The sequence below is a fragment of the Phytophthora infestans genome, genomic scaffold, assembly GCF_000142945.1.
Source record: "Phytophthora infestans T30-4 supercont1.38 genomic scaffold, whole genome shotgun sequence".
In the NCBI taxonomy this organism is placed as follows: domain Eukaryota; phylum Oomycota; class Peronosporomycetes; order Peronosporales; family Peronosporaceae; genus Phytophthora; species Phytophthora infestans.
In genome coordinates, this window is record NW_003303721.1 from 810,708 (window position 1) to 882,391 (window position 71,684).

Here is a 71,684-nt window from a genome sequence, read left to right on the forward strand (position 1 = left end):
GCTTCCGCACGGCTTCGTTTTCTCCGTGCTCTAAAAGTGGAAACATTCGCAGCAGAGCTCTAAATTCTCGGCTGTACTCTCTCACATTTGTCCCCTTTTCTTCCGCAGTTGCATGAGTTCGTCCATGAGGACACCACGCGTTCCTGGAGGACAGTATCTGGCCGTTAGCTGTTTAAGTGCCATGAGGGTGATGTTTGGTCGGAACTCTGCTTCCTTCCTGAAGATGTCGTTGAAGAATCGCAGGTTCTCGTCAAACAGTAAAACCTGGATATCTTCGACCATTACCCATTGATCGCCTTGATCTAGTGTGTAGCCCATGAATGCTTGGAACTCTTGCAAGTTCAGCACCCAGGTTAGCCACGCTTTCCAGTCTCCGTCGCGGAAGACAGGAACCTTCTTCTTCACCACTGTACCATTTGCCTTGGTCTTGGTAAATGTTATATCGTCCGTCATGCTGAGTTGTCGGTGACGGAGATTTGTTCTTCTTGTTGGTCGATGTAGCCACGCTACGGTTTTTTTGCTAGCAAAATGTCGCGTGTTGGTTTGGCTACTTGCTGTGTTTGTAGTAAATTGACAACTGAGTTAGTTAGATGTCGGAGAAGTCCTACGAGTAGTTGCTTCTAGCTCTCCTACAAGTGGTTGCTACCATTTCTCCTACAATCTACTTGAATGCCCGTACTTCAAGCATATGAGTGCTGCACCTGTGGAAGTCCTGCTTCAACTTCCTCTGCCGATGCCGCTTGTATACATCCATGTACTCAATGGCTTCGCTCGCCATTGCATGCTGTTGGATAAGACAGCACGTCAGTGCTGTGCTTCATCGCACGCAGCCCTCCAACGTTCTCCCTGGTCACCGATGTCATGTCCGTTTCATCCAGACTGGCACCTCACTCAGCGGCCTCTAGTGTCACGGAGCCCGCCTGTAGCCGGCTTTGAGGGTAAACCACCGGAGCACTTCATTGGTATAGCCTCCCCCGCCATTACTCCAGCGTCGGTGACCTCTGGCAGTCCACTTGAGGCCGACACTGCGCAGCCCACAGATGGCATTTAAGTGAACGAAGACGAGACCACCCAAAAAACGACCGTATCGTCCCCGAGTCACACGAGGGCTCGGATCCACGCGAAGGCGAAAGGTGAAATTCGTCGGACCAATTAGCGACGAGGATCTTGCTGACGCGTGTATAAAGAAGTGAAGGGATGGGGGCACCAGCTCGTCTGTCTCTATCGGCGGTGCCTGACCACACCGGCACCTGCATCGCCCGAGCGGCGTCATCCCAAGCTACAATGATCGACCAGATCCTTGCACCGCTCGTTTAAATTCCGATTACCCTGAGTGTTACCCCCGCGGAGCACACGAATGATTCGCTCGTGGACGTTTCACCAGCCGATATTGGTCATCAGCCGTCGGTTGCCGCGCGGATGCCATCTGCCGGGATACCCGTCGGGTTTATTGCTTCAATAACGTCTTCGGGTTCTGCTGTGATTCGCTCCCAGGCACCACGCTGTCACAGGACACGTCTCTTGATGCCCGAGTGGTCATGGTGTTCGGTTTGATATCCGCCTCCTCCAGAAGTTACATCGTGATTTGAGTACTAGCAAGCAGCTATTTATAGCAACGTAGCAGTAGGTCACTTTGAGCGAGACCTCCACAGAGCCCGCAGCTAACATGCACCTCTGCAACAGTTTGGACACTGAACTTCCGGCTTTCCTTCTGTATCTTAAACGCTAGCACCTGCTGGTATATTCGTCCGACTTACCTCACGCAGCCATCTGGCGTCTTAGATGCGCGAGCTTCCCAATTCCGCATACGCAGGTGAAAGGTGAGTATACCCGCCTCACTCTCATCAACTCACCAGTCACCGCATGTTTCGGGAGCTCAGCTCGGATGAAGGTACGTGTTTGTCACCGATATCTTTTGTGTCGCGCAATCGAGAGCCGAACTGCGTGCGATTCGCCTATCTACTTGCGGAAGGCTCGGTTCGACAGGACTGACTATCCCAGCCGAGCAGGAGCAGCTCAGGGGTGGTTCAATTTTCGGCCGCCTTTGGGGCCGCAGTATCGCTGCCGGCTACGGACTCCACTTCCTCAACGTACGTGGACCAGCTGGCGGCCATCGGTGGTCTCATCGCTTTCGGTGACGCTTTATGGTTTGACTACGTCCGATGCTTGCAGTCAGGCCTGAAGCGCTTTGTCGTAGCGAGAATGGAACGAGACAGCAACACACGCGAGTGTGTCAACCTGACACTCCTTCACGCAAACCAGTTCACCAACGATATCTCACGCATCAACGTGTGGATTCGTCATACTGGTCGCGAGATTTAAATGACGCTGTTCGAGCCGTCGTTTATCATGACCACGGATGGCGGCTCGCTCAAAACGGACTAGCGCTGCGCATGGCTACGGCATCAGCCCTAACCGGCAGTACGGACTCGCCAACCGACCACCGGACAGCGATGTGGGCCGTCGTAGCGAACCCCCATAATGCTGGAGCTAATTCGGCGGCCTAAACCGCCGGTGTTATGCGTTAAGACGGTAGCAACGCGCGCTGTGCTCACCACCGTCGCACGCTACGCTAAGACGGCTGCTTACCGTGTGCCTGGCAAGACGCCCTCGCTTGCAGCTACAGACCATCGTTGCCAGTCCAGCCACCGCCACCATACTTGAGGTGGCCAAGGCTCTGCGCATTTGACGGCGCTTCGGTTTATATGCAATGTCACGCTACATTCGATCCATGTTGTTACGGCTAACAAGCACGGCACATTGTCCAGTCTAACCGGGTTGCCTCTGTCCATCATGCGCACGGCAATACGGCGCCGAGGACCAGTGCTACGTCTACTACTTACACCATGGTGCAGTCACACATGAGGACCCACGGTCCTTTGGTTAAAACCACAGCTGCCCCCAGGGGCACTCTTGCTCGATCATCCCACGGCACTCCAGCTTGGACCCCCCCTAACCGCAATAAAAACATACGGAAGGAGCAAGACGGTTGGCGCGGTCTGGCTCTCGATCTCAACATCCACGAACGTTGGCCAGAGGCGCACAAAAGTTCAGTTGGCGTTGTGAACATGAACAACAAAGGGTGACGAGGATCCGCGTACCCCGGTCGATTCATACACGATCTCGCCTTTCTCGAAGGCACCCCAGTTAACAATGCAACTATAGCATTTGCCCAGTTAAGTTTTAACACTGAGCTGAACGGCCGAAATTCTCCTTCCGCAGGAGTAGTACATAGTTAATAATGTCAAACTACAGGCAGGAGATGTGGCATCAGCATTTCGCAATTTGTGTACCCACATCTCTAGCGCGTAACCCTTTTTGTACGGGACACTTCCCTGGTAATCGACACGTCCGCGGTCTTTGGAAGGTCCGGTTTACATGCGGGGTACGGTATCGTTGGTGGCGCCATTGCGTATCTACATGTCAATTTGCCCAGTACGCTCCACGTTCCTGGTCCGTTTAGCTTTAATTAGGTGAACGATTATATTATCGTCGCCGCAGACGTTGGCTACAACTGTAGTAGTGTGGAGCAGCCATACGCTGCGCGATGCTCGTTGGGCTAAGCCACGGCGCTACCAACGAGGACTTGTCGATAGCACAAATCTGCTTTACCAGCTCGCACCAGTCTTATAGCTGCTGGCCTTCAGCGTAAATACTCACTAACGCGATGGCGGCCTTCACCGACCTCTCTGGCTGTCCGTTCGCCTGCGGGTGATGGCTAAATGTCGCTCGCGACCGAGACTGCATAGTTTTCGCAAAGGCTTGAGACACGTCGCTCATGAAACGAGGGTCGCGGTCACGGTGTATCAAAGACGGCGCTCCGAAACGGCGGTACACACATCCCTCGAATGCCTGGGCTACTCGTAGCGCGGTCGCGTCGGCTATCGTCTATTCGATAACGAAACCCGGAAATATCAGGGTTTCGACTTGTTTATCCATGTCGTCGTAGAGAAGATTGTGTACCGTATACGCTTGCCAGCAAGCATCATGTAACACGTCTTCGGCAGCAGCAGCAGCAGTGCGTGAAGCTAGGGTAATAGTTCATCTCCGCGACGCTTCGCACTCGTCCTCGGAAAGCACTGGATGAAGCTTCCACTCGTGCTTTTGGGGCATCGTGGCGCTTAGCATCCACTCGTTCACGAATAGCATGACGTAGTCATCCCTACCGCAATCGAAATGGCGAAGGATCGGATCATCGACGGCCTTCTGTTTCAGCATAGCAAACACCGCTTTCGCAGTAGTCAGGTCGCCCGCTTCGAAGTCGCTGTCTTTGAGCTGGTAACGCGGCCCCGTAGGCAGCAAACGCCTACATGAAGCGATTGTTGTAGCTCAACGCTCCCAGGAACGACTGCATACCCTTCTTAGACTTTGGACAAGAAAGCGTCACAATCGCCTGCAGCTTCTACGGGTCGGTGTGAATACCTCGCGTGATACTTCATGAGAAAGAGATTACACCTTCGACCTGATAATGACACTCTTAGTGAAGCTAACGCGGATTCGACACTACTGGAAACGTTATAGTAGGCGATCTAGCGTCGTCAGACAGCTCTCGAAAGTGTTCCCACCGACGCCAATATCGCCCACGAAAGCGTGACGCTCAAATACTGGTGCGAACGGCGAGTCAACTGGTTCTCCATGCGACACCATGTATTCCTCGGGGCTGTTAATCAAATCCGATAGAGGCCCCGTCCCTTAAGAAGCTTCACGGGCGACAACAAATTTCTCCGGCGCCGCCATCACACACTCCTACGTTGATGTCAACAAATTATCGCCACAACGCCGGTTAGCCCGGGACTGTAGCTCAACGGCGTGCATCCGTCCGGCGTACTTCTTCCAGCCATTCTTAAGCTGTACGGATCCCCATAAGGCTTTGTCGATCGTTTGCTGATACCTCATCGGCGGATTGTTTTAGCTCAAAGGGCATCCGCTGCCACGCGAAGTGCCCCAATGCACACGCGAAGACTAACACCTTCTGAGCGTGCAGCGACATCAACGCAGCCCAAAACCACTAGCGGAATCACGTGAAGAGAGCCACAAGAGCCCTCCAGCGCTGTCAGCAGCTCGTCCCCGATGGATATAGCATACTCTATTATTGCCATAATTGCATTTGTGCGCTTGTAATTGATGCACATGCATTCCTTACCGGTTTTCTTCATCACGATCACTATCAGTCCTACTTCGAGCAGTCCCTATGGTAGCAGATGTAGCTTGTGCAGGAATCCAAGCGGGACCCGTCGATTCTTTTGCTTAGTGGGTGGATGCCCCTGGGTGTCGATATCGCAGACTACTCCATACGCCATCAGCGGTACGGCATTTCGGCTCGCCTGCAAAATTTCACCGTGACGTCGTAGCGTCGTCACAAAGTTAGAGTGGCCATCGCTGGTGTCTTCATTAACAGCACCGCTTGGCACGGAATAATCTTTCGTCGTCGGCGATGCCTCAGTCAGGCCCGGGAAAAGATTACTCCCGCGCATATTCGTCCAACCCGGTTTTGCGGCTGTGTGATCATACATCGCATCCGTCTCCGGATAGTCGCTTCAACAACCATAGTCTCGATCGTGGACACACAGACTGCGTCAAGTGCAGAAAAGCCACCGCTGGCGACATCAGCCGTCGCCGGAGCCTCCAGTACTTTCACGCGGGTACGAGGTTCCTCATCACCTCTCTGCGACCGTTCATTTGCAGTGGACGTATCTCTCGATGCCACCACATCTAGTACACCTGTGCCATTAGCTTGGTCTTCAAACACACCCAGCTTACTTGTTCATCCTTCACTATCTTTAGGGAGTCCGAGCGCTTCGGTCGTCCCCGCTGATTCTACTGCCCCGCGTCCCGTCGCCGCTTTTTATGTCTTCGTCCTGGTCACCACCGCCAAGCATCGGTATACATAAAAACACCACAACCGTCGGTTCATCGACATCACCGGTCCTTCGGAGGATGTGTGTCGGTGTCGTGTAAGGTGATCGGCTCATGGGCGATGGTTGGGCTGCCGTCCATCGCTAATAATGAACCCGCTCTTGTTCAACAAGTGCGGGATCTATCACCACTAGAATCGACCAGTCATTGTAGCGTTGTGACTCGAGGCGGACGTATCTACTCACACGGTGCAAGTCCCGGTGGTGAACCCATACCGCAAAGGAAGTGAGAACGTCGCCCGTCCCGCTCCGGTCCGTGACATTCGTCAGCCGAGCCGTCACCACATCACCACGACGATTCTTCAAAAGCGTCGGTATCAGTGTCTTGGTCTTCCGTACCCACAGTGGATGTGTATCCTCCCTCGGACAAGGCTTGTCCAAGGCATAGTCGGTACAATCATGCGGCTCGACGCAAAGTCCTCGAGGGTTCCCACCTAGTATTTGCCGTCACACGGGGTTGTTTGTCATCGCTTTAGATTTCAGCAAATAAAACATAGTCTCGCCTGGCTGTATCACCGTCGTGCAATACAAGTCCGCCCCCCCCCGCAGGTATCATAACATTAATGCGGAGAGCAACGTCGACCTCGGCATTGTGCGGTAGCACCCACATCTTGATTTAGTAGACCAGTCATCGTTCTAGCGTCACCTTCGCCGCCACGCGACGCTTTGTTGACAGCAAACCCTTACCGATTCCCTGGACAAATATCGTTCCCCATGGTTGTGCATGCAAGGTAACCCCACGGTCATGTCGCAAATCATGACCGCCAGATCGAACAGGATCGAAGGACTCGCTTCTGATCTGGACCCCATATCAGACGTAGAGTGAAGATACTTCACTACTACTCCAACCCAGCTACGCGTCTCGCCAAGACACTTAAGCTTCCACATTTTGAACACTTCTGCAATTACCAGAGGAGCAAGATCCCACTCTACCGACAACTACACATGGTGATGAAATTCTCGGGGGGGGGGGGGCTTTGTTAGTCTGTGGTGATAAGTCGAATCCGGCAATTGCGCAGAATTTGCTGGTCTTGCTACACCAAAGGAGCATCCTCGGTACGTATTGCCGATCATGATCTGACTGCGATCTCAGCCGGGAACAGATGTCGGCCGGGTGCACAAGCTGCAAGAGACCGGGGTGCCAACAAACACTTTTTGGGGTGAAATCAAAACGAGATGGGGCGCGAGCAAAACCAAAAAGGCTTGAGCAAAATAAAAGTGCCGTTTTGGTGCGTCATCAGACAGATTTGCGGGCTCGAGCAAAATAGATTGGTAAATTAGTAATGACGCAGATGACCACGTCTGCGAGTTAAAGTGAATCACAAGTCGCACCATACACCAACCATTCATAGCACCGTACTGCGTGGCCGCACTGCTCTGTGTGTTTATTCCTCATTCTACACGTCCGCCTACAGTGGGTGCTTATACTCTTTGTAGTGCAGCAATGCCGAGAATAGCATGGAGGAAGCTGGCGGAGCATACATCCAGTGACGGCTTTACAAAATTCCGAGCCGAGATGTTTTGCTGCTCTTCAATCTATGCGAAGCGTGAGATCAACTGTAAAGTATGCCCTGGTGATCATGCAATGCTTGAGCGGCGCATGGTATGCACGAGTCCATCCTGTGCCAAGAAGGAAGCGGCACTGGGAGGTACACAGTGTGCTGTACAGTGGAAAACATGGGAGTGCACGTCTCATTCGTCTTGGCACATCTACACGAACGACGAAAAGCATTTGCGCGACGAGGCATGCATTGGTGCCCATCGTGTGCCTATAACCACAGAAGTGAAGGAGTTTGTAACTCGAATGGATGCCTGTGGTATGCAACCTCGGCATATATGGAGCAGTCTTCGTCGCGCGCCAGACATACCGGCTCCGCCGTTGGGGCTGCCGTCTCGACAACAATTTACCGATTGCGTGAAACGTCTACGAAAGATGAGTTTGACGCGTAACACACGGCAAAGTGTGAAGTCGTTGGCAAAGGAGTATCCTTTCTACCCCGGAATCGACGCTGAAAAAGCTTTCCTGTTTGCTCCGGAACTTGAAGACGATGGATTTCCTCGAATTGGAAAAGGATCTGACGAGGACCCCTTAGTTGTGGGAATTTCTACTCTAAGCTTGCTAACAAAAGTTAACAAGCTTCGTAGTGATGACCACTTCAGACTTTTCCACACCGACGCTACTTTTAAGCTCACTGACCTGGGCTACCCAGTGATAACTTGTGGATTTACCGATCGATCGCGCACGTACCACCTTGCTGCCATCCTGATAGTTAGTGCTAGAACTCACCGAGAGTACGAATTGGCATTTGGATGTTTTGCAAAGCTGTACCAAAGGATATTTGGGGCTTCGCTGCGCGTGGATGCTATCATGGGAGACGCAGAAGACGCACAGCTGAACGCGTTGCGAAACGCTACAGTATTTAGCGAAAGCAAATACTTGATGTGTTTTTTTCATGTGCTTTATAACGTGCACAAGCGGACAAGACACCTTGAAACAGGCCCGGGGGTTTTCGTATTTTCAGGAGTTATGGATATGCATTTTACGACAAACTATACAGAGTACTGCAGTGTGAAAGATCGCGTTATTTCCGAGTGGAGAATGGATCCATGCCTCAAAGCGTTTGCGGATTACTTTGAAGAACAGTGGATTGAAAGCCGTTTTTGGAGATGGCAGATTTATCACTCTCCATCTAGTTACGCTACGACAAACAATCCCTGTGAAATATTTAACGCCACTGTCAAACGTCATGTACAGCGGAAAGCTTCCGAAATTTGCACGTTGATCCGAAGTATGATTACTCTGGCTGAAGATGTAGGTTGTGATGTTGCCTCTCCTTCAGCATCTATCGCCGCACCCAATCCCGAAATCAAACGTACGGCTAAGTGGATGTTGAAAGCCAAAGCTGTAATGGTATTTCGGACTCGTGATGCAGCGCAAGTGCGTGTGATGCATATATCGGAAATGCATATGGATGCAGAAGCCATGGCATCCATGCGGGAAATGGCGAATGTTAGTATTTGCGACCAAGAATCCGAACATTTCTCGTTTCTATCCTTGCTGTTAGACAAGTCACAAAAACGAAAAGCCTCTCGCCTGTATTGTGATAGCGTGAAATGGTCTACGAGGCGGGCACATCGACAAAATATGCCTCCCAATGGATGGCTAGTGAATGCTGAGGAGAACGAATGCGCGTGCTCAATGCACGTTAAGTTTGGAATATGTTCTCACATAGTGGTGGCTAGATCGGTCCTCGGGATTGGAAATAACGTTGGCTTTGGGGATAAACTTATGTGTAGACGAGCAAGAAAGAAGCTGAGAAAAAGCCAAGATGACACTGTGGCTTCTGTATCGGATCGGAGCAATTTGGGAGTCACCGTTGACGCTGAGGCTCAGTTTCGTGCGCTCCGACATAGGCAAGAGCACTTGGGACATGTTCACGAGTTGGATAGAGATTCTTTCGAGGATGGTAGTGTTCGAATGTTACCCTCGACGCAAATTGACCAGGGCTTTTACGGGCATATACACAACACCACAAACCGCAACAACTCTTACAATCGAGTTATCGCCAGTGAAAACACTTTGTTTGGTACGCCGTCACCCCGCCAAGTAGGAAGACCTCCGTTATCATCCCGCGCACTTCAGATGCAAGCCCTGCTGAACTAATACGACTAAACCATTGCTGTTGTTATTCTCATTATTTTATTATCAATACAGAACCTTTATTGCAAAACTCACTGCCATTTCACAATAAGTCACGCGAGCTAATGTGAAACCCACTGCCATGTCACAATAAGTCGCGCGAGCTAATGTGAAACCCACTGCCAGTTCACAATAAGACGCGCGAGCTAATGTGAAACCCACTGCCAGTTCACAATAAGACGCGCGAGCTAATGTGAAACCCACTGCCAGTTCACAATAATTCGCGCGAGTTAATGTGAAACCCACTGCCAGTTCACAATAAGTCGCGCGAGTTAATGTGAAACCCACTGTCAGTTCACAATAAGACGCGCGAGCTAATGTGAAACCCACTGCCAGTTCACAATAATTCGCGCGAGTTAATGTGAAACCCACTGCCAGTTCACAATAAGTCGCGCGAGTTAATGTGAAACCCACTGTCAGTTCACAATAAGTCACGCGAGTTAATGTGAAAGGATTGGGATTGAAAAACGAGTGGTCACAATTCAACAGACGCAGAATATGTCGAGGCGTGTGTGTACGCAGCGCACAGAGCGGGAGAAGTTTCAGCTGCTGCGGCAATGGCAATCTCACCCGGAATGGACTCTCCGTGACGCCTCTCATGAACTGGGAGTCTACGATAGCACCCTCCGAGGTTGGAAGGAACAGTACTGGCACCGACTGGACGAGGAATGCGGTTCACATCGAAAGCGAAGGAAAGGAGGAGGGCGGAAGTACAAAACGAAGCCCTACGAGGGGAGGATTATCGATTACTTCGATAATATGTGTGCAAGTGGCAGAGGCACCTTCTCGGAGATGTTGCATTATTGCAGAAACATTGAAGAATTTACGGCAGATATAACCAATCCCAACTCAGAAGGAAGCAATTGTATCGCCCAACAAGTTGGTACAAATTTTACCTTGGTCTGTCATTAGGCAGTGCCAAAAAGCTATATCCTCGCTTCAAAACAAACGCGAAGGCGTCGGAGAGCTGGGTATGGTGGTGAAGGTTGCAACAGTGGGAATATTGACTCCGCCCACCGTCGCAGCCATGAAGCGGTGGCATAAAGTCACGAAAGTCATTGACACGCTAAAGAAAGCGTTCGTGTGGATCACTAAAATTGACTTTACTCTTAATGCGGATAGACATTTTCGAGTTATCAAAGACCAAACTCTCGAATCCCGCTTGAAAGTCCTCCCTGTTTTCTCACCCCAGGTACACTTTACTCTTACTATTTCTGTTTCTTATCGAGACTGCTAGCTAACCTCGTTTTTTTTTTAATTGGGACGTGTAGATGGAGCTAATTGAGATTGCTGGGAAGGGCTCTTTTAGCGATGCAACCTTCAAAATCTTGCTCGAGAAATTGTTCAGTGGGCCGAAGGTAGTCTGCATCAAACCTACAACTATGCTGGTTGTGGTTGAAGGCGCAGTATCTATTGACACCCACGAGCTCGCCAAATTGTTTTTTGGTTTGTCGAATGAAATAGTGTTGCTCCCTATTAACTGCAACGGCATTCATTGGTGCAGTATTATGGTAAAGCTCGCGAGCTCTGAGGTCCTCGTCTACGATCCAATGGGCTCTTCCTATTTGGCCAACGTCCGGGGTGTCGTGCAGACTGTAATTCCGCTACTTCCAACTTCGAGAACACGATATCGGCTTCGTACGTACGAATCTGAATTTGGTTTTCAACTGGACAAATACAACTGCGGGTTGTTTGTACTACTAGCATTTGAGATGCTTTGTGGTGCGAGCTTACCAGGTAAATGAAGCAGAAGTCTTCTTCAATACCTGCGCTACAGATACTTGTGCATGTGCTTCTAACACATGAATTCCATTTTCTTTTTTCCTTCTTTAATATTACGCTTATCTCCAACGTGACCATAGTCTAAATAAATTGAACATGAATGCTGCGATATGTGTCTACGACTTGAAGCTCTGGTCGTCTCGGTATTCCCACGGTTTCTCCCACGATAGCCTCTGTGGCAGCTAGCCCCTGGTCAGTATCTTATAATACCAGGCGTCTCTGTGGTAGCAATCTCGACGATTATGGCACCTCTGAGGTCACCCACAATCGTTCCCCCAAATCCATCGCCTCAGTCCTTGTATATTAATAGTCTCCCCCGTCATCTCCGGCCTCCTCCATGATCTCCATGATCTCCATGATCTTGTTCATCATCTCTGGCCTCCCCTGCCACATTGGTTGTCTTGGTAGTCTTCATCGTAGACGCCACCTCTCCAGTAGTCTGTAGTGACCTGCTCCGTTGCTTGGCAGCCGGTAAAGCGGCATCTTCACCACGCCGAGCGCCGCCGCCAACGCTGCCTGCGTCTTTTGTCTTTCAAATACTATGTGGAGCACATCAGTCACTGATTCAGTGTGTAGTGATTTATGCACAGCATAATTTTATCCAGACCCCCTTTTGCATTTTGGTGGGACCCCATCAGAATTTTGTTGGAGCCCTTTTGACAAGCTGTAACCAGTTTCGGAGGCCACCGAGACAGAACTGAGAGAATATTTGACGAACCATCCTTGGAGGTAGCTGCCCAGTCAGACACGACGGATATAGAAGTACCGACCGATATTGTGGGGGACAATGTGGGGGATCGGCAGTCAGAAAGTTGAATTCTCAAGTACAAGAGAAACGTCGAGCGGGAAGGTGCCTGAGCAGGAGAAACAGCAACCGCGTGTTTCCGCCCCAGTGTGCTAGTCGAAATGAAGTTAGATGATGATATCTTTGTTTAAACAGCGTCGAGTACGCTTTTTACGGAAGTTGTGTAGTGAATCGCGGAAGAAGACACACAACTGAGGCAGCCGGCACTCCCTCAAGCTACAAGACCAGTGTAACGATTTTCGCAAAGCAAAACCTAGACTGACAAACTGACACTTTGTCGGTACTATCTGTATACATACCATGTATACTCTGCCAGCTCGAGCTAATAATACGGAACTCCAGTTATCACTCGATGGTTGGCAGCAACAGATCTGTCACTGTCAATCAGAAGATCAGCACTGCTGCCCATTGTAGTGGCTGGATGCGGCTATATGCCCCCAGTTCACGGCAAGCTGCAACAAGAATACGCTCGATGTATGCGCGTGAGTCACCAGGACCTCGACTGAGAATCCGGCGTGTACATTCATGAAGGGGGTGGGTTGCTGTCACAGTTGCGAGGCGAATTATCCATTCTACCGGAGTTGGCTAACGAAGCCCCGAGTGCGATATCTCGGGCGCTAATGTCGGAGAGCCTGGTGTTTCAGCTCAGGCGGAAACCTCCCGACTGATTTGTTTTATGAAGTATCAGTGCCGAATCTCTCTGGGAGCGGGGAACGCTGCGCCCACCCAAGCCAGGGGCGTGTAATGTAATTTGAATGTAGACAATGAAAAACCTGTTGCTCAGCGGCCAAGGTCTATTACCCGCCCCTAGTGCTGAAAGTGTACGTTGATTACGAAGCTTTTGGAAACTGGCTGATCGAGCTATCGGATTTTTTATCTGGTCATAAAGTTATTCGAAGAATAGGAATCCCGTTTGAGCTCCTCGAACTTGGCTTGTAAAACGGTCAATGCGTGGTCAGGAGCCGCGTCTGTGCTCTGGTAATTTGTTAGTGAGCTTGCTGACTATTTCGCGAGAGCACGATGAGCGAGAGAGACGGTGTAAAACAACCGCTCGGCGAAGCGTTCGAGTGGGACTGAGCGAATATCGACACAGCTTGACGGCGTAATATAACCGAGCCGAGCATCAGCTCAAGCTGAGTCAGAGAAGGTGACTCTTGGTTAAGTCAGTGACCCAATACCATTTTTTGAATCTCAAATGGCCGAGAAACCAAGGGCATCAGGTACTGGAGATCCTGAGCCGAGCGACCATCGAAGATCATGAGCGACTCAGTACAGGCATAGCCCACTTGGGCAAAATTTACCAAGTGAAACGCGGGCACATGTGTCAGTACGCCGACGACGTACGTATTCCCGTGAGAAGGGTGTTTCGGGGGCGCGAGATGACGCGATGGTAGGATGTTCCGGAATTCACGAGGACCAGTGCAACTTGGCAAGATTAATCCAGCTTGCATGCGGTCAACCACCATATCTAGCGTCAAAAGAGTGGTGACAATAGTCTAAAACCTCACTGCGCGCTGTCACACCGCGCCTGTGGAACCCAATAAAGCACACGCATTCTCCCCTAAAGCAGAAGGGTGGTCGGTGCGGACCGTTGAATCGTGATTTGTCGCTGGCTTGGCGCTGTTGCTTGTGTTCGTCGCGCTCTCCGTGTGCTGGGTCTGGCGTCAGCCACTACTACTGTCGGCATTCCGTCACGCGAAAACGTGGCTGATGGACGTCGCTCTGCTGGAGGAGCAGGTATGCAGGTGATTCCGTGAGCTGTGTCGCTGGTCTGGTTAAAGGTGGATATCGTCGACGCGGTCGGAGGCGAATCGGAAAATGATCGACAGCTTGGTTGGCATAGGTGTGAGAGAAATGTGAGAGAAGGTGAATGGACTGAGAAACGGCACATAAAACTAACGCCAGAGATGAAAACTGACCTGCTATGTCCCCCGCCAGACCGATGCCTCGCCCTAGGTGGTATATGGGATCGTGTGGCCTTGGCAATATTGGATTCTTTGACGGACCCATACCCAAGAGGGGCGGTAAACACCACCTGATTAGGCGTTTCCCTGGAAACGGAAAGATGTAAGCCCGAGCCCGGGAAGTCGAGAAGCTGACATAAGGATGACCGGTGAGCTAGTGAAGGACGACGCTGACGCTGACACCCGGATTGGCTTCGACACCCGGATGGAATATCCTGAACGGAGAGCCCCACCCAGATGATCAAGTACCTGACAGTAGGTTAATGCCCGAAGAGAGGCGCCCAAGAGTGCAAGATGAAAATAAGTAATCAAGCATCACCTGTATTGACGTGGGGAATCACGTAAAAGCGATACCCAAGGTCTTTAGCGATCGCGGACGACTTAAAACCGTGATAATGACTTCGGGTTTGTTGACGATGGCGAAGTCGGAATCCCGAATGGAGCATCCCCGACGTGAACGCCTAGGCGGGGAAGGTCAAGTTTACGAATATCAAGATTTAATCGACCGACCAGGGACTTCTGAAGATACCAAGAACATTGAAGTGCCGCTAAGGCATCCAATACTTTTGTACTGTCAAGTGCATACAAGAACGAAGACCTAGAGTGTCTACAAAGCCAAAACCATAGTGGAACCAACTCAAAGCAAAATATCATGAAGAAAAAAAGCCAGAAGGAGGTATCAAGGCAGATAAGATTAAACATAGTTCGATTTACCGATTAAACGGCAAGTCAGCTGGGTAAGCATGCCTAACGGAGCCTACCGGGAGAAAAAAAACTGTCCGAAGAAGCCCTTCCAGCACGATCAAAAGCGAAGCCCCCCCCCCAAAAGTTGGACGACTGGGTCTGATATATCCTTTAAATAATAACAGATGTACGTTACGTGTTTGTGATCTTTTATTAGCTAGCAAAACTGAAGTCACATATGTACAGCGCTTACAGACGCCGAGGATAAGACGCTGATCCAGATTGCCTTCCAGTTCGAGACCACCAGCATTTGAATTACGTGAGATTATATTACCCACTGCGTGAGGACGAATCTCCCTGCTAGCAAGCTTCGCTTACGCTTTGGTAGGCTAATTCGCATCTTGCATCCCTTTTTCCCGGAGGAAGCCATTAAACGGCAGCAACGAACGGGGCTATTTTGCTACCAGCATCTACATACTTACCGGTGTTGCGTCTAGAGGACGTGGCGTACAGGGGGGACTAGCTCCACCGGAAGGGCGATCGCAAGGACAGGGCGAAATCGCTGCTCCAGGACAAGGTATGCGTGCTTAAGGGCGCTGTCTCTCTCTACATAAAGTGCAGTGTGCTGACTTCTTGCTGTTATGTTACTTCTACCGCTTTTGTGATTTTTACGCCACGGCACTCATCCTGGTGACGTCGGAGTGGGTGTTGACGCCGGTGGTGGTGACGGTGCCGGTCTGATGGCTGCTGCCGCACCTGGCGGAACCACAGGAAGTTGCCAGTACGAAATCTTGGACCCCAGGCGGGCAATCGATTGAGTGGTGGAAAAATTTGAAAGCGTAAGAGCTCAATATGCTCGGCAACAGCTGGAAGTACATCTGATAATACTGGCGCGTTTCCCCCTGTCGATGTTGCAAAATTGATTTTGGAGATTGCTCCATCTCAGGAAGCGGACGTGGTTTTCAATGTTGGTGCTGGCACTAGAAACGTCACCGCCCAGGTAGCACCAATAACACCTGCCGCAAGCTGCAGTGTCGAAGCTCGGCATGATGTATGCTCGATTGGGAAGAATGCACGAAAATACGCATGGGGCCGCTTCCATAAACGGATAGAGTCTGCCCACAAAAGAGATGTTGACACTTCCAGCCGGCTGTCAGTGTGTCACGCTATATTCGTGCTCGCGAACACCTTTCTCTTTGAGGAAGATACAGAGTTGGTCGTCGGCAGAGAGCTTGGGTCTCTCTGGAGGACACGCGTTGTGGCAGTGACATCACCACGATACCATGCAACGTCCGATGTCGTGGGTAAAATGGCGTTGGGGTCTTGTGGGCTTGGAAGCTAGCACGCTATCGCGTACATCCAGATTATAAGCTTGAAACGTATACGTACATAAATGTGTATTAAAAGGGTCGATTCATATATTTTCTATTGAATTGGATCAGGTGACTAACTACAGGTGTATTTAGCGAACTTCTGTCCTTGTACCTGATGACTTTGGTGCTGCAGTATTTTGCAACTTCAGCGTTAGGGGACGCCGCAGATTAAACTTGTCCGTAATCGAGCTGGTTGGGATAATTAAGTTGATAGAACTTACTCTAACACGTGGACGTTGCTGGGCACATCATGGGATCTGCAGGATAGTCGTGAGCAACACAACATAAGCAGAACCAGTGCATTTACCCGCTATTCGTGACCTCAGTAAGATATCGCCCTTCCCGCCAGCAGACTATACAGAGACGAAGCTTTCGTTGCCTGCTGGTATCAATCTGCCGTGACGACATAGACGCACCCAAAGCTGTTGGCAATGCGACCTTTGGCGTCGGTCACTGCGAAGAAAGTGTATCGTGCATGACCACTTACCCCTCCTCACAAACCGATCCATAGTACAGCCAACGTCTTTCACTCAGTGCGTTTACCCGTCGCCCGTTTGTCAGCTAGCCGACGAGCCCTATTACAAACTATCTGTGTGGGTCTCGACTCGATCTTGTTCTATCTAGTCGACGCGGAAAATGTGTGTTCGATTTATGACATCTATAAGCGGTAAGGCTAACGTGTTATGCCAGCGCTTGTATGAATGTTTATCCGCCGACGTAAGCCTTCCCCTTAACTAGCCGAGCCTGTCAATGCTTTACATGTAAGCGTTGTACTGAACGACACACGAAGGTACCGGAAACGTTTGTTCTTTGCGACCAAACGAGACGTGTGCCGGTGGAAACTGCAGTGACCTCGCCTTTTGAGATAATGGTGCTGACGCTTCCGTCGCACCAGACAGCTACCAGCATGCTGTTATCGTGCGATACCGCCTGTCGATATTTACCACGAATCCAGGCACTGGAAATATTACCCGCCGAACCCTGGCTCTGATCAGCCGGAGGAAGGAGCCAACTTCTTTTATCGGCATGTACGATGTAGAAACGATTTTGCAGTGAGCATAAAGTTACTATTATCGTGATGGTGAAGGTGATGTCGTAAAATTAGCGATCTAATTTGGAATCATCTACGTCGACGATGAGAGTGACGACCAAGATGGCGATGCGATAATGTCTCCAACACCATTCCGGCATCGCAGATTGACAGCTCGCTGGCGCTATCAGCACCAACGTTAGAGTCGCTTTTGGAGCATGATGCATATGGCGATGAAGTAAACGTTGGAGGAGTTGCGCTGCACGCTGGTGACGCCGTCGACATCGTTTCGGCGAAGTAGATTGACCGCTCGATGGCGTTGGCAGCTCCGACAATCGAAACGCGATTTAGCTTAGACAGAGATGAGGTGGGAGTGAAATGCGCGGCTAGCGAGCTGTCACAGAACGCTGTCGCTAGCGTGTTCGAGGTACCACCGCGTGATTTGCTATCCGTGAAGAAATCTGATCAAGAAGTGTTGTTGGGGATTTCCAGCGACTGCTATCTGAAGCAGAGTCCGAGGTGACTAGCAGTCAGCAGCTATACAAAAACGCAAGGATGACCCCAATACAACCTGCTGGGTCAGCACCTGCCCTTGTCGAGATACGCGATGACGATGCTAATATTCTATTTGATCAAGAGTACTCTGACGCTAACGAGACGATTGGTTCTAGCGACAGCGCGGCAGATGTTGGACATGATACTGACGACTTAGAGCGCCACGAGAGGCCAGACTACGACGGGAATCGCTGGGAATACACCGAAGCAGAAACCATGTAGGATAGTGAAGCTGCTCTGGTGAACGATGTGCTCATTGAAGGTTCGGTGACTCACTTGTAAATAACAAGTCTGACAAGGCGAACCTGTGGGCTACTGCATGGGGTGCTATATCTACGTCCTTTGCAGTAGGTCAAAACAATTATTCGAATCTATCTGAGGAAGTGGCTACGCCAACACGCGAGTTGCGCCGCAGACTCACCATGGACCTGTTGTTTTATTTTGTACCGAAGGCTTTGTCGGTCTTTTTTGCGGAGGAGACAAGCCGCTTTAGCAGACAACAGATTGAGCTAAATGCTAATCGAACGCGGCCGAAGCATCTGAGAGAACGGTGGGCGAGAGCTCCGGAAATGTTGCAGCGGAGAAGCCGGCGTCTTCGATCCGAGAGACCTTACGGTATCTCCGAAATCCTTCATGTAATCGGACTACTGATTAAACACATGGTGGGTCCACATACACGTCGATCTATAATTACTGGTCAATGACCGATGATGGCGCTATACCTGCGAGTAATTTTGGAAGGTACATGCCACGATATCGCTGTACCTCTTATCTTCACGACTTGCACTTTTCAGACAACGAACGACCCCATGTGCGTCACAAGCTTTGGAAGCTGAGACAAGTAGTCGACGTGCTCCAATCAAAATACATTTCCTGTTAGACTCTCCCAGTCGTCTTCTCGTTTGATGAAGGCGCGCTACCGCTTACACCTCGGAGAAACACTACACGAATGTGCATGCTCGACAAACCACATCGCTATGACACGAAGATGTTCATGGCTTGCAAATCCAAGACTGCGTATTGCCACATGTTTGTAGTTTTTAAAAAAGTCGTAACTTATGACATTAAGGTGTAGCTAAACTTTTATGTCGTAATCTACTCCTCAGTTTCAAGGAGCGGAAGCGTCGGATTGTCAGCCAGTTGACGAAACGACTGACGCCGCTGCTGTCATTTCCAAACGAAGATAATTCTTGGTAAAACGCTCGTGGGTTTCGTCTAGCTATCAGTGACAGCTTTTACTCGTTTCTCACTCTAGCACTACAGCTGCTATCCATGTCAATCTATGTTATTGGACTTTCATGATGAACCGAGTCGGCTTCGACCGACAAGTGCTTGAGAAGCGCAAGACTCGTCCTCGTATGATAGAGCGCGGCACGTTCACGTTAACTCGCTTTGACGTGGTCCCTACCACGGTTGTATGCCACTGGACCGCAAACCTGTGCATTATCAGGCAACCGGCGTTGTTATGACTGAATATCGGATCCAGCGAAATGGGAAGGATGTGGTTCCAATAACGGTCCTTTGTTCAAAGGTCGTCACCAATTACCAGTGTTGAATGGGCGGAGTTAATCTGCATGATCAACTCCGCTTACAATCCTACTCAATTCAACACCCTTTCGATTTAGGAAATACGACAGGTCACTATTTTTAGGCTTTGCGGACTTAGCCATTGACAAGATCTACACCTTTTCAACTTCAAAATGGCGACAGGTAAAATCAAAGTGACAAAACGTAAGTTCAAAATGACATGACACTGACACTTAATATTTATGGGAGTATTTACGTTTGGAGTTCATTAGATGAAAGAGGCAAAAAGTGGCGGCAACTACTCCCGCCAATTTTGGTGGACGCTGGCTGGCTGTACGGCGTCGATGGAATCAGTGGACACTGTTGCTGCAGTTTGTGGCCGCACTGCCTTTCATTCATTTAGCAATTCTCACTGTGCTTCCTACCCACACAGCAATGCTGTACGACGACGCTACCGTTCGACGGGTTCTCCGTGCTGCTCACGAAGGCCAAGATTGGCGCGATGTCGCGCTCAAGAACGACGTCAAGCTTCGCACTGCTTACCGCTGGATCAATGCTGACCTCCTCGTACTCGAAGCTATCACCCCAGAACTTTGCTACAAGTGCTCGTTGCACACCATGAAGTTCCATGCGCGTGCGATCCAGATGAAAGATATGCCTGTAGGAGAATAAAGACAATATCAAGTTTGGCTTTGCTGGCTCCTATGTTCGATGTCATTTTGAACTTACGTTTTGTCACTTTGATTTTACCTGTCGCCATTTTGAAGTTGAAAAGGTGCACAAGGAAACAAGGAGATAAATCGAGTAGGTCCGGTGCCACGGGGAGAGTGGATGTGACGCTCCACAAGCAGCTACTTCAGATCAAACCGGGGGACTTTAAAATGCAGTCATCGGTTACTCCGCAGCCTCTAGACGATCTCGTGCAAAGCATCAGCGCCACTCTACGCATATATATGCCCAGTACGATGACTAGGTTACTGAACCTGGAGTGCCGACATGCCGGCAACGCTTCCGTAAAGTATGTGCGGTGCTATGCGGTGAGCGAAAGAAGCCGTTTCAGGCAGCGTTCTTTTGTGAGGACTGCTCCAGCGGTAAGGTAAAACTGCTACTATGCCCGAGGGAACGTCGCGAGTACCGCTGCGAGTCGAAGACCTGTTACCAAATTTTGCACGAGGACTTCGAGTGTGGTGTAAAATTCTAGAATCACGAAGCAAACGGGTTGTGCTGCGGCACCCTGGGAAAGTTGGTCAGCGCAAGAAGACACGACGTGGGATCCTCCGAGAGGGAGATGCTGATGTTGTCGATGATGAAGCTGATTGATATTGTAAAATGTAGAATGCGATTCTGTTGATTGCTTTGTTAGTTTTCCTCCTGCCTGTTCAGCTCTTGTACTTCTCTAATCACTTGATTTAAGCATATGCCGATTTTGTAAAGCTTTTGTTTCCTGTAGCCTTTCTACAGACCGTCGTTAGTATGGGGATAGCTTTCCTGAGCTGCCATCAAATACGGAGACGATAATCACAGAGCCCCCAATCTTATTCACAGATCGCCCTTCAGAAGAATCCATATGGTTTTTGCAGAGTGCAACATTACAGCAGCAGCCGCAACCAACCAATTACTGAAGTTACCATTAGATAACAGTCTCAAAAAGTGTGTCTTAGCGTATGGTGCTTGATTTCGCATAAAATCTAATTTTATGCGAATTCCATGCCTTATTCCGGAAAACATGATTCTTGGAAAAGCACATGCTTGTTTTTTTGCATTTACCCTGCTGTTTTTAGTATTTTCGCATCTCATACTACTTCTGGTATAAGTACGATCCTATGAAATACAGTTGGCTACATTTGTGACCCAAAAATTAAATTATGGAGGCTTCTACCCAAGAGTCGGTCTATTTCAACGACACCTGGGTTCTGCCTATACCTTAGTTATGAATTACTCTTTGTTATCAATACCGTTACACTATTGTACTGGCGAGATGAAATGCACCACCATTTTTTTGTTTTGCTCATAAATACAAAAGTAATAATCGGATTAATGCCGGCAGACCCGCAATGGAAACAGAGGAGCACAGAGATCACAGACAAACACACGTTGTTTGACTTTCTTGTCTTTTATTAAAATGGTGGAAGCTCAAACGTCTGCGGGAAATTGATGCTGATCATGCATGCACAGAACATTTCTTGCGATATTTAATAAACAAAGAAGCCTAAAGTGACAGGCTTTACGCCAGAATGCAGCTTGGAATGCAACGCATCTGCAGAAGTTGGTTTTAGCTACAGGAGCAGCGTAGGGATTGCTGCATGCAGTGTTAAACGCATCGCCGACAGCCCCACTTCCTAGGATCAAATGTGCATAGAAATGAGTAAAAAGGGCATTGTTGATTGTAATACTAAAGTTTGCAAGGACCAAAACATCTGATGCCGTATGTCAAGAACATAGCCTCGATTTTTTGGGCGGAACGAAAGACACGCACTTTTCGAATAAGTGTAGCATGTGAATTTGAGCAGATATTCAAGGATGATTATGACTACTTAAGAGAAGAAATCATTATCTTTCCAACAAAAAAAGCTCATATAAATTGGGTAATTGGGTGAGAAGTTGTGAAGGGGCAATGTTTGGTGTTGCATTTCATCTCGCCAGTACAATATCAGGTACTCTACAAGTGCAAATACAGCAGCGAGACACTTCATCTTCCTCACTTTCCAACTTGCCAATGAGGTTGGAGGTCTCGTCCTCCCACTGTCGGTTGAGGCGGTCGAACACTTGGCTGGCTGTACTGGGCATCTTGGAAATTGACAAGTGAATCTGAGCTTCCTCTCTGTGCTTTGACTTTTTTCCAAATTAAATGGCCAGGATTTCGCGAAAACCAGATATATTATAGATAATACGATGTCGCACTAGCTTCAGATACATATTTTTGCCAATGATACCACGCTGTTATGTATACTTGAATATTACAGCTGCAGCCTAGTTATATTAAAAGTGATTGAGCTATATGCGAAAATATCGCAGCTTAGAATTATTAAGGCGTTTTAAATTTGAAACTGTATTGTTTGCGCCAGATAGCGTTGTATCGTGAGCAAATACTGCTATATAAGGTACATGCACATAACTGACGAAAAATTCACTTTTTTAGCCTGTGGCCTAATGAGGTTGGAGGTCTCGTCCTCCCACTGTCGGTTGAGGCGGTCGAACACTTGGCTGGCTGTACTGGGCATCTTGGAAATTGACAAGTGAATCTGAGCTTCCTCTCTGTGCTTTGACTTTTTTCCAAATTAAATGGCCAGGATTTCGCGAAAACCAGATATATTATAGATAATACGATGTCGCACTAGCTTCAGATACATATTTTTGCCAATGATACCACGCTGTTATGTATACTTGAATATTACAGCTGCAGCCTAGTTATATTAAAAGTGATTGAGCTATATGCGAAAATATCGCAGCTTAGAATTATTAAGGCGTTTTAAATTTGAAACTGTATTGTTTGCGCCAGATAGCGTTGTATCGTGAGCAAATACTGCTATATAAGGTACATGCACATAACTGACGAAAAATTCACTTTTTTAGCCTGTGGCCTATTTAGTGAAGCAGAAACTACAGTTAATCGTCCTATTCACAAACCATCAGCTCACACGATAATCCGTACTGCGACCTCTGCAGTATCACATGGTTTCATGCTATACCAGTGTCTGGTGAGCCACAAGAATACACCGCTACAGGTCCGGATCACGTAGCTGAACTAGTACTTGAGCAAGAAATGGATGCGTTTGCAGTGAGCGAGAGACAAGCCTCAGCAGACCTATTACACGTAGTGGCTGAGTTTGTAATTTATCTCCCTGAGTCAGCATAACTCGCGCGAGTTATGCTGACTTTCTTCTTGAGTCAGTATGACTCGCGCGAGTTAATCTGAATTATCTGAGTTTGATTCGTTTCGTACGGTTGGTTCCGGTGGCCAATCTCATGTATACGTAGAAACTACCTTGCAGTCTTTGGCAAGCGTTTGCACTTCAATATTGCAATAATGGAAGTGAGACGCAACGAAAAATTAAAGTACTCCTCCGTCAATATCACCATTTCGAGCATCAGTAATGTAGTCCTTATCAAACAGCCCGTCCAGCCCCTCCAATTTTATCATGTACTCGGTTAAGTCAGTAACATAGTCAGGAATCCAACTCGCTAAGCTGTGACGAAGGCATAGAAATAAACTCGATCGGATATCGTCAGGAAGATGCCAATATGGCTGCTGAATAATGATCTTCTCCCTGTCGTCGATTTCGTCCAGTAAGTGCTGGTAGCAGACATGCCAATCGTGAAGATCCATAGCAGAAGTTAAAAGTTCTCGTAACGGGGGGGGGGGCTCACGCATCGAGATTTCACATCGCCGTACGAGGCCACACAACTGGATTGCTTGGTGGATGTCTGATGTTGTCTTAGTTCTATTCAGTCGAGAATCCATTGAGAACCAGAGTGGTAGCTGGGAACTTGAACATTGCCTGCTTTCGTCTGGAGACTGGTATCCTCGAGAGCACTCCCAATGTATGTGTCGTATTTTTCGGAATAAAAGGCCTGAAAACTTCTGCTAATAGAAACATCAAGAGGTTGCAACCTGTCGGTCAGATTGGGCGGCACCAGCAACACGTAGATGTTGTGGCGCGCTAGACGCTGCTCGTCGAACAGCTTGACATGGCAAGCGTAGGAGTCAATCACGTACAAGTCAGGTTCCTTGTAAAAATTCGCTTGTTTTCTGCTACCGATAACGTTGTTGGTGTGCTGCAATAAGATGTCGTCGTTCCACATACCGGTGGCGTTGACGTCCACTAAAACCCTATCGACAGCTCGAAGTTTCTTTTTCAACTTGGAAAAAGAACGTGAGGTAATAATATTTCTCCAGCCCCCGTAATTGTAAAGGTTGCTGTAAGGCGCTTGTGGCTGCTACCGCCCTTGCGAAGTATCACATATCTGCTGCCTCTTGTGGTAATGGCTCTCTTTGGCTCAATTTCAAAGTATCGAGGTACTTGGTCCATGTTGAGCACGTTACATGGTTTGATATTGTGCTGCTTAATCAATTGCTGCGCATTATGAATGAGCTGTGTACAAATGTTTTTTGCACCGACCGGTAGCGTTCTCGTGGTGGTATGGCGCTGAGAAACGAGGTTGAATATGTCTTTGAACCGGCCAAGCCAGCCAGAAGAGGCATTGAACAGCTCTTCACTTAAAGTTGTTGTTTCTAGCTGCAAACGCCGGTAGATATTGATGACCTGTAGCTGGATGTATTTATCCTTCACGCGGAGGCCTTTTTTGCTTCTGTCTGTGACCCAGTTGTGTAGTTCCTCGTCCAGGACGATGTGATGGGCTTTACGTCCTGTTCCAGGTAGTCGACGAAGCGTTCGGGTCGCGCTTTGACGGTCCCGTGATGCAGCCGTTAAGCCGTGAATCGCCTTGACCCACTCACAGGCCATTGACGTCGAAAGTTTGTGCTTCTTCGCCAACGCATGGTAGCAGCGTCCCTTGACGTTCTCCTTGTGTTCTAAGGCGACGTTCAGCTTGAACGTTAGGCTGTAGCTGTTGCGTTTCTTCGGTGTGACCATTACAGCCTAGAATGGCAGTTTTGAAAATGTTGAACAAACAGAATACTGCTGCAGTGTCGAGAAGCAATGGACAGTACAATAGAATGGGCGGAGGACAATTGAAAGCCACCATTTTAGGATGGTGTGGTAACATCTGCTACTGGTACTGTTAGGTGTAGGTTCTATTTGTGCATGTTATCAAATCGAGGGTACCATGCACGTCGACCCAGCATAACAATTCGAATTGAGAGCCTAGGCGGTTGATGCGGGGTAAGACAGTTGTCAAAAACGAGCTTTGTTAGCATCTCTGTTACCGGAAATTGAATATCCGAGCCCATTAGGTTTGTTTGTAACTTACGCCGCTCATTTTGACTCGGTATTTGTAAGATGATGTCTTTTCCATACGAAAATACGCGAGGTTTGGTGTGTAAACTTCAAGGGTGAAAGTCGAAGCACTTACGGTATTTTATGGGAGACGATAATCACAGAGCCCCCAATCTTATTCACAGATCGCCCTTACTTAGCTCAAGTTGTTTTTAAAGGCTGCAAATCTGGAGAACAACAGGACATATATCAAAAACAGGCACAGGAGGGGACTCCGGCCGTGGGCGTCTTTGTTGCGCAGTGTCGCTACGACACTGTCGTAGTACAAGAAAAGGGGTGTTCCTCAAGGGGAATTTACTCCGATAATTTCTAATAATTGATTTTGAAAATGTTTAAGTGGATTACCATCTCGTGAGTTAATCGTAAGATGAATTCACTTGCAAGTACGTCTTCATTGAATTTAAAAAAGCACGTGTGCTACATTGAGGCTAAAATATGGCTAAGGTACCTGTAGCGGAAACCTGCATCGCAGCTGAACTATTACCTTCGATCCCTGCCGGTTCGTCTCCATACAGACACATTTGAAAAAACCAAAGGATGAAAATGCCACAATTGTAGCTGTCGTGCTGTGTGGTACAGTAGTCCACGCTCTTGAAGCGGTACCGCTTAGGTGATTTTGGCTGAGGTAAGAAGGAGAGCAACTCTTCCTTCAGGTACGCTCTGAGTTCTTTGTATCTGTTTCCGGTTTGTTGTGGGTCGCAAATACAAATCTTGTTCTCACGAGAATCAACTGCTACCGCACAACAGTGATTCAGGTTGTAGTTGATCACACCAAAACAACCAAAATATTTTCGTGTCCAGATCCACAGTCGTTGCTTTGGCCTCCATAAACTTCCACGTGTCTTGTGCTTTAATCCATGGACGGTCGAATACTGAGTAGTGTAAAATATCTTCCGGAATAGTAAAATTTGATTTCGACCCTCCGCTCCGCATTGATCCCCATCTTCCACAATTTCACATACAGCAACACTTTCACCCACACTACACTCGTGTGGGCCTCTTAGGCTGTTGTTTTCTTCAGCTGACAATTGATCTTCTGCAGCCTCGCCGGAGTAGTGGACCACGAAACGCCTGACCCACGTGTTTTGACTGTGTTCGCTTAGAAGGTCCCGGACGAATTCTTCCACGCTTTGACAGTAGAATAACAAATCCGAGACTGTGTATTTGGCGTCGCCTCTGAAATTATCATAGAATTCCAAAACGCTGCCCTCATAAGCCTTCATCCTTCGCTTTTGTCCAGCTCCCTTCTTCCTTTTGCGCTCCAGCCCCACCACACAGTCTAGTTTATCCCAATACTGTGTTTTCCATCCCCGCAGGTTAGGCTCCTTGAAGTTTAGCTCTCGCGAAGCGTCTGCTACAGTCCATTCTGGATGGACTTTCCACTTCTTCAGCAGCTCTATCTTCTCTCTCGGTGCGCTGGGTGCACTTGCGGTTGGACATCACGTCCTTAATTCGAGATGAGAATGGCTGCGTACACCGTTTTTAAAAAGAAATATCAATACAGTGGGATGTGTATCCCCTTCCCCGACCATATGAACTGAGTTATTTCATGACCGTCACTCTGACCGGCGACCCCCTCCCTCCGTCCATTTCAAATTCAGTCAGACAGCAAGCACGTGGCATGGTTTTTAGCCTCCGGAATGCCGCGTAGACACGCCCTCGCGCCAAAACGGAGCAATTAATCCGCCGGATTGGAGGCTTCCAGTAGTAGCGATAAAGATAGTGCTGCCGAAACTTCTAGATCATCGCTACACCAGCGAGCCCCGACGCGCAAGAAGAAACGACCGAGCTCCCATATTTTGCGTCGTCGAAGCCGAAGTGGGGGTAAGCTGCCTAAACGCCAAAAAAGTGACCATAGGAAGAGGCGCTCTCGCTCACACAGCCGTCGAATGGCTTCGGTCTCTGGATTCGATGCTATCAGCACCAATGACAGCTTTGAATCCTCCGGTGCGTCTGAATCGGACACTACCAGCGGAAGCGTACCTACCGTTTCGAATCGTGGCTCCGGAGACCGTGGTATCGTCGCTCGGAATATGGTTTGGTTCACGTTTCGAAGATTGACGTGAAGATGTTCGATGACTGGAAGGCACTGGAGGCGTACTTACGGAGCTATGGTCGCCGGACATACCAGGTTTGTGTGCCAATCTCAAGTTGTGGCACAGTCTGAGACTATATCACATCATTACGATGCTTATCATTGTAATCTTGTCTATTGATGTTGATTCGGTATTTATGTGGTCTGATAGATACTTTCTGCTCGAACAAATACGCCCATCCGCACAAAAAAACAAAGAATCAGCAAAAGCAAAAGCCCAGGCGCCATTCTGCCAGAAGAGATGCAGTTCTACAACAAGACCTACGTGTGTACACATTTTTCGATTCACGCGATGTGTGTGGCTCACGCAACTGGATAACTACGACTGCGGTGTCTTCGTTCTAATGTTCTTTGAGTTGTGTATTCTCGGATATGACTTTGCGCCAAGTGATCTCGAAGGCAATATTAGTCCTGTGATGTAGTTCTATCGCTATCGATATCTTAGCCAGATAATAACTGCTATGTAAGCATGCTTTCTTTTACAAATTTAGTCGCCTTCCTAATAGAATAGGTCAGCAAAAACTGGCACGGGGCGAGCACCTTTTCGACTTAGGGGCAAACACTTGAGGGAAAACGCTCTTCGTTCTTTAATCTCGCTTGACATCGACATTCACACCTGTAAGGTGTTTCCATTCTACACAAAAACGCACCGACTTCGTTAAAAAACGACTTGCTTATGCATCAAAAACTGATATTCAGATGGCGTCAGCAACGTTGACTTTCCAGTCCCCTTACCCGCTAATGAGCTCAAACTGTGTAAGACGGTTCGGAACGATGCACCATGTACACAGTCTACAAAACAAATGGTCTACGTAGTACGAAGTTTCGAAAGCAACACAAACGGTAGTGAAAACTGTACAAACAGTCACTGTCTTGTACCTAAGGCCCATTCTTAACGGATGCGTCAAGTGGACGCGTGACTTGTACACGAACATTTAACTACAGTGTTCAATCTAATCAATGTTCCATGTATTGATTAGCCTTCATAGCAACGGTGTAGCGGGGTACGTAGCCCTAAGTGTACTCTGGTTACATGAAGTGTGATACGTCATACTTCGGGATATTTGGTACAAAGTTTAAAGGTCGTTTAAAGCCAACCATTGGTTAGCGACATTGCATTTCTATAGGTGACTTATAGTTTGTAATACACCCAAGCTTTATCTACCTATAAATATACTGAGTTTACATTCTACCTTAATTAGGTCACTTCGCTCTCTTTTGAATAAAGAGGGGACCTGTGAACTGCCGTTCACTGAGAGTTTGTATACTCTCGGAAGATAACTTCCTCAAGCGCAAGGTGCTGTGTGACCCCGTCACACTTGGTAGCACTCGTAGTCAGTCCACGCCACCGCGGGTAGACTACCTGAACCTCCTCGAAGCTCGTTGCCAAGGACAGGAGCGACATCTCCCATATGAACGACTCTCAGCTCGAGTCGGTTCGGAAGATTTCAGACATCATCGGGATGGAGGCCCTGCAGAGCCTGGTGGTGCCAACACCGGCCGAGCAGCTCGAGCGCGTCAATGCGTTCGACGCGTACGAGGAGGGCCCCATCGCGCATGTGCGGGAGAACCTGCAGGCTCCGGCGGCGGAAGCGAATCCGCCACACCCGAAGCCAATACGGCTGAAGGTTAAGCCGTATGAAGGGAAGGAAGGCAAGAACCTTCACTTCTGGGTCCGAGAAGTAGAGCTCGCGATGGACGCGGCTCTGATCTCGACCGAGCAGCTTCGTGTTGCTTTTACACTCGCCAACCTTAGCGGCCGTGCTAAGGGTTGGGTGTACACCTGGGAAGCAACATCCCCTGGATGTTTCACATCCTGGGCTCAGCTGTGTGGACAGCTCCGAGCCGCGTTCCTCCCGGTGAACTACGAGTACCACCAGCGTTCGCGCTTCCTCGCGTATAAACAAGGAAGGCGCGAACTGCACGAGTATGTGCAAGAGATACGGAAGCTCACGGCGTCCCTAGTGGGGAAACCCACTCAACGACCACATCAAGTTGACTGTGTTCGTGGATGGCCTTCGAGTGGGCCCCGCACGCACTCAGCTGTTCCGGGTGCAGTCAAACATTCTCGAAGAGGCGATTCAAGTGGCTCTTCAAGAAGCGCACAGCCATTGCCAGGCGCGTACGCCAGCCTCAGCGTGGCCTGGGAGTTCCTTGTCGGCTCCCGGTCGAACGAGCCCCAACGGACCAGTTCCCATGGAACTCGGGTCCGCCGAACAGCGTGACATCCGCTGCTTCGGCTGCGGGAAGATGGGCCAATTCAAGCGCGACTCCCGCGGAAAGACTCCGCAGACGGTCATTCGTCCTCAGGGGTCGCTGGCAGAAGCCAGGATCCCGGGGACAGGGGAACGCCGGGAACCAGTAGGGGCGGGGCGCCCTACTGGGGAAGAACTATGTCTTCGTGATGGGAGCGCGGGTGGCGCGTATCACGGGGACTTAGCCCCTGAGAGCCTTCGCACTCTCGAATCGGCGAAGAGCAGCGGCGGGTTGCTCGTAGTACACGGATGTGTACGGGGATACCATCATCTCTTTAGAATCTTGATCGATTCTGGGGCGTCGAAGAATTTCGCACGCCGCCAGACGGTTGCTCGTAACAGCAACAAGTTGTCAGATGCTTTAAGAGAAAGCAAAGGCAACGGGACGGTGTCAGTGCGACCGCCCGACGGGAAGGCCGTCAGCTTCCCCAACGTCCAAGTGAATCTGGCCGTCAAGTTTAAAGACTTTGACAGCCTCGAACAGTTCACTGTTCTCGATATGGATCCATATGATATGTTCCTGGGCATGCCCTGGCTTGAGAAGCACGAGCCCTGGATCGACTGGCGAGGCAAGGCAATCGGTGCCAGCCGCCCTGCGCAGTCCGACAGAGCATTGGTGAGTCATGTTTCCATCTCTGTCAGGACCCGGGGCGCCCGCAAGGGTTGCCAGGGTACCAAAGCATCCGGCAGATGCTTGGGAGTCGTCGACGTATATGGCGGCTCCGAGATGTTTTGATGGTGACAGCGCCCAGAAGAGGCGCTGGCCAAGTGGGTAACTTAGGTCCACAGGCGGGTAACATAGTTCCGCAGACAGCTGCAGCTGTCACGAACACTGAGAACAGCGTGTTCAAAGTGGGTAACAGAGTTCCACTCACGGTCGCCCAGACCTTAACTGAAGAGGAAGACGTCGGATACGCTTCCTGTGTGGGTAACAAAGTGCCACACGCGGTCGTCCAAACCTTAACTGAAGAGGAAGGCGTCGAACACGCTTCCTGTGTAGGAACCATAGTACCACACGAGGCCACGAATGCCTCGGATGTCGTATCGCCGACACCCCTAGACGTGAGCAGCAAAGCTCCACGTCACCGTCGCCGTCATCAACGACGCCGCCGCCGCCTCAAGTCGGGTCCGAACTTCGTTCAGATCGATGTCGCTTCAAGCGACTCGGAGTCCAGGACCCGGGCTCCTCCGACAAGGCCGGTGGAAGAGTGTTATCACATCTTCGATGGCGAGACCGGTTTACCCGTCAAGGCATCTGGTGTCCACTTGGAACCGTTGCCAGAGGTTGCAGAGATACTGAACCTCGAGGAAATGACGGTCGAGACTTTCCTGGCCAACCTCAAGGCTGGAGAGATTACTGAGATGGTGCTCATGAGACCTGAGACCACTCGGGAGGAGCTGAACGCCTCCTCTGTCTTGGACGAGAACGCCCTGGAAGACCTCAACAAGCAGCGTCAGACGAGCTTTGGTTCTGATATCCTTAAGAACCCCGAGGATCCGGTGTTCCTTTGGTGACGGAGTATGCGGACGTGGTGAGCAAACACCCACCGACCCAACTCCCACCGGATCGAGGCGTACGGCATGAGATTGATCTCGTGCCCGGCACAAAGTATTGTGTCACGAGCCAATGGCCTCTCCCGCGCGAGCAGTGCGAGGTCATTGATGCCTTCTTCGCCGCGAAAGCGAAGGCAGGCATGGTGCGGGAGACCAAAAACCCGCACCCGACGCCGACTTTCTGCGTTCGAAAGCCGAACGGAAAGTGGCGTCTGGTTCACGCTTATAACAAGCTGAACAAAGCAACGGTGCCGGCCCAAACATCAATCCCACGAATGGATGTGTTGTTAAACAACATGGCCGGGAGCGTACTGTACAGTGCGCTGAATTTGGTAGACGGATACTACCAGATCCTGATGCGAGAGAGTGACATCCCGCTCACCGCGGTGAGCACCCCAAGCGGCATGCTTTGGGAGTGGATCGTCATGCCGCAGGGCCTGTCTAACGCTCCGGCGACGTCCAATCGCCTGGTGACGCAGTTGCTCCGCCCTTTGCGTACCTTCGTACAGACGTACTTCAACGACATATTCGTCCATAGCCGTACCGAGGGAGGCAAGACAGCCATGGACGTGCATCTGGGGCACCTCCGTCGAGTATTGGACGTAATGCGCTCTACACCAACATCGACCAGTGCGTTTTCGCGTCACCAGAGATTAAAGCTCTCGGTTGCTTCGTAATCAACGTGGGCGTTTGGGCTGGCCCAGACAAGGTCAAGGTCATAGCAGCATGGCCGACGCCCCGATCCCCAAAGGATCTTCGAAAGTTGTTGGGCTTGTCCAACTATCTTCACAAGTACAGCGCAGGTACGTGGGCTTCGCTAAGCTCTGGTCGGGCCTCCTTTAGAAGGACGCCGACTGGCGCTGGGAGCAAGAGCACCAGGATGCTTTTGACAGCATCAAGGCCAGTCTCCAAGAGGCCCCTGTCCTGGCCCTGCCGGACGAGACGAAGCCGTTTAGCGTCGTCTGCGATGCCTCCGATTACGCCATCGGGTGTGCATTGCTGTAGGCCGACACGGCTGGCTCAAAGCCGCCGAGCGGAACTACCCTGCTCACGACAAGGAGCTCCTGGCAATGAAATATGCCCTTGTGAAGTTTCGTGTTCACCTTCTGGGCTCCAGGCCCTTTGTGATCTACACAGACCACGCGTCCTTGAGGAGACTAACTCACCTCACCTCTCCCTAAGGATGGCGAGGTGGCTGTCCTTCTTCGCGGAGTACAACTTCCGCGTCGAATACAAGCCGGACGAGCTCAACGTGCTTGCGGACGCCCTCTCTCGGCGTCCTGACTATGGGTTGGCCCACATCACACGGGTGACAACGGATCTATATGATCGAATACGCATAGCGTATCGGGACGATGAGGCTGTCGCGCCTATCGTCAAGTTCCTCATGGCAGGAACGAGCGCGAAGTCCGACTGGCTCTCGTCGCGACAGCGCTCACGGCTCCACCGACATGAGATGAAGGATGGTCTCCTCTATTACCGGGTGGAGCACAATGAACCTCCACGGGTGGTCGTACCCAACGACGAGGATCTAAGGTTCGATATCCTCGCGGTGGCGCACGACGCGCCCTCCAGTGACTATTTGGGCCGCGAGAAGACCTTTCTGTCGGTCTCTCAGGCCTTCTGGTGGACTCACATGTACAAGTGGGTCGCTCGATACGTTAAGGCATGTGAAACATGTCAGCGGGTCAAACCCGCAGGGCACTCTTCGGCTCCACTACAGAGCCTGCCCGTACCGGCTGACTGTTGGAAGTCGATGAGTCTTGACTTCATCTTTGGGCTTCCCGCCGACGGACACGGCAACACCGGAATTTTGGTGCTCGTGTGTCGGCTGAGCAAGATGGTACATCCTGCTCCGGTTCCCGTCACTGTTACGGGCGAACAAACCGCAAGGTTGTTCGTCGATGGCGTGTTCCGCTATCACGGTCTCCCGGAGACGATTGTCTCGGACCGAGACCCGCGGTTCAATGCTGCGTTTTGGAAAACGCTGTTCCCTTTACTGGGAACTCGTCTGCAGATGTCCACTGCGGACCATCCGCAGACAGACGGCCAGACAGAGCGCGTCAATCGAGTGCTCGAGGACACTCTGCGCAGAGTGTGCGCGGCAGCACCACGTACGTGGTCGACGCAGCTTCCAGTTGTTGAGTTTGCGCTCAACAACGCGGTGCACGCGTCCACGGGGATCACGCCGTTCTACTTGAACGGCTTTCGTCACCCCAGTGTGCCTCTCACGCTTCGAGGGGACACTGACTTCTCTATTCTAAGTGGGGGAGAGGATCGGAAAGCCCTTTCCTCCCAGGTCTCGGATGTGAGACCAGTTTCGCTGCGGAAACAAGTGGAATGCGTTATGGATACCAAGCTGAGCGCTGTCAGCAGGGTCCGCGATGCCATGGCAGCGGCCCAAGATAAACAAAAGGAGTACTCCGACAAACATGGAAGAGGAAACTTAAGTGTATTTAAATGGGGGACTTAGTGCTACTAGACACGAGGAGCCAACATCTTGACACTGTCAGCTCTGTCGGCAGCGACAAGCTGAAGCACCGCTTCATCGGACTATTTGCAGTCCTGGCCAGACATGGTGCGTCGTACACCATCGACCTGCCAAAGTCAATGACGACGCACCCGACATTCTATGTTGGACGTCTTAAGCGGTACTTTGATCCGCAGGGGGTTGCTGACTCGCAGACCCACCTTAACTCAGCTCCTCAAAACGAGGGCCGGTCACAGACGTCGGCGAGGGCGTCGGAGCAGGCACCCAAGCCTCGGTCGGAACGGAAAGGCTGCGGTCAAGACCGTACGCCGGAGGGGCCCTGTACGAACGGACCCCGGAGCCATACGCCGAGTACGCTGAGTATGCCAGGTACGCACCATACGCGTACGTCTGGGAGTGTGCCGAAGGCGGCTCCGGACGTGGCAAAAGAGCCTCGATCCGTCAGGTCATGCGAAAGCCCTCGTCCAGATCGGACGAAGAGGCCCGGCGATCCACCCGCAGATGCAGGCTCGCGACCTCTAGCTCCAACAGGTCCAGGCGGCCCGCAAGACGAGCGAGCTCGCCCTGATTCCCGGCCTGGGCGGCAGCATTACCGTCTGTCCCAAGGCCAAGTGCAATCTCAAGCACGAGGACACGTTGACGAAGGCGGTCAACCTCAGGGCCCTGTGTCGGACCCGCAGCAAGAGCACTCGGACGAGAGTGGCGCTCGGGAGACGCCGAGTACTCGTACTCGTTCGAGGGCACCTCCGCCCCTGCTACTCGGAATGGAGAAGTCCACTTCCACGTGGAGCGGATCCTCCAGGCGCAACGGCGTCGCGGTAAGCGACAACCCCTCGTGAAATGGAGGGGTTATGCCCACTCCGAGAGCTCGTGGGAGCCGATTGAACATCTCCTGATTGACTGCCCGAAGGCGGTTTCAATCTGGGAACCGAAGCGGCGGCAGCTTCATAAGTAGTCCGGGGCTTCTTGCCTGAACGGGGTACGGACGTTGAATACACTCCGTACCCGCGCTCATCGTGAGCTTGAAGCCGCGCGCTTCAGGATGTCCCTTGGCAGCATGCGCTTGCTGACCAAGTGGGCAAACCGAACACGAAGATCACGCTGGTCCAGGATGCGGGACAGCAGCTGATCTTCATGGAGTTCCCGTAACTCCGTGGGTGAGTACTTAAGAGACTCCACAGAACATGTCCTCACAAGAACACCAGGTGGGACAGCTCTCGGGCATAATCCAGGGGTATCCCTAAAGAGGATTGAGACCACCCCGCGTCTCGGGTTTCTTACGACAAGTCGTGAAGTCCTTAAGGGGGATGCGGTGTGGCGCGCGAAGCACACACCGAGAAGCCTCGAAGCCGTCAACGAACAGCTGTTCTTTCTGAACAAGGGCACGTTCGTAGATGCCCCTAGAAGTGTGGCCGCCCACAAGGTCACGAGGAGCGACGAGAAGCTCTAAGCAGAGGTCAGTCCCAGAGCTCTCCTCGGGAGGCCAATACCCTCTTGAGTTGATGGCAGCTCCCTGGCTGACGGGTGCCATCACCGAACTCCCACGCACACGCTGGGCAGCTTGGGAATCCTTCTGCTGCTGGTCGAGGTCATTAGTGACCTCCCGGGGCTCAGCGATAGCACCCTCCTCCTCCTCTTTTTCTTCCTTCTTCTCCTCTTCATCCGAGGAGTCGAAGATGCCCTGATGGGAGTGGAGACTTTGAGGCTGTACGCTTCTTTGAGGGCTTGACGCCTTCGGCTTTAGAGGTCTTAACACGCGCAAGACCCTCGGCAAGCGAGAGACGTTTGCGAGGTTGCTTTAGAGGTCTTAACACGCGCAAGATCCTCGGCAAGCGAGAGACGTTTGCGAGGATTCTCTTCCTCATCGTCACCAGCTTTGGGAGTGCCCTTATCCTTGACGGACGGACTCTCAGAGTGCACAGACGTCCTGGGACTGTGATCACCTTGATCACTAGCGAGCGACTGCACGCTGTCATCCTTGTGCTCACTAGGCACTGGGCTGTGCCCTCCCACAGAGCCCGCAGGAGCATCGTGCGTGCGCTCGGACTCGGCTTCGTCCTCACTGCCAGAGTCGAGCTCATGTTCGACGAACCGAGGGCTCGGACGATTGTCTGAGGCCGAGGGCGACCACCTGCGGCGCTTGCTTGTTCGCTTGCCCAAAGCCGCGTCACCCGAGGAGCCGATCGCCTCGGAGGCCACCTGAGTAGCCTTCATAAGTGCCGAGCCTTTGCCGTGAGGCTTAGTGCTCTTGGCTTGCGCCTGACCGGCAGCAGCCTCGGAGCGTGTCTTAGCACCGCTCTTTGCTGTGCAACGAGGCATGGTAAACGGTCGAAGTGGAGACCTAGAAGAAGAGCGCACAGACTGCTGCTCGAGGCTCTAACTGTGAAGTGAGCCTCCGCCGCGCTCGCGCGGCCAAGTCGATGGTTTTCGAATTTAAGAATGAGAGTTTGTGACGAACATCTCTTCATTCTGATTGGTCGGTAAACCGAACCTAAGTGGGGGAGGATGTAACGGGGTACGTAGCCCTAAGTGTAACCTGGTTACATGAAGTGTGACACGTGACACTTTAGGAGTATGACACGTCATACTTCGGGATATTTGGTACAGACTTTAAAGGTCGTTTAAAGCCAACCATTGGTTAACAACATTGCATTTCTATATGTGACTTATAGTTTGTATTAAGCCCAAGCTTTATCTACCTATAAATATACTCAGTTTACATTCTACCTTAATTAGGCCACTTCGCTCTCTTTTGAATAAAGAGGGGACCTGCGAGCTGCCGTTCACTGAGAGTTTGTATACTATCGGAAGATAACTTTTTTTCTAGCGCAAGGTGCTGTGTGACCCCGTCACAAACGGGCATTAAGGTACCTTCTGAGTGCCCGAAAACGTGCCCAAATAATTTAGCGTAATTACCTACAAAATAACTAAAACACCGATCCGTAATTGCCTAAAACGGTGCCCAAAACACTGCATTTAAATAATCTACTTACCATTCTAATTGCGACGGAAACAGACTCGACCGACTAAGGCGAGCGGGGGCGAGGCGCGTAGCCACAGCAAACCCGCGCGGGGTGTCAGTGAAGCAGGACCGCGCGGAATTTGCGGAGGCTGGCCTAGCGCCGAGCTCACTAGCGAGCCGCACATTGTACACTCCAGTTACTGGAGTCCAGTACATTCTATCTTTGTATCGCGACTGCAAGCCAGTCAGCTTACTTCCTTAAATTGTAAGCTAATCGGTAGCAAATTATGCCAAATTGTTTGGGCACTAATTGAAGATTGTGTTGCAACTTGCGTTGATTACAGAAAAGAACTCGTATCACATCCGCTTGCTCTCCTGGGGGTTAACCAGTCGCAAATTTTCAAGCCTGTAACCATGTGGCTCTGCTTGAAACCGCTATTGTGTGGTGCTTCAATTTTGCTGGTATGTGCCAATTGGGGTTTTACGACTGTCGTCTCGGAAGCGCAGGGTTTGAACTTACCTCAAATGCGTTCAATCAAGCCAGAAGATTCGTCTGCGAGACGACTTTTGAGAAATTCCGCGAAGAAAAAGAAGACAGGATGATAAGCGGTGAGATCGGAAAACTGGCAGGGCTGATCAAGACGGGAGCAGTAAAGATTGGTGAAAATTTGAACTTGGGGTACTGGTTACCAATCAGCCAGAGCACAGAAGATATCCTCAAGCTATTCAGGCTAGAAAACGGCTTGGACAGGGCTCTGAGTAGTCCTGATGTCAAGAGAATGGAAACTTATCTAAGGTCAGTCAACAAATACAAACGAAAGAACAAAATGTCGGTACTTGGAGTGTTTTCGGCATACTATGGAGATGATGCAGTGGCGACGGTACTCGTATCCGCGCAGAGGACGAAAAAGAGTGAAAGTAAGTTTCAAACAATTCTGCAACTGCGAAATGCTCAGCTGTCGGGTTGGCTGAAGGATGACGAATCGGTCGACGACGTATTCAGGCTGTTAAAGCTGCACACAGACGGATACAGTGCTCTCGGTAGTCCGAAGCTAGAAGCATTGGATTACTACATGAAGATGTTCAACCGTGAAAAATCAGGACAAGAAACGTTGCTTCAGGTCTTGACGAATGGTTTCGATGGGGAGCACAACCTGGCTAAGCTGCTTATTCGTGCGAAGAAAGATCCCCGGACGAGTGAGCTGGCGAATGCGATGGAGAACGCGCTACTGAATAAATGGCTTTCGAGTAAGTCGCGACCTGTAGATGTGCTGAAGATGCTCAAACTGAACGAGTACATGGATGAAGCTCTGCTGGACCCAACTTATCACACTTTTTATCTTGATGTACAACGCAAGAAATCCCCGTACCAAAACGTCATTGATCGAGACATTTATCAGGAATTATGGGGACGGTGAAGTGGCGGAGAAGCTCAGCGCTGCAAGGTCTCATGAGGCCACGAAGGCGACGGCTTTAGAGTTTCAGAAGCAGCAAATTGATGCGTGGTTGAAAAGCGGCAAATCTCTCGACACCATCTTTAGACTGCTTAAGTTAAACCTTTACATCCCGAACAAGAACCAGTTTGTATCCGTGGCAAGTACGAAGCTCCATCTCTTGGAGCAGTACGTTAAGAGGATCAACGTCATTAATCTCGGATACAAAACCGACATTCTCACGGTGCTAAGCGATGGATTTGGTGGCGAAGGCAAATTTGCACGCGCGGTTTTTGGTGCGATTGAGTCGATAGGCGTTCACAACATCGACTCCCTCGTCTCTTTTGGTGCTGAGTACGAAAGGTTGCTGTTTAAGCGCTGGTTCCGCAGCAAGGCAGAACCAAAAAGAATTTACTCCAGATTCCTCGATGTTGAAGAGGCTTCTGCTAGTCATTTGGATGATATGATTGTAAGCCGATACACAGTATACTACAACGAGAAGAATGTTCCTCGTCGTTTCGGTGCTTTCGACGATCCAAGGCGTTTGTAGACCGTAGTGGTCATAAGCGAAGACCCTACTCCATTTTTTTTTTTGCGCTGATACCAACTATTCATCCCAGCCCACCGATCCTCGAATAGCCGGAAGAGACACCATGAGTTTGGCTTGTGTCCGAAAATAAAAGCTGTATGCTTAGAAATTCAATTAATTTAATAGTACTGTCGTATTTCGTCTAAGTACGCCCATACAAACGCTGTCGGCCGCTGCAAACGGACTCTATGTGGCACCGCTCAATAGAGAGTAGAGAGTCGCACGCGCTACATCTACAGGTTTCTTAAACATTTTGTGAAAAATTGACATCCCGGCGAAAGATTTTCAATTTTCACATCCTTACCATTCTCTTTGCAGCTTTGCGACCAGGTGGCCGATTTGCGACTAAAACAATCACCATTTTGTAAGCAGTAATTTAGACCAATTTGTTGCTCGTATAAAGGTCTTCTGTTCTTATACTTCCTCTATCCACAAATAAGGGTCCAGGTCGCACTTATGTACGTCCAGAGATATAAGGCCACCTGATTTAGTGTGAAAGCCCACATTAGAATGAGATTCGGCCTCAGTAGACACCACAAAATAGCCGCCAGTATACACTTTCACACGTAGAAGGGCCAGTGCGCGTTTGCACGACGCCGAGCACGCTGCTGCACAGCAAATCATGGCTTTTGTTTCCTGTGGGCAGCGTGTCTTCATTTGCTCGAGTTTAGAGCGGGCCATGCTCCATGGGCTCCATGGCATGGAGGCCTACCTAGCTTGCGCAAGCCGTACATCAACGGAAAAGAGACAAATTATCATTTTAAACGACTTAATTCAGTAAATCTGTGTCCTAGTAGCTAGCTTTTACATAGTCTTTGTGAGCTGAGAAAGCAGAGACGTCCTGGCTTGGTTGGCCTTGATGGCATTGAAGCCACCCTTGGCGAGCGTCTCAATCAGCAGCAGGATGGAACATGGCTTGTGCTGCTTGATATGCTGGGCGACCTTGTAAAGGTAGTGCAGCATATATATGCCGCAATCTACCGCATTAGTCTGGCGGGGCTTGCAGGTGTAGGAAAAACCCCTGGCTGCCTCGAATCTCCCACGGCTCGTGTGTAGAACTGCAAACCACCAGTCCAGACACGCGAAAATATACTCCTTGTCGTGACCATTGTGAAGCGAGTCGATGTGATAATATATCTTTTTTGCGTCACTGCCATTCTGGATAATTACAACGCTCCAGTGGTCGTTAAACGCCACAGGCAGTAATACATATTTGTATCCACTCCAATCGAAATCGCCAATTGTGTCGGGGGCGCTGGACTCCCGACCCGAGTGCTTGATGTAGGCGTAGTTAATGGCGGAAAATACAGCCGATCTTGCAGGTAACATGAGCTCTGGTTCGGGTTTTGTGTAACGAGAGATACAATAGTCAACCACGGAGCTAGTAATCGGAGCTCCTTTCTTTACGCTGGCGATGTCATCAGCGAAGAGTGGAATCGAGACAAGCTCTGCGGACCTACCTGCGGCGTGGGGGTAGATGCGTACAGGGGCAAGTAGGTTATTTCGTGGCCGCAGGCTGTATGGGGCGGCACTCTGTTGCAGGAGCTTGGTGTCGGGATCTCCAGTTGGATTTTCTTTTCAAGGCAAAATCGAGGCTTTTTTCTCTTTTCTGATTCCACCCCTGATTCAACGCTAGCCACTGGTCCTGGGAGCTCCAAGTCTGATTCCAAAACTGATGCATCCAATGGAATCGGAGCGGAATATCCGACTGATTCCGGGTTAGGGCCTTCGCCTGATTCGCAGAGAGCGACATCTGATACAGGGTATGATTTGTCCGCATTTGCATCTCCACTTGTACCAGCTTCCACGTGTAGCGCAGGATCACCGGCATTAACAGCAGCTCTTGCGGCCCCAGCCTCTTCGCTACCGGGGTCGTATCGTTTCATGAAGCGTCTTGCTCGCGATCGTTGCGTTTCCTTGTGTATTATGGCAAATTCAGGAATAGTTCTTAGGTATCGCAGGAAGTCTGCGTAGTGCACCACTCCGTCCTCCCGCAAACTTCTGTCGTAGTACTCCAAGGCCTGAAACTTGTAGCTTGCCAACTTGTACGGGCGCCCCGCTCCCTTCACTCGATAGCGCTGGCCATCTTCCTCTGGTGGCTCCAGCATGTCCCAGTATTTTCTCTTCCAAGTAAGGAGCTTCGGTCGGGCGATTCCGAGATGGCGCACAGCATCCGCAGTTGACCACTCGGGGTGACGCTTCCAGGACTGAATGGTCGCCCACTGGTCCCTCACTCTCGTCTTCTGGGTCATTTCGTTAGCTCAGGGGGTGCCGAGTGGGAAGAAGTGAGGAAATTGAATGTTTCTTTAAAGTGAACCGGTCCGAAGGATTTGTTTATAGTGACCGGTCCTATTCCGTTAAGTACTTTAAATTTCTAATACTATCACACAATGTAGCTCCTCATAACTAAATGACAGTGCTAAAATTATGTGCCAAGTTCTAGATGGGCTGCGGTTCACAATAATGCGATCTAGTCAATTTATAGTGGACCGAGAGCTCACAATTAAGTGACACTGGCACGTAATTGTGAACTCTAATGCTGACAATTATTTAACAGTTTACCTTTATTGTGAACACTTACTTGTCCGTACGGCAACATGTACTAGTATACTAGCAACTCGTAACAGAGGTTTGTTTTACCGAGCGTGATGCCACGCTTAGGTAAGACTACAGCTAGTACAAGACTTGTTCACGAAAGAATTCAAAGCAATGTGTCATTCAACTAAGGAAATGTTATTCGTATGCTGAGCTCAGCGTAGTACGTATTAAACATCTAGCGCTGGGGATGCTAGCGGAGGTCTACCACGCGTATGCCTCAAGGGCAGGGCCACCGTTGGTGTCGGGTATTGAGGGGTGATGTTCCACGTATCGTACTGGTAATTACCCGGAAGGCGCGTATCCCATGCCTCGGGGTTTACTCCCACCGCACCCGCACTCCAACTCTGGTTGGGAACGTAAGAATCTAGCATAAGACCCGAGGGATAGCGTATCGGACCGCAATGCAAATGATCCGGGATAGCTAAGGTAGTGCGGGTAAGCCTCCCGGCAATGTCATCTGAGTCCGCTGTACATTGGCATCAAATTCTTGATCCGACCTACCTTGACCTTGTACATTTCGTCGAATCCGTCGATCTTTAAATTTAAGTGGTATCCGTTGACGCCAGGAACACTGAGACCGTACGCAGCGCGACCGCAAATAATGTGCGCGCAAGACAAAAACTTTTCATAGTAGTAGTAGGAGCACTGGTTGGAGTATGTACGCACCACCCACCCCTCTCTGGGCATACCAACGTGGTGGGCTCGACGCGCTGACCACTTAACGGCAGACCTATAAAAGCTCGCCGCCTTTTGTTTTTCCTCATCTTGAAGGCACTCGGGGGAAATTAACGAAGCGAGACGCTCACTGCTCAGAGGAACATCGTCTGAAAGCACGAGATGTCTTTCACCTTTGTAGGGATCTCTCGATCATCGCCAACATATAAAACACGTACCACCGAAGGCGTGGGCGTAGCGTAGATAGCCACCCGACTCGTTGAAACCAATACTTTTGCCAATCGTGTAGCCTCCTTGGGCGGTGTAATTCGACCGCCCGCTACAGACGTGGGAAGGCATATAGAGTAGTCTTCCGTTATCGTCAGAAGTTTTAGCAGCAACCTCCTTGTGTCACACGCCTTGCGTTGTGTGTATCTCTTTATGCTTGCGTTGAAAACTTCACAGGGATTGTTCGTAGTTGCAAAAGCCCCCGGCGAATGAAAAATCTGCCACCGCCAGAAGCGACTAGCGATCCATTGACTGTAGAAATAGTTCGTGAAAGTTTCTAGTCTTCCGTCCAGGAGCCATTTCTGAGAAATGCGATTCCGCTCCAGATATAGATGGTCCCTGCTAAGCGTGTAGTGCATATCTAGAACTCCGCGGTACACAACAGCTCGAAGGGCTGCGGCAAGGTGCTGCATACGCTTACGTACGTTGTATAGTACGTGGAAAAAGCACATAAGGTAAATGCTGTTCTCAAATCCACTGATAGCAACTAATCCATTTACTTGAGCCTTCTCCGCGTCTCCCATCACAGCATCGATACGCAGTGCCACACCCAATCGCTCCCGAAAAACCCTGACGAAACTACCAACAGCCTCATAGTACTCACGCTCAGTTCTCTGGCTCACAATAAACATACTGGCTAGGTGGTAGATTCTTCGGCGGTCAGTAAAGCCACAGGTTATAACTGGATACCCCAGGTCACTGAGTTTGAAAGTTGCATCGAGGTGAAAAATCAAGAAGTTCTCCTTCTGCTGTAGCGCCAGAATAGTTTGCATGAGTTTCAGACTGGTTATACCCAAAATCAAAGGTTCATCGTCCTCGCCATTACCCACAAACGGAAATCCCCTTTCGTCCTGTCAGTTTCCAAATACGAACGCCGACTCTGGGTCAATATCGGCTCTGAATGCTTTCGAAATGACCAGCTCGCGTGTCTTAAGTATTGAGTTCTTCGATCCGTGCAGCCATCGATTGTAACGAACGTTTCGCTGGACCTGGGCGCACGATGGAAATCCTAGCGCTGGGGAAGGAATCTCCGGTGCTCGCAGAAGATTACTCCATATTAAGCGTGGTGGTACTGCGCTCTCATCCATGCGTTTGATGTACTCCCGCATTTCAGGAGTAACGCGTGGGCGTGGTCCTACAGCACACGGCGTATCGCCTCGTGAATGCTTCTCAGTGTTCTCGAGAACGACCCACGTCGACGAGACTTCGCAGTGTTGAACTTTCCATTGCACTGCACACTTCTTCGGCAACCCCGACCCTCCGCAAGTCGGGCTCTTACATTGCAGGCGGCGCTCGACCATTTCGTGATCTCCTGCGCAAAAGCTGCACCATTTTGTTCTCACTGAAAAAATGCTCGAGCAGCAAAAATGATCCCATCGATACTTGACGAAGTCGGACTCGACATGCAGCTCGGCACGCTTGGTCCAGAAGAGTTTGGGGGGCATCGTGCAGACGTTTGGGTGGTGGTCAGGTAGGAGAGTATCTGACCCTTTAGGCGGAGGTTCAGAATTATTCGCCAGACGGAGTAGTAGAGACAAATTCAGCGTAAGCGGGCTTAAGTTTTTATATCCCTACAAATGTGCTCTTTAGGACAAATAAAAATTGTGCTTAGCACCAAACGTTTTTCCATGCAAATTTAATACCTTTTCTATCGACTTGGTGGTTAGCATTATTATGTTCAATGGTTGCACTGGACTGTGGATCGGTAATTATGAACGGGCGGGGGTTCACATTTACTTGACAAAGTCAGGTAAATGTGAACCAGCGGTTCAGAATTAATTGACACAGTCAGGTAAATGTGAGCCAGCGGCTCAAAATTAATTGACAAAGTCAGGTAAATGTGAACCAGCGGTTCAGAATTATTTGACAAACTCAGGTAATTATGAGCGTTTCGCCCGTTTTGTGCAGCGAAAAGTGCAGACGTACGTAAAAGAGGTGAAATCCCACGTCCTTTCTTTAAGTGTTTGCTAGTGGTCAGAAAAGTGTATGCCAGCGGTCAGTTCGAGGCATAAGTGTTTGGTCGTGTCAAATTATGTCTACCGTTCACCTAAAAGTGTTTATTTTTGGCCAGAAAAGCGTATGCTCTCGTACCAGACTCCCTGATTTACTAAAAAAAATGAAAAAAAAAATTGATTAGGAGGGTGTGGACGAGAAAAAAAAACGTACTTACGTAAAACAAAATCGTACCTATGGGGAAAGTGGTGAGTTCATGCTGTTATGTTTCGGCTGAATGATAACAATCGGATGCCTACGACAAAAAGACGGCTACAGTGTTTCTTATCACTAATCAGCTAGCGCTCATTTGATTTTTTGGTCTTAAGATTGAACTTTTGATTAAATGTGGCCCTTTATTTCCGGACAGAGGAAGTCATTAATTTTGCCCGCCCATCCTGCTTATATATTCGGGACGGAGGAAGTACCAATACATTATTGGCCATTTGCAACCCGGGTTGTATTTCTTGAAATCCGAAGCTACGATTGGCTGTCTTCTCGGTATCAGCCAGATCTGAGGTCGATACCGTGCCTAGATGTGGAGTGCCGTTTGCAACTATCGTTGCATGTACGGTAGCGTGAACGGTCGACTTTTGCAACCCTAGTATACAAATTTCAAGTCAAGTTACCTATAGTGAAGCTAAGTCACGGTTGCAAACGAGAGGGTACACAGCTCGTATACAAAAACTAAGTCATGGTTGCAACGTGAAAGATTCAGTTTGAAAATACAATCCACCACAATGAGCACTAGCCGCTACAAGGCAGAGCTCGTAAAGTTCATGTCGTTCAAGGACGACAAGGAGTACACTGCTAGCCACGAATTCACGCCAGCGGACCTCCTCAGTATCACGCCTGGACTGCTGTGCCGCTGGATGAACACGCGGGCCTACGGAGATTCAGAGCCAAGCGAAGACATGAGGCCTGTTCACCTTCGGTCGAGCACGCTGGAGTTCGCCAAGAAAGCCATCTCAGCGTACATGCCTAGGATCAACGCACCATGGGACCCTGTGGCCATGCAAGGCAATCCAACACGCTCCGATGATGTCAACAAGCTCATAAAAAGAGTCAAGCGCTTTGAAGTTCGTCGGGAAGGTGCTGAGTCAAAAGCTCGTCGCTCTTTTGAATTTGATGAATTCATGAACGTGTTGACGCTGGTAAGATCGCTGCATTCACGCTCTGATGAACAACTCATGGTTAGCAGTGTTTTGACACTGCAGTGGCATATTGTTGCTCGCATCGACGACATGATGAAGCTTCAATTTAACAATTTCACTCACAACACTCAGTACCCGTCTACTATTCTATGTCAAATGCGATGGTCGAAAAATATATCCGAAGAGAGAGACGCTCCGGAGCAGATTGTGGTTGGTAGTATGGATCCCAGAATGTGTCCCCTGCTCAATCTTGCAGTATACATCGAGGCAACGGTGAATGTGGCAAGATCTTCTTTCTTATTTGGAAATCCAAACGATAAAGATCGAGTGGTGAGGCGTTTTCTAGCTGATACAATTAAAAAATCGGAATTTAAGTCGTTGAAGACGGGAAAGCTGGGAACGCACAGCTTCCGTAAAGGTGCTGCTACTTATGCGACTCGTAGTGGTGTATCTAAAGACTTTGTCAATCGGCGAGGACGGTGGAGAACTCGCAAAGGCGTCGTCGACGTGTATATCGACAACACTCAGCCTTATCCGGACGCATGCACCGCCGCAGTCCTTGCTGGTCCAGCTGGACCTTGCTTTTACTCGCTGAAAGAGGGCATGCGGTGTGTCACTACACCACTTCTCGTCGACGAGATTGCTCCAACAATTAAACAGGTCATGGGAGAGCCAATAGCAAAAACATTGGCACAGGTGTTACTGTGGGCTGCGCTGGAGACGGATTCCAGCTTTAATTATTGTCTTCTTCCGGAAAAGCTGAAAAAAAGAATTTTACGGGCTTACATTAACGCCGGTGGAAGTACGAATTTGAATCCGATTCAAAGACAAGAATTTTATGTCTTGGGGGACGGGTCTCAGCTCAATCTCGTCGTTATTGACAAAACGCAAGAAGTGGAATCTGGTGTTGGTAGTATTGTTTCTGCAAGAAGTGCATTGGTAGCGGGCTCCAATGGACAGGGGACTCAACGTGAAATTGCTGCTGTACAATCTCAAATAGCGTCTGGCCGTCGCTACATGGCAGAGGTTATGAATGAAGTACTGCGGTCCCGAAGCGAGTCACATCGAGAGATGCAAAAGATACAAGCTATCTTGAGACGGATAGCCATGCAGCCGTTCACACCTCGTACTACTGATGGGCACGGAGTACCGTATCCACCAACAAACACTGCTCAAGGTGGATTTCGTGGACAAAACGCGGCACGTCTTTCAAAGAGACCTAAAGACCTGTATGAACTTTGGCACGAGTATCAGCTCGGATCCGGTGGGCTAAAACCAGCCAAGGAGTTTACATCCATTGAGCGAGGCGCAAACAAGTTCGCCTACTCCAGGCGGAAAGTCTTCTGGGATGTTATTTCTCAATTGGTTCGCTCTGGACACACTAGCGACTCTGCAATAGATAGAGTGTATCAAACGTACGGTAGGAATCTCTCTGTGTCTAGTATTTTAGTTAAACTTCGTACAGATCGTAGACGTGGAGGACATCCAAGTCTGCGATTGTAGCACTTCAACACGGTTCAATTCAGCCAATCAAACCTTATCCTTCGAAATATTAGCCTATCAAAACTATGGTTGCAATCCAAGTTGCATAAATGACTAATATTTATACAGTACTGTACGAAGTAATCACTGAGTACAGCGGGACACTTGCCGTAGTCACAAATCTTGTTTGAACGTGCCAACAGATCTATCCAGCTGTATTTTAATTAATAATGGCCGCACACCGCTCACTCTGATATTTCCCCGTTCCAGCACTCTTATGACATGCAGTGAGCAATTTACTTCGGAGCGAACCCCGGACACACCCTGATGATGCGACTCTACCTTACTGCGCTGTTAAGTGCAATTTCAGCTCTACTAGCGCCGGGTGGAAGTGCCCCAGTGTCTGCTCTTCCAGACTTTCCGGCTGGCTACTTACCATGTAATGAACTACGTACATTAACAAACGCACCTGAAGAATCTCCATCCCACAGGCGATTGAGAATTTCCGATACACATGATGACGAAGACAGAATAAAAAGTATCAGCATTGAAAAACTATCGGGGTTGATTAAGACTGGAGTATCGAGGATACATGGATACCTATATTTAGGACCGTCAGCAACTAGAGAACAACCAGCAGATGAGATTCTTCGAATGTTCAAGCTTGAGGATGGAATAGAGAAGGCCTTGGCTAGTTCTAACTTGAAGACCATGGAAACTTATGTGAAGGAACTGCGCACCAAGAACCGAAAGAGCACGACGTCAGTGCTTGGAATACTCACGAATCACTACGGGGACGACGCAGTAGCCAGTGCACTTGTGACTGCACCGCATAATACCATTATGAAAGACATGGAGGATACGATATGGCGATTACGAAACACACAGCTTTCAGCTTGGCTGAGTAGCGACAAGTCTGTCGACGATGTTTTCAACCTGCTAAAGCTCCGTCAAGATGGCTACCTAGCTCTCGCCAGTCCAAAGTTGGAGGTGCTGGACGACTACATAAAGCTGATTATCCGCTCCAAATCCAGCCAAGAAACGTTGCGTGATGTGTTAACGAGGGGATTTGGAGAGCGGAGATTGGCCAGACTGCTAGTCCGTGCGAAGCAAGATGACCGAACAAAAGAACTGGCGACGGCACTGCAAAATGCGATTTTAAACAAGTGGGTTACAGACAAGTTGCAGCCGGTCAACGTCCTACAACGACTGAGATTGGATAGAGGTGTCACCAAAGCTATGACAGACTTGAACCGAGACACTTTGACGAGGTACATCTCGCTGTTTAAAACACATAATCCAAGCAGTAAAACGTCATTCATTGGTACGCTTTCCGCGCATTATGGAGACGATGCAGTTGCGAAAGCACTCGTGACGGCGTCGTCGGATGCGAGTACAAAAGAAGGCGCGATTCAGCTACGGAGTGAGCAGCTGACTGACTGGCTGAACAACGAGAAGACTGTCGACGAAGTTTTCAAGCTGCTAAAGCTTCGCGATGACGGAGAAGTCGGTCTAATTAGTCATAAGTTGGAGGCTCTAAAAGATTACATCAAGCTATTCAACCGCGAAAGAACAGGAGATGAGACTTTACTCAAGACGTTGACGACTGGATTCGGCGGAGAAAGTGGATTCTCGAACATTTTACTAGCAGCAAAGGCCGATCGACGTACAAACACAGTGGCTATGTCATTGCAAAGCGAGCTACTTCATCAGTGGCTTAAGAGCGGATTGCAGCCGGGAAGCGTCTTGAAGAAGCTCAAATTGGACCGTGGGATAACAGAAGCACTCTCCGATGGAAACATCCACACTTTGACAGCATACATTTCGTTGTATAGCACACAGAATCCAAGTAATGCAGTATCGCTGATTAAGATACTATCCGCGCATTATGGAGACGATGTTGCCAAGGCACTTGCCATGGACGATTTTGCCACGACTGAGCTGGCGTCCAATCTGCTGACACAGCAGTTGCAGCTGTGGCTGAAATCTGTTGGAGACGTTTTCGCGATACTGAATGTTGGACACCTCGATTTCTTGTCCATGAAGAGTCAGAAGTTGCAGATTTTGGACAGCTACTTGAAGATGTATAACGCCAAAAATCCGCTTGACGCCAAGAGTATGTTCGCGGTAGTAAGAAAGGGCTTTGGCGGTGATGCCGGGCTTGCACGTGTGATTGGTAAGGCGCTTGTAACCTCGCAAAATGAGCCGAAGATGGCTCTCAAATACCAGAATGAGCTATTCAACCAGTGGTTCAATAGAAACATTGAGCCCAAGAACGTTTACGTAGAGGTCCTCAAGATCAAGAAGCGCTCTGCAGACTTTACAGCAAAGGGGGTCGCTAAACGATACAAGAACTATTACAAGAAACGGGTGGGGGAGGTTATAACCTTTAACAATCCAAGGCGGTCTTAAGAAAAAAAAAGCGTTATTAGATGTTTCAATCCTAATTCCAACGGAGCGTGCATAATCTGCATTGTTTTACGATCAGCGTGGAAATTAAATTATGTTTGCAAGTTGGGAGGAGTCGACGTCCTGTTAGCCAAAATTGCTAAAAATGGAAGAGACAGACGTTCGTATGACGCGTATCTTCACTACCAAACCTTTTCGGATGAATGTCTTAATCATATCATGTAAAACTGTCTTGACTGAGAAAAAGTGACGATAAAAAGCGCTTCTGTCGCTTGTATCCTATGCAAAATACGGTTAACCGTGAAGAATTGCGGTGCGCCACCAATAACGTGTGTTTTACCGCCGCGCCTTTTTCCTGCTGACCATGCCCAAAACCATCTTGCGCCGCAGCGGCTTATCTGTCGGCAGAAAATTCGATGGTTAAGTGGCAAGATATCGTACTTAAAAAAATCATATTACCGGTAGTCAGAATCACATGAACGTAAGCCACTCTAAAAGCCTACAGCTCATGGTCTCTTCCAGCTATTCGATGATCGGTGGGCTGGGATGAATAGTTGGTATCAGCGCAAAATAAAATGGAGTAGGGTCTTCGCTTGTGACCACTCCGGTCTACAAACGCCTTCAATCGTTGAAAGCCCCGAAACGACGAGGAACTATCTTCTCGTTGTAGTATACTGTGTATCGGCTTACAATCATATCATCCAAATGACTAGCAGAAGCCTCTTCAACATCGAGGAATCTGGAGTAAATGCTTTTTGGTTCTGCCTTGCTGCGGAACCAGCGCTTAAACAGCAACCTTTCGTACTCAGCACCAAAAGAGACGAGGGAGTCGATGTTGTGAACGCCTATCGACTCAATTGCACCAAAAACCGCGCGTGCAAATTTGCCTTCGCCACCAAATCCATCGCTTAGCACCGTGAGAATGTCGGTCTTGTATCCGGGATTAATGACGTTGATCCTCTTAACGTACTGCTCCAAGAGATGGAGCTTCGTACTTGCCACGGATACAAACTGGTTCTTGTTCGGGATGTTAAGGTTTAACTTAAGCAGTCTGAAGATGGTGTCGGGCAGGCCTCTGCGATTTGAATTATCATATTGAATAATATCGCATATTGGGAATGCAATTATGTATTGAGCAGCGAGTAAAATTGCAAGCATTTTTTAGCATTTTATCAGTTATTCTAGGTTAATACTGTCCACCAAAACTACTGGTTGCCACCACCTCAAAAGAGACTTTACGAGCCTTGTGCAATCTCCTCAGCTCATTCGACCTTTTGCAGTCATCCCAACAACTCTTCAGCCCCCTTTCGCCCAAGTACCCCATGAAATTTACAAACAAGGACATCTAAACGCGTATCTGGCTGATCATGAACCCATGTTGGCCAAGATACACGCGCTCATGAAACACCTGAGCACCATCAAGTGTCGTGCTGCCCTTCGCAAGGTGACCTCTCTAGCGCCCGTCATGCCCAACGCGACTCGTTGGTCGAGTACCTACAGCAGTACGACAAGATTTGTAGCGCTCTTCTCGCGTTGTACCACGCTACGGTGGCTAAGCATGACATCGCGCGCTTTCTACTGACGCCAGAGGAAACCGAAGCCGCTCGCTTCCTTCTCAAGTCGCTGCACGAGCTGAATGAGGTGAGTAAGACGCTACAAGACTCAACTCTAACAGTGGTGGGTGCACGACGTGCCTTTGATGCAGTGTTGCGCAAGTACCCCCGCATGAAGACCCGGCTTGCAAGTGACGCCTCCGTCGTGAACAATCCCGAACTGGAGAGCGGCATCGTGAAGATCATTGGCGGTGTCGGCTGAATGCACGCGAACAAGCGGCGTGTATTCATCTCAAGCGCAGCAGCGACGACACTGTGGTAAACCCAGCAGTTTCCACGTCATTTCTCGCGTCGGCCTTCAAGAAGGCCCCTGTGGCGCGCTCCCCATCGCAATACTTTCCTCTCGAGTGGGTTCCACCCACGTCGAACGAGTGCGAGCGTTTCTTCAGTCAAGCCAAGCTGGTTCTGACCGACCTAAGGAAAGCCATGGACCCTAACACTCTTGAACTGCTTATGTTTCTATCCTACAACAAGAAGGATTTAGTGTTAAAGCTATCAGGCAGAGTATGGGTAGTCAACTTCGGGAATAATGCCATTATTATTGTCTTGGCGTAATAGCAGCCGAATATATTGAGTATGGCATATTGGGGAACCCTGGTGTCGGGAGATTTGCCGCTTTTCAACCACGCATCCATTTGCTCTCTTAAGCTCTAAAGCCGTCGCCTTCGTGGCCTCATGAGACCTCGCAGCGCTGAGCGTCTCCGCCACTTCACCGTCCCCATAATTCCTGATAAATGTCTCGATCAATGACGTTTTGGTACGGGGATCCTTGCGTTGTACATCAAGATAAAAAGTGTGATAAGTTGGGTCCAGCAGAGCTTCATCCATGTACTCGTTCAGTTTGAGCATCTTCAGCACATCTACAGGTCGCGACTTACTCGAAAGCCATTTATTCAGTAGCGCGTTCTCCATCGCATTCGCCAGCTCACTCGTCCGGGGATCTTTCTTCGCACGAATAAGCAGATTGGCCAGGTTGTGCTCCCCGTCGAAACCTTTCGTCAAGACTTGAATCAACTTTACTTGTCCTGATTTTTCACGGTTGAACATCTTCATGTAGTAATCCAATGCTTCTAGCTTCGGACTTCCGAGAGCACTGTATCCGTCTTTCTGTAGCTTTAACAGCTTGAATACGTCGTCGACCGATTCATCATTCTTCAGCCAACCCGACAGCTGAGCATTTCGCAGCTGCAGAATTGTTTGAAGCTCACTTTCACTCTTTTTCGTCCTCTACGCGGATACGAGTACCGCCGCCACTGCATCATCTCCATAGTATACCGAAAACACTCCAAGTACCGACATTTTGTTCTTTCGTTTGTATTTGTTGACTGACCTTAGATAAGTTTCCATTCTCTTGACATCAGGACTACTCAGAGCCCTGTCCAAGCCGTTTTCTAGCCTGAATAGCTTGAGGATATCTTCTGCGCTCTGGCTGATTGGTAACCAGTACCCCAAGTTCAAATTTTCACCAATCTTTACTGCTCCCGTCTTGATCAGCCCTGCCAGTTTTCCGATCTCACCGCTTATCATCCTGTCTTCTTTTTCTTCGCGGAATTTCTCAAAAGTCGTCTCGCAGACGAATCTTCTGGCTTGATTGAACGCATTTGAGGTAAGTTCAAACCCTGCGCTTCCGAGACGACAGTCGTAAAACCCCAATTGGCACATACCAGCAAAATTGAAGCACCACACAATAGCGGTTTCAAGCAGAGCCACATGGTTACAGGCTTGAAAATTTGCGACTGGTTAACCCCCAGGAGAGCAAGCACTTTCGACCATTCTACAAATATTTTTGTCTCGTCCATGGAAGTGATACGAGTTCTTTTCTGTAATCAACGCTTGTTGCAGAATGGCGTCAGAAGAACATCTGTTTACGACAACACATCAGATTTTTAAGATCTAAAACCGACCACAGTACAAGTAATTTATTTTAAACGACGAGGCGAAAAGAATCTACATTTTATCGCAGAAACTGAATTTAAAGTACATACATGTCACAGACGTGTGTTTTTACACTTAATTGTGTATCACAGGATTTTTCACATAAAATGCGTGTACCACGTACACTAGCACAGTTTGGGACTTTCGTGAAGATCTTGTGGTCTTGCAGAATGGGTAGGAGAACGCTGGCACGAGAGCTCGTTCACAGTAGGCTGGAGCACCTCGCCGATGTGAAGAAAAACCTAGTAAGGGTGCGAGTGAATCTGGATAAGATGTTGGCTGTTTAACTGGAGATTCAAGCTGCTATTGAGGAGGATGAAGAGCGCAGCTACGAAATAGCAGCACGTCTAGGAGTCGGAGGGTCTCAATTTAGTGGCGTTCTATCATTCGAAGTGTTGCTGGAGATGGCAATTAACAGGCTGAAAGCTTAGCATACACGTTCAGCTGTATTAAATTTTTAATACAGGTCTGATTTCCTACTTGAGCTCGTCCTGTAGGCTCTCATGAATCTTACTTACTTTATCAGCAGTAGCATTGGACGCTTTGCGCTCATTCGAATTACACGATGGTCCATAGCATCCGTAAGCGCATTACCTTCACATCGTTCTTTGAGACGTTGTACTTCTGCCGTTCCACGTTTCCAGTAAGGTAATTGTGTGCCTGGGCTACCACCAAGACACCACAGCTAGCAAAGTCGGGCTGCTGTGGGGCATCAACCCACTCAATTGGGTCGAAAACAACTTTGCTTCATGGCATCGAAGCCTAATGCCACCGCGCTACAAAGTCCACTAGCCCTTCTTTTACCTTGGTTTTGGTGCCATTCTCCTCCAAACTATAGCTTTCATTCCACACTGTCTCCATTTCGTCATGGTATTCGTCGTCAAAAAGAGGTTCATACATGTAAGCATGCGCATGTAGCGGGATTGTAGCTCCATTGGCACCATTGCGGCGCAAACCAACAATAATGATCCCCAGTGATTCTCGTTCAAATGTACTGGGTGGACGATGAAATCGGTGTCTTGCAGCGAGTTTCTTGGGGTTGTCGGCCACCTAAGCGACCACGAGAAAGACGATAGCACGTAGCACTTACCCACTGAAGCTACAATAGTTTCCAAGCAAAATTCGATTGGGCTGTCATTAAGCCACCCACGACATAGCCCACCCACAATGTTATCAAAGCTGATCATTGCTTTCCGTGAGAGCGTTCTAAATTCGATGAGCAGACGACTAAAGGTGAACTTGGAAAAAACCTCGTTCGCGACTCCTGGTGACGAGAACAGATAGCATCGACTGATATGCCTGCCGTCTTCGGCTCATTCGCGAACGAGTTGACATCCTATTCAACAAATCGCCAGTTTTGCTCCAGCCACTTGTGATCTTCCAGCCATCCCCCCCCTTGGCCTTAACGGCGTAGAATCCTGTGAGTGCGAGCACAAATAGGCTAAAAGCATAAATATGTTAAATCAACCATACTAAAACCACCTCATTGCAGCAACCATAATATTTAAGCAGCCTTACCTGCTAAATTTGTGCAGTTTCGGATCAATCGAAGCGACAATATCGAGTAGGACGCCTTGATTCTTGACACGCTCGTCCAGCTCAGGGGGTTGATGCTGTGTATTTCTGGCTTCGCTTGTTGCAGCCTGCATTGAACGGGTGAGGTCTGCCGGAATTACAAATGGGTGCATGTAATCCTTGGTTGGTCGTGCGTCCCATTGACAAACAATTGTGCACGACCTCAGGTAAGAATTCTCCAGCTGGACCGGGTATTTGTTCAGTAACTCCACCACGTACTTGATATTTGAGGACTTACGCGCCCAAACAAGACGCTGGTCCAGTGAAATAGTAAGACCCGTAGGGAATTTGTGAACAGCAAGGCGACGCGACGTCGGAGTAAGCTTAGTTTGTCTCAGTTGCTTGGGTGTTGATCTTAGCCGACCATTTCGTGATTGGTTTGGGACATTGACAAGGTCGACCTGCCGTGCTGTTTCCTCAGTATGTGTACTGCTTGCCTTTGACACATCCTCGCAAACAAATTCTGCGATCGCCGTACAAGGAACTTGTTTTAAATACAGAGGTAGTTCGTGGGCGTATGTCAGTTGCGTTGGTGAAACTTCGTCTTCTGCATCAAATTAATCCTGATTCTTTATATACCCGTCCGTAATAGAGATAACATATTCCCTCGCTTCTACAACTCGCACAGCGTCCATTAGATCATCCGGGTCCACACCCAAATCTTCACTAACACTGTTGCCGTCGGTATGGTCACTTTCAGATGCTGTAGGGTCCGTTGAGGTCTCCTTACTTAGGCCAATTGCCACAGTCTCCTTCCATGCTTATAGGTGTTGGTAGAAATCAGCACTAGATAGATTCGAAAGAGGTTCCAATAAAGGCTCCAGCAATGCTTTTGCGTACACGTACTACTCGGATGAAGATAGAACGACTTGGGATGCACGTTCCCGACGACGAATATGCACGTATGCAACTTGTTTCGGGTCCCTAGCCGATGTGGTAGCCATGCATTGGTCGTCGCCTTGCACATCATCATCAGGAGCGTAAGACAACTTTATTTTCAGCGACTTTAACTTCGTCATTCACACCATTCGCATCAACGAAGAAGATGCAGCCACTAGTTTATCTTTCACTTGCGTCACAGCATTCAAACTCCAGCGCCCGTGAGCAGAAATGAATGGAAGCATTTCAAAACGATGCCCATCCCGTGCCAAGTGTATTAGGTGATGACAGGGCAAGCGGTGACTGCGATAGGATAGGTAGGTGCATGTCCAATCAACATCGTGACACTTGTAGATTTCGTTCTGGCGATGCACCTTCCAACACGAGACGATTATTGTGTCCTTTTCACAATCTGCCTTTTTCATGAGAATAAACCATTTCCACTCCGTTTTACCTTCGCAAATATTGCTGGAGACAACCCAGCAGCAATTGCTCTCAAAAATCTTGGTAAAGTACTGGGCACACGAGTCGTTGAGGACTGTTGCGTGATTGAAAACACAATCTGCTGAGTCACTGTCATTTGACGCTGCAACAGACCAGCAATCGTATTGTCGATGCGAGTTTTGTGTCCCAATAACATTTTCACTTGATTCCAATTGGACTCAATTCTGTTGGTGGTCGGTATTTCCAGCGGTGAAAAGCCCATCACGAACAAAGTTTGCCGATATGTCACGACACAAATTCCAATTTTTGTCGAAATACGCAAATATTGAAGGCCTTTTGGCTCTCCTGCAGTACTGCCGCAACTCCTCATAGCAGTCGTCGTAACCAGTGTTGGGAGAGCTAGTGGATTCCCACTTCAGAAGGTTAGCATAGCGGTTAACGGATACAATATAGAGCCTTACGTATCAGTAGAGCAGGTTTGTCATCATGTTCAGCAGCTCTTCACGTTGAGAAACATTCAGGTGATACATATAGCGTTTCATCTTCTTCTTCTAGTAAGCAATCGCATGAAATGGACACAATAATATCTGCACACTTGGAAAGCTTTTTTTTCAATACACGCCACTCCACGAAATGCTTATCAATCACCACGGATTCTACTTGCTGCCAGCAGGGATTCTTCCCTTTGAAATGCTCCAGTATTGTAGAAATTGTCACTACTTGCTGGTTAAGACACATAAAGTCGACAACGGTGAAGCCTCTGCCTGTAGCGGTAGTGACGACAAGACTCCCTGTGCAGAAAAAAAATTTATAGTTAATCAATGGTTGCTTTATGGTGAATATGGTTGCTATAAACTGGTATGGGTGCCTGAAAAAAAAAGTAGCGATAATTATTGCAAGCAATATTGCGAGCGTACCCAAGTAGTAGCCGGCATTATTTGTTCCATGCGTGAAGTCCATCACCAGCGACTCTCCCCATTGCTTGAACATCATTTTCGGCACCTTGGTTTGCATCACAACGCCGCACGTCACGTTCATCTGATCTTGAATCACCAGTACGCCACTACCGTCAAGATGGCGAAGTGCATGAAGCATATCCTTCTTCCGCCCTTCAGCGGGTTCCTGTCCCAAGATGCTACGTATGCGATTTCGCGTCTACTGAGGCGCTACCATGCCGTCTAAGCCAACAATCGATCACACATCGTTAATGGGTAAATAAATTAAATCAAAACTATACAATACGCATCGATTCGTTCGTTGTGAAAGTTGGTTGTGTTTTGAGGACACACGAGCGTCGGCTAGAGTTTTCACATCTTCGCGATCTTGCTCATCAAGCGGCAACGTTTTGATAGTTACAAACGACAGCGCTCCAGTACGCGTTGTCAACTGAGAATGGGTATGTACCTATTTTAAGACCAGCAATAAATTAGCGGAGCCGTTGCAGGCCAGGATTATTTACATGGAAACACACATGCTATTAATCGTGTCCTCGTCCATGATTTAAATAAAATTCATTACCGCTCTCCTATTTCCGAAATTAAAAAATCGAAAGCATTTCATTTTATATTGTGCCGCCTCCAGATAAGATGCCCTAGGACGCGGTTACCGCTAATGCAACCGGCGCTCGCGGACGTGCCGGCGAACGATGGCTCCTGTCCCGATGCCGAGGCCCGGGCCTCTCCAATACGCAGTGAGGAGGGCAAGTGGCGCCACCTGAACCCCAGGTCGGAGATAGCCCTTTGGAAGGTGGAAAGAGCAAAACCGGCGAGAATCGCAGCAGTGACGGCGAAATGGATGAATCGGAAGGTCAGGCGAGCGATGGAGAGGCGAATGAATATGTAGAGTCTGGGCGTCCGTCGGAAACAGATGGAGCAGACGATGATGACGCTGCAATTACGTCTGTGGACCCACCGGTGAAGTATCACTGCAGTTGGGAAGATTGGCACCAATATTTTGAGGGCTACTGCCAACGTGCGCTGCAGGTAATACCAGTCAAGGAGACCATGTCCAGAGCAGACGTCGCGACGAGTTGTTCTTCTATTTGCGGAAGGGTCGTCTACTTCCTTTGGATGACGCTTCTGGTGCAGCAAACCCCGGCGCAGACGACGACGAGGGAAAAACGAAGGCCCCGAGCGATGAAGACAGTAGGGACAATAACGAAGAAATCCCTTCCACCATTATCGCGACGTTGACAAGCTAATTGTGCTGGTTGTAAGACTCGCTTGCATTAACTACGCTGAATGCATGTCTCTAACTTCATTGAATGCAAGTTTGTTTTATCTTGCTACTTTTCGTAGAGGCAGCATTTTTTTTAAAGGACTTCATCGTAGTGAGAGCTCTTCTAATGCATTTTCAGACAGAACCCCAGACTTCAAGTCGGCTGCCAGGATTAAATCATAGCCAAATACCTGATTAATCATGCTAAATGGACTATCCATTACAGTACAAATCTGTGACCACGACTTAGTCCTGGATTCAACAGGATTAATCCTCGTTATACGATAGCCACACATTTATATCTTCCCACGTCCTCAACGAATCTTCTCGTATCTTCCCCGCTTGGATACTTATTTAAGCTAGATTGTGTCGCCAGGATTATTCTCGACTATTTACATGTATGATTCCACGTCGATAATCCTGACCTCGAACAGCCACCATCAAAGAGGCTTCAATTTTGCGCTTTCGCTATACTAAATTAGTATAGCGAAAGCGCAAAATTGAAGCCTCTTTGCCGTACCTCATTTATGATAATGATACGGTACACACCGGCTTCTGTCTCTGTTACCGTTGGTGTAAACCTCACCTTGCAACCGCAGTATCGTGATTTTAGATTGTGGTGACCTTTGACCGCGATTCTTGTGCTACGCTATGGGTACACCGATACACCCAGTGCGTCCACTCAAACTCCGTCGGCATCGGCTCGACGTGCGAGCTACAGCGTAGTACAGAAAGCTTTACAAAGCTACAAAGATAAATATAGAAAAAACTGCAAATACTATCAATTAGTGCATACATACTGTACGCCACAGTCGTTTCAGAGCTGCGCACACGAAAGTTGAGCTGATTTTTCCTCTTGTGTTCACTGAAAACGTTGTTAAATTCTTCCCAGCTCGAAATCTCCACAGAAGGAAAAGTAACCACGACGCTCACAACTTTATCACAACTGACCGCCATCGCCTCAAGCTCGTCGACATGCTTGCTTGTGCGTTTCCGAGGCGTGTATTCCACGTACTCAGTTATATTTGCTCCACCACTGTCATCGACGACATCACCGCGCAGGGAATCGCGCGACTCTCCCCCCTTGTGTTTCTTCTGCAAGGGCAACACCTCGTGTGGTGAAAAGCGCCGTTTCTTGACACTCTCATTGGTCGTTTCTAAACTAACAAGCCAAGCTCATGTGGTTAGCTACAGACATACGACAACCTTAACATAAAGCGACTTTAGCATAATGTACCGGCTGGATGCTTTCGCCGTTTGGCAAATTTGCATTTTTCGTGCTACTTCTCTCTCTCTATGTTTGTCATGGCAGTCATCGAGCGTCTAGCGTTATTATTATACAGCAGGGAGTATTTCGTAAGAGATATTACCTGGTTCAGGATCGAAATCGTCAAGGTTCCCCTCTACGTCTTCGTCGTCGCTTCTTTCCAGAACGAAGTCTTCATTGCTGTCGTTGTCCTTCTTGATGCCAAGTGTGGCAAGCATGTAGTTCTGATCGACGCACAGGTTCTGTAGCCCGTAGATCCTACCCCGCTGGACGTATGATTTCGGAAATGGACGGCTTTGATTTGCCGAACTAAACTATATCGTACGTAATCGAATACGAACTTTCTAGATCGTATTTAAAAAGGTATGTACAGTAGTACAAAGTAAATTTCACAAGATTTGACATTATTAGATTTATTTTACTATTGTAATTTTTGATATTGGCTATAGCGACCATAGTTGCTTAAAGCGACCTTTAGTCAAAGTCGCCGTAGCCACTCCCCAAGTTGCAACACGATCTTCAATTTACATGTACCGTTCCGGTGTCCGCTTTTGTGTACCCAAATACGTGCCAAAAGTGCCCAAACAATTTAGCATAATTTGCTACCGATTAGGAGGGAGCAACTGACGATTTACGGAAGTGCGTTGACTGGCTCGCAGTCGCGATACAAAAAATAGAATGTACTGGAGTGTGCAATGTGCGGCTCGCTAGTGAGCTCGGCGCTGGGCCCGCCTCCGCAAATTCCGCGCGGTCCTGCTTCACAGGCACCCCGCGCGGGTTTGCTGTGGCTACGCGCCTCTCCCCCGCTCGCCTTAGTCGGTCGAGACAGATTCGTCGCAATTTCAGAGGTAATAGATTATTTTTATGCAGCGTTTTGGGAACCGTTTTAGGCAATTACGGATCGGTTTTTTAGTTTTTTGTAGGTAATTATGCTACATTGTTTGGGCACGTTTTTAGGCACTCAAAGGTACGTTGCTCACTGGATTTGTTGTTTGAGCTGTCTATGAAGGCTAATCAATTCATGGAACATTGATTAGATTGAACACTGCGGTCAAATGTTCGTGAACAAGTCACGCGTCCACTTGACGCATCGGTTGGGAATGGGCCTTAGGTACAAGACAGTGACCGTTTGTGCAGTTTCACTACACCGAGCCAAAAACGAGTTCTGCTAGTCTCTCTGTTACCAGAAATTGAATCTCCGAACGCGTTAGATTTCTTCGTAACTTACGCCGCTCGTTTTGACTCGGTATTTGTAAGATGATGCCTTTTTCACACGAAGATACGCGAGGTTTGGTGTATAAACTCTAAGAGATTAGAGAAGTACAAGGACTGAACAGCCAGGAGGAAAACTAACAAAGCAATAAAAAAATCGAGTTTAACATTTTGCAACATCAATCAGCTTCATCATCTGCATCAGCATCCCCTTCTCGGAGGAGCTCTCGTCGTGTCTTCTTGCGCTGACCAACGTTCCCAGGGTGCCGCAGCACAACCCGTTTGCCTAGCGATTTCAGAATTGCATCACCACACTCGAAGTCCTCGTGCCAGATTTGGTAACAGGTCTTCGACTCGCCGCTATGCTCGCGACGTTCCCTCGGGAATAGTAACGGTTTTGACTCACCGCTGGAGCAGTCCTCACAAAAGCCAGTTGTCTGACACGACTTCTTTCGCTCACATCGTAGCACCGCATATACTTTACAAGAGCGTTGCCGACGCGTCTGCACTCCGGGCCCAGTAGCCTAGCTATCGTATTGGGTATGTATATGCGTAGAGCGCCGCTGGCGCTTTGCACGAGATCGCCTAGAGGCTGCAGAGTAGCCGATGACTGCATTTCACAGGCCCCCGGTTTGATCTGAAGTAGCTGCTTGTGGAAAGTCACATCCACTCTCCCCGTGGCACCGGACCTACTCGATTTATCTCCTTGTTTGCCTATGTGAAATATAGGCCTTGTCAATGGCTAAGTCCACCAAGCCTAAAAATAGTGACCTGTCGTATTTCCTAAATCGAAAGGGTGTTGAATTGAGTAGGATTGTAAGCGGAGTTGATCATGCAGATTAACTCCGCCCATTCAACACTGGTAATTGGTGACGCCCTTTGGACAACGGACCGTTATTGGAACCATATCCTTCCCATTTCGCTGGATCCGATCTTCAGTCATAACAACGCCGGTTGCCAGATAATCCCAGATTTGCGGTCCCACCAGTGGCATACAACCGTGGTAGGGACCACGTCACAGTGAGTAAACGTGAACGTGCCGCGTTCGATCATACGAGGACGAATCTCGCGCTTCTCAATTACTTGGCGGTCGAATACGACTCGGTTCGTCATGAAAGTGCCAATAAAAAAGATTGGTATGTCTAGCAGCTGTAGGGCTAGAGTGAGGAACGAGTAAAAGCAGTCACTGATAGCTAGACGAAACCCACGAGCGTTTTACCAAGAATGGTCTTCGTTTGGGAATGACAGCAGCGGCGTCAGTCGTTTTGTCAACTGACTGACAATCCGACGCTTCCGCTTCACGAGCCCCAACATATACTTTAAAACTGAGCAGTCGATTACGACATAAAAATTTAGCTACAGCTTAATGTCATAAGTTACGACTTTTTTAAAAAATAAAACATGTGGCAATACGCAGTCTTCAATTTGCAAGCCATTAACATCTTTGAGACATAACGATGTGGTTTGTTGGGGATGCACATTCGTGTAGTGTTTCTCCGAGATGTAGGCGGTAGCGCGCCTTCATTAAACGAGAAGACGACTGGGAGAGTCTAACCGGAATTATATTTTTCTTGGAGCACGTCGACTAGCTTCCAAATCTTGTGACGCACATGGGGTCGCTCGCTGTCTGAAAAGTGCAAGTCGCGAAGATTAGAGGTGCAGCGATTCCGTGGCATGTACCTTCCAAAAATACCCGCAGGTATAGCGCCATTTTCTGGCATTGATCAGTGGTTAGAGAATCGACGTGTATGTGGACCCAATATGTGTGCAATCAGTAGTCCAATCACATGAAGGATTTCGGAGGTACCGTATGGTTTCTCGGATCGAAGACGCCGGCTTCTCCGCTGCAACGTTTCCGGAGCTCTCGCCCACCGTTCTCTCAGATGCTTCGGCCGCGTTCGATTAGCATTTAGCTCAATCTGTTGTCTGCTATAGCGGCTTGTCTCCTCCGCAAAATAGTCCGACAAAGCCTTCGGTACAAAATAAAACAACAGGTCCATGGTGAGTCTGCGGCGCAACTCGCGTGTTGGCGTAGCCACTTCCTCAGATAGATTCGAATAATTGTTTTGACCTAATGCAAAGAATGTAGATATAGCACCCCATGCAGTAGCCCACAGGTCCGCCTTGTCAGACTTGTTATTTACAAGTGATCCACCGAACCTTCAATGAGCACATCGTCCACCAGAGCAACTTCACTATCCTACATGGTTTCTTCTTCGGGGTATTCCCAGCGATTCCCGTCGTAGTCTGGCCTCTCGTGGCGCTCTAAGTCGTCAGTATCATGTCCAACATCTGCCGAGCTGTCGCTAGAACCAATCGTCTCGTTAGCGTCAGAGTACTCTTGATCAAATAGAATATTAGCATCGTCATCGCGTATGTCGACAAGGGCAGGTGCTGACCCAGCAGGCTGTATTGGGGTCATCCTTGCGTTTGTGCATAGCTGCTGACTGCTAGTCACCTCGGACTCTGCTTCAGATAGCAGTCGCTGGAAATCCCCAACAACACTTCTTAATCAGATTTCTTCACGGGTAGCAAATCACGTGGTGGTACCTCGAACGCTCTAGCGACAGCATTGTGACAGCTCGCAAGCCGCGCATTTCACTCCCACCTCATCTCTGTCTAAACCAAATAGCGTTTCGATTGTCGGAGCTGTCAAAACCATCGAGCTGTCAATCTACTTCGCAAAACCGATGTCGACGGCGTCACCAGCGTGCAACGCATCCCCCATCCCCAGCGTTTACCTCATCGCCATATGCATCGTGCTCCAAGAGGGCCTCTAACGCTGGGGCTAATAGCGCCAGCGAACCGTCAATCTGCGATGCCAGAAGGGTGTTGGAGACATCATCACGTCGCCATCTTGGTCGTCACTCTCTTCGTCGACGTAGATGATTCCAAATTAGATTGCAAATGTTACGACAGCACCTTCACCTTCACGTAAACAGTAAGTATATGTTCGCCGTAAGCTCGTTTCTACATCGTACACCGATAAAGGAGTTGATCCCCTCCTCGGGCTTATCAGAGTCAGGATTGGCGGGTAATACGTCCAGTGCCTGTATTCGTGGTAAATATCGACAGGCGGTATCGCACGATAACAGCATGCTGGTAGCTTTCTGGTGCGACAGAAGCGTCATCACCATTATCTCAAAAGGCGAGGCCACTGCAGTTTCCACCTGCACACGTCTTGTTTGGTCGCAAAGAACAAACTTTTCCAGTACATTGGCGTGTCGCTTAGTACAACGCTTACATGAAACGAGTTGACAGGCTCGGTTAGATAAGGGGGAGGCTCCCGACGGCGAATAAATATTCATACAAGCGCTGGCATAAAACGTTAGCCTTACCGCTTTTAGATGTCATAAATCGAACGCACATTTTCCGCTTCGACTAGACAGAACAAGATCGAGTCGAGACCCACACAGATAGTTTGTAATAGGGCTCACCGGCTAGCTGACAAACGGGCGACGGGTAAATACACCGAGTGAAGGACGTTGGCTGTACTGTGGAGCGATTTGTGAGGAGGAGTAAGTGGTCATGCACGATACACGGTATTCGCAGTGATCGACGCCAAAGTTCGCGTTGCCAGCTACTTTGGGTGCGTGTATGTCGTCACGACATATTTATATCAGCAGGCAACGAAAGCTTCGTCGCTATATAGTCTGCTGGTGTGAAGGGCGATATCTTACAGAGGTCACGAATAGCTGGCAAATGCACCGTGTCTGCTTATGTTGTGTAGCTCACGACTATCCTGCGGATCCCTAGATGTGCCCAGCAGCAACGTCCACGTGTTGGAATATCCTAACCAGCTCGATTACTGTCAAGTTTAATCTGCGGCGTCCCCTAACGCTCGCGAAGTTGAAAAATACTGCAGCACCAAAGTCATCAAGTACAAGGACAGAAGTTCGCTAAATGCACCTGTAGTTAGTCACCAGATCCAATTCAATAGAAAATATTGAATATGAATCGACCTCTTTTAATACACATTTAGGTAGGTATACGTTTCAAGCTTATAATCGGGATGTACACGATAGCGTGCTAGCTTTCAATTACATCGAGCTTGTATGATGCCCACAAGACCCCAACGCCATTTTACCCAGGACATTGGACGTTGCGCGATATCGTGGCGATGTCACTGCCACAACGCGTGTCCTCCAGAGAGACTCAAGCTCTCTGCTAACGACCAACTTAGTATCTTCCCCAAAGAGAAAGGTGTTCGCGAACACGAATGTAGCGTGGCACATTGACAGCCGACTGGAAGTGTCAACATATCTTACGTGGGCAGACTCTATCCGTTTATGGGAGCGGCCACATGTGTATTTTCATGCATTCTTTTCGAATCGAGCAGGCATCATGCCGAGCTTTGACAATGCAACTTGCGGCAGGTGTCATACGTGCTACCTGTGCGGTAGCGTTGCTAGTGCCAGCACCAGCATTGAAAACCACGTCCGCTTTCTGAGATGGAGCTATTTCCAAAATCAAATTTTGCAACATCGACAGGGGAAAACGCGCCAGTATTATCAGGGTTTTTCCAGCTACTGCCGAGCACTTTGAGCTCTTACGCTCTAAAATATTTCCGCCCATTGCATTGATTGACCGCCCGGGGTTCAACACCTAGAACTGGCAACTTCCTGTGGTTCCGCCAGGTGCAGCAAACCTTGCCCTTAAACAGCGATTTCGCCTTATCCTAGCGATCGTTCTTCCGGTGGAGCTAGTCCCCCGCGTACGGCACGTCCTCTAGACGCAACACCAGTAGGTGTGTCGATGAATAGCCCCGTTCGTTGCTGTCGTTGATGGCTTCCTCCGAGAAAAAGGGATGAAAGTCGCGAATTAGCCTGCCGTAGGCTCGTTTTAGTCTACGAAAGCGTAAGCGAAGCTTGCCAGCAGGGAGATTCGTCCTCACGCAGTGGGTAACATAATCCCACGTAATTCAAATGCCGGTGTTCTCGAACTGGAAGGCAATCTGGACCAGTGTCTTATCTTCGGCGTCTGTAAGCGCTGTACATATGTGACTTCAGTTTTGCAAGCTAATAACAGGTCACAAACACGTAACGTACATCTGTTATTATTTAATGGATATATCAGACCCAGTCGTCCAACTTCTGGGGGGGGCTTCGCTTTTGCACGTGCTGCACGGGCTTCTTCAGACAGGAATTTCCTCCCGGTATATTCCGTTAGGCATGCTTATCCGGCTGACTTGCCGGTTTCTCGGTAAATCGAACTATGTTTAATCTTATCTACCAAGATATCCCCTTCTGGTTTTTTTTTCATGTGTTTTTGCTTTGATTTGGTTCTACTATGGTTTTGGCTTTGTAGACACTCTTGGTCTTCGTCCTTGTATGCTCTTGACAGTACAAAAGTACTGGATGCCTTAGCGGCACTTCAATGTTCTTGGTATCTTTGCAAGTCCCTGGTCGGTCAATTTAATCTTGATATTCATAAAATTGACCTTCCCGCCTAGGCGTTCACGTCGGTGATGCTCCGTTCGGGATTCCGACTCCACCATCGTCAACAAACACGAACTCTTTATCACGCTTTTAAGTCGTCCGCGATCGCTGGAGACGTTGGGTATCGCTTTTACGTGATTCCCCACGTCAAGACAGGTGGTGCTTGATTACTTATTTTCATCTTGCACTCTTGGGCGCCTCTCTTCGGGCATTAACCTAGTGTCAGGTACTTAATCATCTGGGTGGGGAGCTCTGTTCAGGATATTCCATCCGGGGTGTCGAAGCCAATCCGGGCGTCAGCGTCAGCATCGTCCTTCACTAGCTCACCGGTCATCCTTATGTCAGCTTCTCGACTTCCTGGGCTCGGGCTTACATCTTTCAGTTTCCAGGGAAACGCCTAATCAGGTCGTGTTTACCGCCCCTCTAGGGTATGGGTCCCTTAAAGAATCCAATATTCGAGCTGGCTGATCCTGCCAAGACCACACGATCACATACACTATCTTGGGCGAGGCGTCGGTCCGGCTGGGGATATCGTAGGTCAGTTACCATCTCTGGCGTTAGTTTTCTGTGCCGTTTCTCAGTCCAGTCGCCTTCTCTCACATTTCCCTCACACCGATGTCAACCAAGCTGTCGATCATTTTACGATTCGCCTCCGACCGCGTTGATTCATCCCAAAACGGTACTAATTGTACCGTACTTCGTCCGCCCGAAAACATAAGCAAGGCATCTGCTTAAACCTTGTCCGAAAATATAAGTGGTATGCTTACAAATTCAATTCATTTGATAGTACTGTCGTATTTCGTCTAAGTTCGCCCACACAAATGCTGTCGGCCGCTGCAAACCAGAACCCTAGAGATATTTAAGGACTCTGCGTGGCACCGTTAAAAGAGAATCGCACGCGCTACATCTCAACAGGTTTTTTAAACATTTCATGAAAACTTGACATCCCGGCGAAAGATTTTCAATTTTCACATCTTCACCACGAACGATAACTAAGCGACCAGGTGGCCGATTAGCTTCAAACGCCGACTAAAACTATCACCTTTTGTAAACAGTAATTTAGATCAATCAGTTGCTTGTAAAAAGGTCTTCTGTTCTTATACTTCCTCTATCCACAAATGAAGGTCGAGGTCGCACTTAAGTACGTCCGGAAATATAAGGCCACCTGATTTACTTGAAAAAATGAAATAATTCTATTAGAAGGGTTGTGGACAAGACAAAAAATTGTACTTACATAAGAAAAAATCGTTCCCATGAAAGTGGTGAGTTCATGCTGTTATGTTTCGCCTTTGGGACGCTGAATGATAATAATTGGATGCCTACGACAAAAAGACGGCTACTGTGTTTCTTATCACTAATCAGCTAGCGCTAATTTGATTTTTTGGTCTTAAGATTGAGCTTTTTATTTGAAGGGAGGAGTTAATATTTTGCCCGCCCATCCTGCTTATATATTCGGACGACCTCAAGATCAAGAAGCGCTCTGCAGACTTTACAGCAAAGAGGATCGCTATAAGATACAAGAAACGGGTGGGGGTTATAATCTTTAACAATCCAAGGCGTTCTTAAGAAAAAAAGCTTTTTTAGATGTTTCACTCCTAATTCCAACGAAACGTGCTTAATTCTGCATTGTTTTACGACCAGCGTGGAAATTTAATTATGTTTGCAAGTTGGGATGCTTAGAGTGCAGACCAAAGCCGTCGACGTCCTATCAGCCAAAACTATAAAAATGGCAGAGACTTTTGTATGACGCGTGGCTTCACTACCAAACCTTTTCGGATGTATGTCTTAATCCTATCATGTAAAACTGTCCAGACGGAGAAAAAGTGACGATAAAAAACGCTCCTGCCACCTGTATGGGAGCCGCACATTTAGTGATATTGAGGGTCAATTTTAATCTAGGGATTACTACCGGGAGGATTGTCTGTACCGTAGATGACAAAAAATACTCAGTCATCTTCGAAAATGCGGTCATCGTTCACGCTACTCTAAGAAGAAACGTAGTCATGTGGAATGTAAAAATCCACAATTTGTTGTGTCGCGAATAAGAAATGTTATTTTGGCAACATGGCAAATCATGCCAAAACAGCAAAATAATAATACAGTTAGTGCAAACCGAGAGGCGACATTTGCGTCAGTTAATGTTTTAATGGCCAAGGCAAGCTTTATGCAATCTTCTGGATCCTCGCTCACAACTAAAGATCTCGAGAGATCTATTTCTAGACTCAACTAGAAGGTCGCTTAAGATAGTGTTCAAGATGCAATTTAGTTATTGTCCCTAAGAACTTCGTATTAACAGGGGTAGTCAATGTTCGCAGCAGTTAGTTTTTTCTCTGCCGCAGCAAGTCAAACTTTTTCCGGCGCTCCGATTGGGTGAAAACAATTTTTTGGCGTCCAGAATCGCGCAAGTCGGGCAGCAGCAGCAGCTACATTTATTTTCGCCGACCTGCGACAGTAGAACAGTCGCAGATCCACTCGCAGATCTAAATGGCGCCGTGCTAGTGGAAGGCATACAGTCGCGTTGCGAAAGCTACAGTTGATGAATCGGCATTACTATCGTGTGGAATTAACGGATGTGAGCACAGCATGCATCGCAGTTGCTTGGCTGCAATGCTCACAACGTTCGGGGCCGAGGAATCGTTCGACAGTAGCGTCTGCGGAAACCCGCTGTTATAATGCTGTTGTGAAGGCCCGTTGGATGGCTTCGATAGAGCAGCCCTCTAAGAAGAGAGTTCCGCGGCACAATGATGGTCCAGATTCAAGCGTCAGCTCTGTAAGTGTATTGATTAAGTGGCTAACGGACTGAAACCACTACAACCGCTACAGGGGAGGAGAGGGGCAAAGTGGTGAGACCAAACAAACGCTAGCAACTGAGGTTGTGGATGTTATCGTAGACAGTGGGGTGGCCACTGTAAGAACACCAAAGGACATGATGAACAAGATCCTCAGCCTGGCCACCTCACAACAATGTGTCGTACCCTGGCAATATTATAACAGATGATAAGCCCGATAATCGCATGGGAGCCTTTCCTGGTGTAGTCCGCCTCTCCTTTCGTTTGTGGTATGAACGCTAGAGGAAAATGTGTACCATCAGCTACTCCGATGCAATTAACAAAACCATATTCACGATGAATTCGACGCGAAATTTGAGTACGTTCCATTTGGTCTGGCCATGCAATTGTGCTACTCTCCAAAGCCAGCACCGCCTTACTTGCACGACGTAGATAGCTTCCGATAGTACCTTTGCCAAGACCGAAAAATACTCCATACTTTGATCAGGTGTTGTCATTGCCGTAACTTCCTAGACACTTCAGCAATACCATGAGGTGAAATTCAGCAGACTCACGAAATGGGCAATTCCCTCCGGATATGAGGACAGGATCGCGATTTACCAAGTCGACGAGGCGGAAGAATGCCTCTCTCTCTAGGCGAAAGTGTTCGAGAAATTCATCAGAATTCAGACACTCCGTATCAAATAGTAAAGACTCCCAGTGGTCCTTTCGACGCCTGTAGCTAGTTGGTCTGTCAACATATCGGGATCCAAGAACGCTCTCGTAGGCTTGTGCGTAGGATAGATTCAGCTCGTCTTCACTTGAGCCGTCCGCATCAACAAGATACCGTAGGACCGACGAAGCGCTCCTTTCTTCGACGACGATGTGCAGCTCTCGAAGAGTAAGCTGCCTAGTACTGTGGCGTGGCATCACCGCAGAAAAAAAGCTCTTGCTGCTGCGGACAGCTGAATGGGGTGGTCAATCGCCCGCATTGTGATTGGATAAAACCAAATTCTGGCCAGCCGCCAAAAGAAAAAAAATTAACTGCTGCTAACATTGACGACCCCTAATGTGCATGCGCGCAATTTCCGACTCGCTGTAAACTTACGTACAATTTGGATGCGTAATCAAATAGAATACGACAAATCAATACACAACGAAGTTCTTCTTAACTAAGCTTAGATTGAACTATCCGGTGTTTTTGTCGCTTTAAAAGTGTTGTGCCAACAGCCAAAAAATGCTTATATTATGTCATTTCCTAGAGCAATTCACCAAAAAATACCGTTTTTTTGCTCGTTTTTTGTCATCTAAGGTACTAGTGTATTCGAAATCATCGTAACATGATTTCTCATTGACAAAGCTTTTTTTAAGAACGGATAACGAGTATTATTACGCCGTTATTACGCTATTAATTGTTTTTGTAAGTATGCGCAATTGGACCGGGGCATGTATGTAGTGTTGGCTCTAACAGTCAAATTGAAGATCCTGGCCCCTGGATAAACAACAAATAGGGCACTCCATCCATACAAGCGCGGATAGTGACTGTCACCGGTAGTGTTAAAACCTTAATTGGGGTGGTGGCAATACCCAACCGTGACTCCGTGGTGGACGGCCGTCAATCATTTACATCACGATGAGATGCCTAGTGCTGCAGTCATTATACAGCCACCCACCACCTTCATCGGCAGTGACGGTGGTCCAAGAATTCGTGATGTTACAGGGTAGAAACCGATAAATATGTGGCCAGCATAAGTCAATGATCGTCAGTTAAATAGAGAAATGATCTCTCTTATACGCTGTATCTATCCGCGCAACTTTTTAAATTTCCGTCTAAGCCAGATAATCGAAAGAGAAAAAATCTACAAACGTCTAGGATTGTTAAACGTGTAAACCTGCCCCATTCTCTTGTCGTAGAATGCCGAGTATCGGGTTACAATCGATTTTTCCAACGTGTCAGCAGAAGCCTCGTTTACTTTGAGCACCTTCAAGTAAATATCCTTTGACTTTATATTGTTGTCGAACCATCGACTGAACAGGGCCTTCCGGTATCTCGAGGCGGCTGAGGCCGATGAGTGCACGCTTTCCGAGTCTGCGGTGTCCAGTGCCTTGATGACGACACGAGCAAGCTGGCCATCTCCGCCAAACCTATTTTGCAGCACGGCGAACACATTTGTTTGACGCTGGGTATTTTTGGCGTTCAATAGAGCGACAAATGCTCCCAATGCCGCCAAAGTTTGGCCCTTCGTGGGCGAGAAATCATCCGATCCAATCTTCAATAGCGAGAAAACGTCGTCCGCAGATTTCTCGTTTTCTAACCACCAGGCCAACTGCTTTTTCTGCAGGTTTACAACTAGACTGTCAATGCGTGAGTCGTCTCTGTAAATATAAAGCGCATTCACCATTTCTTTATCTCCGTAATGGGCAAACAGTGTCCTGATCAGCGATGTCTTACGGTTTGGATTCCTTGCGTTGTACACGGGAATGTACGTGCTCAGCGTGACCAGATTTGTGTCGGCAAGGACGTCCTCCATACCACGGTCCAGTCGGAGGTTCTTCAAGAGCATTTCTGGGTCAATATCGCGCTGAAGCCATTGGTTAAACAGTGCCGTCTGAAACGATCTGGCCGCGTTTTCTGGGACTACTTCCAACTGTGCTTTCACCAAAACCTTTGCGTATTCTCTTTCTCCACCGAAGCCGTTTGTCATAACCTTGCGTAGAGATTCATCAGCAGATTTCTCACGGTTGAATGCCTTAATGTAATCTTTCAAGGCGCCCAGCTTAGGGCTCATTAAAGCCATGAACCCGTCACCACGCAGATTTAGCAGTCTGAAAACGTCGTCGACAGATCTTTCATTGTTGATCCAGTTAGCGAGTTGCTCACCCCGTAACTGCTGCGCGACCGTTTTTGTGTCTTTATACGACGACATGGCCACGAGTATGTAAGCCACAACACCATCTCCATAATGGGAAGAAAGGGCTCCAATTAACGAGGCCTTGCTGGTCGGATTCCATTCATTGTACATTGATATGTACTTGGCTAAAGTGTGTCGGTTTGGATCCGATATACGCTCATCATGTCACGATCCAG

At 48.8% G+C, this 71,684-nt stretch overlaps 4 protein-coding genes across 4 annotated transcripts; 3 read left to right on the plus strand and 1 right to left on the minus strand.

Annotated features, from left to right (window-relative positions):
• Window positions 1–44,943: 44,943 nt before the first annotated feature.
• Window positions 44,944–46,781, plus strand: PITG_15104 (uncharacterized protein; the record flags this gene model as incomplete). The annotated part of the gene is made up of 5 exons (XM_002898227.1): window positions 44,944–45,802; window positions 45,854–46,275; window positions 46,318–46,472; window positions 46,575–46,673; window positions 46,763–46,781. The coding sequence occupies 5 exons, from the start codon at window positions 44,944–44,946 to the stop codon at window positions 46,779–46,781; spliced, it is 1,554 nt and encodes a 517-aa protein (XP_002898273.1).
• A 385-nt stretch (window positions 46,782–47,166) lies between these two features.
• Window positions 47,167–49,251, plus strand: PITG_15105 (secreted RxLR effector peptide protein, putative; the record flags this gene model as incomplete). Its single annotated transcript, XM_002898228.2, has 1 exon — window positions 47,167–49,251. The coding sequence occupies one exon, from the start codon at window positions 47,167–47,169 to the stop codon at window positions 49,249–49,251; it is 2,085 nt and encodes a 694-aa protein (XP_002898274.1).
• A 9,397-nt stretch (window positions 49,252–58,648) lies between these two features.
• Window positions 58,649–59,396, minus strand: PITG_15107 (uncharacterized protein; the record flags this gene model as incomplete). The annotated part of the gene is made up of 3 exons (XM_002898229.1): window positions 58,649–58,656; window positions 58,712–59,068; window positions 59,282–59,396. The coding sequence occupies 3 exons, from the start codon at window positions 59,394–59,396 to the stop codon at window positions 58,649–58,651; spliced, it is 480 nt and encodes a 159-aa protein (XP_002898275.1).
• Window positions 59,397–59,873: 477 nt separating this feature from the next.
• Window positions 59,874–60,680, plus strand: PITG_15108 (uncharacterized protein; the record flags this gene model as incomplete). The annotated part of the gene is made up of 3 exons (XM_002898230.1): window positions 59,874–60,026; window positions 60,216–60,271; window positions 60,578–60,680. The coding sequence occupies 3 exons, from the start codon at window positions 59,874–59,876 to the stop codon at window positions 60,678–60,680; spliced, it is 312 nt and encodes a 103-aa protein (XP_002898276.1).
• Between the last annotated feature and the right edge of the window lie 11,004 nt (window positions 60,681–71,684).